The 72089-nt window shown below is 35.9% G+C and overlaps 1 protein-coding gene across 1 annotated transcript; it reads right to left on the bottom strand.

The window, feature by feature from the left end:
- Positions 1-38167: 38167 nt before the first annotated feature.
- Positions 38168-43620, bottom strand: LOC149248406 (uncharacterized). Its single transcript, XM_089449704.1, has 2 exons — positions 42512-43620; positions 38168-42368 (listed from the first exon to the last, which is right to left on the bottom strand). The coding sequence occupies exons 1-2, from the start codon at positions 43618-43620 to the stop codon at positions 38168-38170; spliced, it is 5310 nt and encodes a 1769-aa protein (XP_089305830.1).
- Positions 43621-72089: the final 28469 nt, after the last annotated feature.

Here is a 72089-nt window from a genome sequence, read left to right as displayed (position 1 = left end):
TTAGTTTTTTATCCAATTATGAAGTTAATTTTTCCAGGAACACTATGATTAATTTCTCAAAGCATTGGAACATTGTGGACCAGTGTACTATAATTGTGGAGTGTATATATATAGAGTTTACTATGATTGTGGAGCATATATATGTGTGTGTGGGGGGGGGAAATATGAATTGGGTGAAAACGCTCATTTGATTTTTTAGAACATATCAAATGAATGTATAGATCTCCGGTGCGTGGTACAATAGCAAAAAAGATTATGAGGTTTAAGTTAAACGGGTGAATTACCCTAACTACATCATAGAATTTTTTTTTCAAATTATAAAAAAAATAATAGTAAATTGGGTGCATGTAACATGTAACCGGGTATTAACATACAAAACTATATAAAAAAAAAAAAAAAAAACATTATTACTTTGTACATAAAGTACACATATCCCTAACCATAAAGTACTAGATCCCTAACACATACGCAATACACTTGTCTAACCGCATATTAATGTTCGGGTGTTATGTATTTACATAAAGTTTATCCAAGGTCTAATTACAGGTGAAAATTAATACGACATAATTGGTTAAACTAATCGCCTTAACCCAAACCTCAGATTTGATCTTCGAAGTGTCAAGAAGGGTAAGAGTTTTACAGCTGGGTCTCATCAACGTGGACAGTTGGACGTCTGGTGATCGTCGATCTCCCAAAGTTTGATCCGACGGTAGGGAAACACCAACAATTGGTTAGGGTTCAACTCGCGGGTATCCAGTGTACCAGATTGTCATTTTCCTCTTGCTTGTCTCCTGAACCACGCTCTGCAACCCAACACCATCTTCGCCTTCGTTGAGGGACAAACCACTGATATTTGGGCGATTTCGTTACTAGGTTTGCAATGTTCAAGGTTTTATTTCTCATTTCCTTAATTCGATTCTTTGTCGCTGGATTCTACTAAAGATTTGGACCTTGTGGTCTCTTCTAACCTCTGTGGAGTTCAACATGTTCACTTGTATAAGTAAATTATTTTTTTAAAGTCGTTTACTGCAGTTTTATGTCGTTACTAGGAGCCTATACTTGTTTTAGTCCTTAATCATTTCATGGTTGCGTTCATGTAGATGTTCTCCCACCAGGAAACCTCTTGGCTCAGGGAAGACAGTGTCTTTGGAGTCAAATCATGAGGACAAAGTCTCAGGAATTGGAACCCTGAAACCCCCTTACCCAGGTATTTTGATGTCTTTCTTCTGTTGTTTGCAGTTTTGTTACATTACTGGTTTACATATGAATTTCTGAGGATTTCTACCCTTGGTTGGGCTTTTCCCCTTGTAGGCACACCTCCACAAGGGTTTCATGTGGCAGCTTCCCAACTCTGAGATCCTAACCCCAAGTGCCTATTTGTTGCTTGTGGCCTGTCAATGTATAGAGTTTTGTGTTAGGGTTTTGGGACTCTATGTCCACAATGTTACTATCTTAAATGAACACTAGTTTTCTTCATATTTCGCTCTTTAGCGACAAGGGTTTTTCCTGTAATTGCGGCATGAGGCAAAAGAGGCCTTCACTAATGTTTTGATGCCATTTTTGTATAGTTTTCCAGTTTTGGGTCCATTGATACTTTTAGAGCCGTCACAGTTCTTTTTGAAAATGGTTCTAGCGACACGATCTTTATATATATATATATATATATATATATATATATATATATATAGAGAGAGAGAGAGAGCGAGAGAGATATATATATATATATATATATATATATATATATATACTTTTTGTTAATATTGAGTCTCGTTCTGTACGCAGTGTTATGATTCATGGTATTATGGTTATTGATATTTCGCTCTGTTCATACTCATTACAGTTATGTTGCGTAGTCTTTTAATTTAGTATGCAACCTTAAACATTTATATAGTTCAATGAGTAATAACCAATAGTTTTTCAATATATATTAAGCTCTCATTTAAGCACATTTTATTTTCAAATTGACTATGCTCTAGTTCCAGGGTTTTGTTCTAGTAGACCTTAGTTGGTTCTTTAGTCAGCATTTATTGTTTATCTTTTTTTAAACGAGGTAGGTTCAAATGATTCTAAATTATGCGTATACACACAACCACGTAGGGGACTGGACTAAGTCGCTGCCCAAACGACATCTCGATCCTAACCCCTACCCACGATTTTGTGCGTTGTCGAAAGGTCTATAAAGTTCTACCTTTTCTTAAATTCTATCATTCAATTATTTCAAAGAATTATATTGTACACAGTTGTTTTCTGGGATTATTGTTCCTAAATTCAAGTTCCAACAATTTTCCCATTCATTACCCGAGCTGGCTATGGGGTTTTTAATAATTTCTCCCATTTCACTACTTGTTCTATTTACCTTCTGCTACAATGTCTAGGTTAACACTAAAAATATTACTAATTCCTCACCAGTCTGCAACAACAGAAAATTAACAGAAACCTTAAGTGTTAATCAAACCACTTCTGACATATAAACATTATAAAACATGAATTTTTGAAATCTATTGATACAGTTTTCTTCTTAACCTTGGTGGGTACTTATCCATGCAAAAGTATAGGCTAAAGACCAATCACAATTACTTATTTGTTCTCAGAAATTTCCTTGAATTCAACAGGAAGATACCTTCTCCTCCCAACTATAAGAAGGGAAATAACATCGTCTTCTACCCCCAAGATTCCACTCCAGCACAGCAGGCAACAGTTCCTTAACTCCAAAATCAAGCTACAAACGTCAGGACTACAATCCAATCTTCCAGCCTCTAATTTCTTTCGGTAACAAGGTAATCCACTGGTTCAAGACCAGCTCTGGACATTCCTCTCATTACCTATTCTTTTTTTCCAGATTGAACCCCCTTTCTTCCAGTGAGATCTATTTTTATCTCCAGGAAGAAAGGTATAACTGTTTCAATTGTCCCTAACTGCCTGGAGTTTGGAATCTGTTTTTGGTCTCCCTTCTTGAATTCCAGAAATTTCATAAATTATACTACATAAATTATTCATTCAGAATGTCATTGGGCTTCTAAAGCCCCATTTACCAACAAAGTAAAAATAATTATGACTACTGATTAGAAGATGTTACATCTTCCCCCCCTAAGCAGAACACCGTCCTTGGTGTTTTTATTGTAGCCCTTGAAACAAAAAAGGATAAGCTTGTCTTAGTAGACTTCCATCTTCCCAAGTAGATTCCTCCGGGTTAAAGTGTTTCCATTGCACTTTAGCTTGGGTGATAACTCGCTTCCGCAATGTTGTTTCTCTTCGAACGAGAATACACAAGGGTTCTCCCAAAAACTCCTTGTCTGGTTCGATCTGTCCAAAACACCATTATCACCATTAGTTTTTTTTTTACAAGCTAGAATATAGCTTCAAATTCACCCATACTTACTTGAATATCTTACCAATTAATAATATGTCTGTCATCATACACATATCTCTTTAAGAATGATATGTGAAACACATTATGTACTTTTATGTGACGGGGGAGAGCAAGTTGATATGCTACTAGTCCTACCCTTCCCAAAATTTGAAAAGGGCCATAATAGTGGGGTATCAACTTATAACAAGCACCCCACTGCAAAGTGCTCTTGTTGGGTTTTATCTGGACATAAACATAATCCCCAACTTGGTATTCCTTGAAACTCCGATTTTTATTTGCATATATATATATATTTCTTCTTTTTTTTTTTTTTTTTTTTGTCTTTTTTTTTTTTCTATCTTGAGCTGCTTTCAAGTTCTGTTGAACTTTTTTCACTTCTTGCTCCATTTCAGCTAACATTTCAAGTCCTAGGATAATTTTATCCTTTGGGTTATGCCATCCTGCGAGAGTCCTATAGCTTCTTCCGTATAGTACTTCATAAGGGCTCATATCCAGTATTCGTGATAGATATTGTTATAAGAAAACTCAACCAAATGGAGGTAATCCTCCCATTTTGTTGGCTTTTGCATCACATACATTCACAACATGTCCTCTAGCACTTGATTGACCCACTCAGTTTATCCATCCGTCTGAGGATGGTAGGCAGTGCTAAATTGGATTTGAGTACCCAGCTCTATAAAAAGAGCCTTCCAGAATGCAGACGTAAATTTTACATCTTTGTCCGATATTACTACTTTTGGCATACCATGCAACCGAAAGATTTCCCTCATAAAAATATATGTTATTTCCATAGCTTTGTAAGTAAACTTTACAGGAATGAAATGAGCAACTTTTCTCAACTTTTCCACCACCACCATGATGGAGTCATGTTGCTTCCAGGTCCTCAGAAGTCCAGTTATGAAGTCCAATGTAATCATTTCCCACTTCTACTCAGGTATGGGTAGTGGTTGGAGCAGTCCAATAGGGTGTTGATGCTCAGCTTTAACCTTTTGGCATTCCAAACACTTCGCCAAATATAACATGATATCCTTCCTCATTCTAGGCCAAAAATACCCTTTCTTGATTGCAGAAAATAGCTTTTGATAACCTGGATGCACAGCATAATGGTTGCGGTGAAATTCGTCCAACAACATTTGCTTGAAACCTAGATGATTGGGAACATACACTCTTCCTTTGAAGTTTAATAATTCTCGATCATCAATGCTATATTCAGCTGATTTTCTTGAATTCTGCATCTGCATAGTTTTCTCCCATAACAAAATATATTCAAGATCCTTGAGAGTGGCTTCCTTGAGTTGTTCTGTTAAATCAAATTCCACACGATGATATTGAATTTCGTATACATACTGAACTTTTTTGCTTAAAGTGTTTGCAACCCAATTTTCCTTGCCTTTAAGATTATTTATGTCGAAGTCAAACTCGCTCAGGAATGTGGTCCACTGAGCTTGGCACACATTTAAATTGGGTTGCTTAAAGAAATTAGTTAAACTTATATGGTCTGTCATAAGCACAAATTTCTTCCCCAATAAGTAGTGGCGCCACACCTTCAAGACATGTATTATTGCATAAGCTCTAGGTTGTAGGCTGAATACCATTATTCATGTTCCTTGAGCTTCCTTGACTCATAAGCCACCACTTTTCCATCATGCATCAGGACCCCTCCAACTCCTTTCTAACAAGCATCCATGCAAACAATAAATTCCTTCTCTGGATCAACTACTTTAGGAATTGGGACAGATATTAACAATCTTTTTAATTCCTCAAAACTGAGTTGACATGTTGTTGTCCACTTAAAGGCTTTCCCCTTTTTATGTAGAGATGTCATGGGATACGCAATCTTGGAGAACCCTTCAATAAATCGGTGGTAGTAGCCTGCCAAACCCATAAAGGACCGGATGTCTGCTATGTTTTTAGGAACAAGCCAATTTAAAATAGTTTTGATCTTTTCAGGGTCCACCGCAATACCTTCAGAGGATATCACGTGCCCCAAATATTGTATCTGTTCCTTGAAAAAGTCACATTTGCTGAATTTGGCGTAGAGTTGATTCTCTCTTAAAGTTTGAAGAACTATCCTCAGGTGCTCCTTATGTTCCGCTGCATTCTTGGAGTAAATTAGAATATCATCAATAAAAATTAGGACAAACTTATCTAGGTAAGGATGAAAAATTCCATTCATCAAACTCATAAAAGTTGTCAAAGCGTTAGTCAACCCAAATGGTAATACAATAAACTCATAGTGACCGTAACATGTTCTAAATGTTGTTTTGCATATGTTCTCATCTTTAATGCGAATTTGATGATAACCCAATCGCAAATTAATTTTAGAGAATATAGTGGCACCTTTGACCTGGTCAAACAAGTCATCTATTCAAGGTAATGGATATTTATTTTAATGGTTAACTTGTTTAACTCTCTATAGTCAATACAAGTCTCAACGTTCTGTCTTTTTTCTTTACAGACAATACGGGTGCTCCCCAAGGCGACACACTTGGTCAGATATACCTCTTGTCAAGTAATTCTTGTAGTTGCATTTTGAGTTCAATTAACTCAATAATGCACATACGATAAGGTGCCTTGGACACCGAGGCAGCTCCAAGAATACGTTCTATGGTGAAGTCAATGCTTCTTGTTGGAGGCAATCTAGGTATGTCTTCTGGAAAAACATCAATAAACTCATGGAAAATTGGTATATCTTCTAAGGCTGCCAATTTATCCTTCGAGTTGGTATATCCAACCTGTACCGCATATATTTGACAACCCTTTCAAACACATTTCTTTAACTAGTTAGCGGTGATTGACCCCAACTTAATATCTCTTTTGATTCCTTGTCTTTCCTATCTATTTCCTTCCTTCGTGAGGAAATTGATGGTTTTATCCTTACAATTTACTAAGGACTAGTGTCCTTCTAGCCAATCCATTCCAATGAATAGATCATACGAACCCAAGGGTAATATATTTAAATTTACTCTAGTGGGTTGTTTTGCAATTTCTACAGGGCAGTTCTCTACCTTGGATGTTACTCTACGTTTTTCTCCTGTGGCTAATTGCACCAGCCACGAGGTCTTAAATTTCATACTTGATAATTGACATTTTTTTACTATTCTTGGACTAACATAACTAAGACTCGCTCAAGGGTCAATCAAAATAGACACAGTCTGGTTAAATATATTACCTTCAAATTCTACCATAACGAGTTGATACTCTGCCTGATGATCCTCCAAGGCAGCATTGATCTTGGGTATGCTCCTCACCACATCTCCCACCATAGAAGCCTCTTGCACACTTGCTGTAATTCCATATTTGGTGCGCTGAGGGAAGTTATTATAGTAGTGGGGTTCGCCACATCCCCAACACTGCAGGGGTGGCTTGGGTGGTTGTCCGACTTTAGCCCTACTATGAGTTTCTGTTGTTTTTGCTTCATCCAGATTCTGACTCTACTGCTAAAACTTTCAAATGTTCCGCCCCTAGTTTTCCTAGGTGCAGGCTTCATTCCTCGATTTTTGTTATTTCTACCCTCTTTTCCCCAACCAGTGCTTACTCCCTTCACCTTTCTATTGCATTTGTTGATAACATATACAATCCTTACGAATAGTTTCACCCATTGTTTTGGGATTATCAAACTCTATTCATTCTTTCATATGAGCAAATAAACTGCTTAGGAAACATTATACTTTCACCTTCTCTTCCTTTATATACGAAACATAGCACAGTAAGGACGTAACTTCACTATAAACTCATCCATAGATTGTTGTCTCAACCGCAAGTCATGGAATTCTTTCGCTTTCTCATCATAGAAGCGTTAACTCAATTATTTGTCCTTGAAATATGTTTGAAAAGTATCCCAAGTTACGCCCTGCTCATCTACGTTTCATACCATTTTAATCTCTTCCCACCACAAGGTGGCTTTACCATGTAATTGATAAACAGTTAGTCGGGCCCTCAAATGATCACCATATTCATATATATGAAAATACTTGTTCATGTTAATTAACCAAGCTTTGGCCGCCTCCTCCACTTCGTCGTCAAATAATGGAGGTTTTATTTTCTTAAACTCTCCTTGCAACTCAATTCTTAGCTTTTTAGACCCTCTACTCCAAGAAGTATTTCCATATTCTTCTTTGTTATTATTCACTCGAGTTTCCTCTCCTTCCAAAGGACCTCTATGTTGTTGCTCCTCTGTGTGCCCCTTGTCTGCACTAGGATTTGGATCCCTCATATTCTGTCTATCTGAGAGGCTTTTAAGGATTTTCTCCTATTCCAACCTCAGTCCCTCGTTATTAGCACACAATTTCATTATTTCTATTTGTAGTTGTTGAACAATCTCCAGTAAGACAAAATTTCCATGCATCCTATTTTCCCCCAACTGAACCCACATTTATGGTTTAGGTGGGGTGGTTCCTCATCCCCTTATCATATTGTTTCTTTTTGCTCCGCTCTGTGCATTTAAACATTTGGTTATTAACAATTCCTTTGCCCAAGGCCACAAAGTTTGAACCTGTGGCTCTGAAACACATATCCCTAACCCATGCGCAGTACACTTATCTAATCGCATATTAATGTTCAAGTGTTATGTATTTACATAAAGTTTATCCAAGGTGTAATTACAAGTGAAAATTAATATGATATCATTGGTTAAATTAATCGCCTTAACACAAACCTCAAATTTGATCTTCGAAGTGTCGAGAAGGGTAAGTGTTTTACAACTGGGACTCATCGTCGTGGATAGTTGGATGTATGGTGTTCATCGATCTCCAAAATTTTGATCTGACGGTAGGGAAACACCATCAATTGGTTAGGGTTCAACTCACAAGTATCCAGTTTCCGAGATTTTCATTTGCCTCCTACTTGTCTCCCGAACCACGCTCTGCAACCCAACGTCATCGTCACCTCCATTGAGGGTCGAACCACTGATATTTGGGCGATTCTGCTACTAGGGCTTCAACGTTCAAGGTTTTATTTATCATTTCCTCAGTTTGGTTCTCTGCTATTGGATTCTACTAAATATTTTAACCTTGTGGTCTCTTCTAACCTCTACAGAGTTCATCATGTTCACTTGTACAGGTAAATTGTTTCTTTTAAGTCGTTTGTTGGGGTTTTCTATCGTTACTAGGAGCCTATACTTGTTTTTGTCCTTAATTGTTTCATGGTTGCATTGACGTGGATGTTCTCCCACCAGCAAACCTCTTGGCTCAGGGAAGATAGTGTCTTCGGACTCAAATCATGAGGATGGAGTCTCAGGAATTTGGAACCCTAAAACCCCTTATCTAGGTGTTTCCCTATATTTCTTCTTTTGTTTGCAAGCCTTGTTACATTACTGATTTACATATCAATTTATGAGGATTTCTACCCTCAGGTGGGCTTTTCCCCTTGCAGGCAAACCTCCACAAGGGTTTCAAGTGGTAGCTTGCCAACTTCGATATCCTAACCCCAGGTTCCTATTTGCTTCTTGTGGCCTTTCAACGTATAGAGTTTCGTGTTAGGTTTTGTTTTCGGATTTTATGTCTGCAATGTTACTATCTTAAATGAACATTGGTTTTCTTCATATTTCGCTCTTTAGCGACAAGGGTTTTTCCCTCTAATTACAGCATGAGGAAAAAGGTGTCTTCACTTGTGTTTTGATGCCATTTATGTATAGTTTTTCAATTTTGGGCCCATTGATACTTTTAGAGCCGTCATAGTTCTTTTTGAAAACGGTTCTAGCGACACAATATTTCTATATATATACTTTCTGTTAATATTGAGTCTCGTTTTGTTCAGAGTGTTATGGTTGTTGGTATTATGGTTATTGATATTTCACTATGTTCATACTCATTACAGTTACGTTGCACAGACTTTTAATTCAGTGTGCAACCTTAAAAATTTATATAGATCGATGAGTAATAACCAACAGTTTTTCGATATATATATATATATATATATATATATATATATATATATATATATATATATCAAGATGTCATTTAAGAACAATTTTTTTTCAAATTTATTATGCTACAGTTTGAGGGTTTTATGCTCGTAGACCTTAGTTGGTTCTTCAGTCAGCATTTACTGTTTGTCTTGTTTTAAACTAGGTAGGTTTAAATGATTCGGAATTCTCCATTGTTATTTGATGTCCTGCTAAACTGTCATGCATCTTCTTTCTTTTGGCGGTGGGTGTTTTCAACCTTTTAGCCCACTCCTTGAGCTCCCTTTTAAGTCTCCTCATTTTTTCTTCCCACACAAAGAAAGGGGATCCTTGAACTTGCTGGTTCTAGGCCTCGGAGACCACCTCCTAGAATCCTTCTTGAACAATTTTTTTTCAAATTTATTATGCTACAGTTTGAGGGCTTTGTGCTCGTAGACCTTAGTTGGTTCTTCAGTCATCATTTACTGTTTGTCTTGTTTTAAACTAGGTAGGTTTAAATGATTCAGAATTCTCCATTGTTAATTGATGGCCTGCTAAACTGTCATGCATCTCCTTTCTTTTGGCGGTGGGCGTTTTCAACCTTTTAGCCCACTCCTTGAGCTCCCTTTTAAGTCTCCTCATTTTTTCTTCCCACACAAAGAAAGGGGATCCTTGAACTTGCTGGTTCCAGGCCTCGGAGACCACCTCCTGGAATCCTTCTTGATGAATCTATAGAGAACTGAATCTAAAGGGAATGGGGCCAAGATTTACATCCAAGGAGAGCTCAAGCAGAATGGCTTTATGGTCAGAGGTGTAGTTTTGCAGAATTTTAGAGGTGGCCATTAGACCACAAGTCAAGAAGGAGGATTGGACTAGAAATCTATCCAGACGAGCAGCAATGTGGTTGGGGCCTATCCTTTTGTTTGACCAGGTGAATTTCCCAAATGTGGGCTTGATATCCTCCAATTCCCAATCTAAAATGTGGTCTTCAACCCATTCTCTAGTTGGGTCCCTGACTAGCGAGCCCCCCTTTTTCTCTTCTGCAGCTAGCGTAGCATTCAGAGCACCTACAATAATAATATTTTCTAGGTTGTGCAAGAAAAGATAGGACTGGAGCGAGTCCCAACAAATTTTTTTCTCAGATGGTAAGACCGGAGCATAAAGATTGAACATACTTACTTGGTGGCCAGATTCTTTATGGAGGAGCTTAGTGAGTAGCCAATGGGGGCAACATTCTTCGTGAATCAAATCATATTTGGAGCTGTCCCAAAAGGAGGCAATCCCTCCAGAGGCGCCTCTGGCGCTGACTGCTCTCCCTTAGCCTTTATGCCAGAATTCTTTTCTTGCTTGAAGGAGTAGAAGGTCCTCCAGTTTTGTCTCCTGGATGAGAAGGATTTCAGGCGAGTACATCCTTACAATGTCTTTCAGAGCTTCTTCTTTCAACCTGCTGCCTAACCCTCTGCAATTCCAGGAGATGTATTTCATTATTTACTGGCTTGGAAGGTTGTGGCTCCTTTTGGAGCCTGACCATGCTTGCGCCTAGATCTGGTATTCATCATTCCTTTGAGAGTTTTCTGAGAGCCTTGGAGAACATCCAGATAAGTTTGTTCCTCTCTCTGTTTCTTCTTGGACTTTCGACCCCTGGCCGACTTGATAGGAGTGACTTGCGAGCTGTCTGAATCTGAGACTCCATCTTCTGAATCTCCCTCAGAATCGGAGCCCAGATTGATGCGCTCCTTGTTTTCTTCTTTTTCCCCTTGTTCATCCTCTGATGGAGGAAGAGTTGACTTTGCCTCTGCTTCTTTCACTTTCTTCGACGGGTCTTCTGGTTCCTCTTGGGTTCCAATGGCATCTGTCTTTACTCCATAGGAAGAACCATCTTTTGGAACTTCTTTGGCTTTTGGTTTAGGCTGGGGCTTCACCAATGGCCCTGAATTTTTCTTCTCAGTTGGTTTTAGGACTGCCTTGCCCTTTTTGATTTCTTTCCATCCTTCTTCATCCACTTTGTCCCCGATTGGAGCTTTTGGGCAATTTCGTTGGAAGTTTCCATGTTCGTGACAGGTTCTACATTTGAAAGGCAGTTGCTCGTAATCCAACTTTTGATAGTGATGCCATTCTCCGACTGTACGTTTTACTGCTTCGAGTAGTCCAGCTTATAGATCGACTTCCACAGAGATTCTTGTGCAGGTATATTGGCCCTTGTTATCTGCTTTGTCAACGAAATGGCCTAAGCCATTTCCATTCTTCTGTAAGGTGTGATAGCTCCAGTAATGGATTGGAAGATTGGGAAGCCAGACCCAGATTGGGACCTCTTCAGGGGTATCGATTGAGGGATCGAAGTCGAGGGTCCACTTATTAAGATACAGACCCTGATTTCCCATAAAATATGAACCATTTTTGAAAACCAAATCTCGATCTTCTTTGGAGGTGAACTGGAAAATGAAATACCCTCTTCCGACAACATAGCAGATCACATTGTTTTCTAGCTGGGGCCTCCAGTTGCGTTGGATCCAGTCATATGTTGTTTTTGTAGAGGGCTAGTGTCCCATAAATTGTCCTACCAACCCTCTGTCAGCCAGGGCTAGAGCGATTTTTATCGGTTGGTCTTCTGGCAGGGTGATCTCAGGAATTTCCTCCAGTTTTTTGATGAATTTCAGGACTTCTGGAATCAAACGTTTCTTCCCTTTCTGCGAGAGCAATCTTCTGAATGCTTCTTCTGAAGAGATTGGTGGGGTGGGAGAAGGCTCCCCACCCCCAGGTGCACTCATGGCGGCGGCTACGCTCCTTTGCGATCGCAAAACCCAGACGTGGACGCTGTGCCAGCAGCAGCACTAGCCGGAGGAGGGAGGCAGAGCCCGATTGCGGGGATGCCGGGAAGGATTGAGAGCCCAACAGTAGGGGCTGCCAGGCAGGGGGCCTACGGAGGGCCGCAGGGGCCGAGGAAGCAGGGGCGCGGGAGCTCCAGTTCAGAACGCGCGCGCAGATCACCCTGAAACTCAGCGCTGCCCTCCATTTTCATTCGAAGTGAAATATCGTATTAAACATAGGTTTGATCTAAAGTGGTCATTGTATTAAATATAAAGTTTTGTCTTAAAATATTTTTGTCTCAAAATGATTTTGTCTTAAATATAAAGTTTTGTCTTAAAATAATTTTGTCTTAAATTGTTTTTGTCTTAAACTATTTTTGTCTTAAATATAAAGTTTTGTCTTTAAATTTTTGTCTCAAGCTACTTTTGTCTTAAATATAAAGTTTTGTCTCAAAATATTTTTGTCTTAAATTATTTTTGTCTTAAATATAAAGTTTTGTCTTAAAATATTTTTGTCTCAAACTACTTTTGTCTTAAAATATTTTTGTCTTAAATATAAAGTTTTGTCTTAAAATATTTTTGTCTCAACCTATTTTTGTCTTAAAGTTTATATTTAAGACAAATCAATTGATATTAATTTTTAATGTAAAATAACTAAAATGAAAAATGAGTTTTTGAGACAAAATATTTCTTTTGTCTTAAAAAAATGTCTCAAAAGTGCCCTTGGTGTAGTAGTGTAAACTCCATTCTGGAACCGTTCCGTGAGAAGAGTGAAGATAGAAAGACTAGCTAAGCAAACCAGCCCTCAAGGCATTGCATTGCAGAACGAGGAGATCTTCTCCTACAATGGGGCCAAAACAAGAGGCCTCGTGGTTATAGAGCAGAATACAGAAGCATGGTTGAAGAATATTCTATTCAAGCTAAGAAAATTATTCGAATCGATAGACATAATTGGTAATTAAAAGTATTAAAGGAATTAAAAACTTAATTTTATGAATCTAGGTTTAATAAGAAAAGTATTAAAAGAAATAGAGATGTTTAAAAAAAAAATATTATCATAATTTTGATTTATTTATTCTTATTATGTTTTTGTTTATAATTCTATGTTTCCCTAATATTATAAATATGTTCCATCTTGTAAACTGCAAATGCACCTAACTACACTTTATATAATCAATAGAAAACATATTTTTTTTTTGTGAAGGATGGTGGGTTTATAATCAGTTCCTATAGAAAACCCAGTCCATCATGTTGTTTAGTTTGTAGTTTGCTTACACAAATGATTCTATCTTTGCAAATTTCAGTTTTGCTAGATAAATTGGTATTATGTTGAGAAAGAAAAGGTGCACCTTGCATTGAAATTGAGTATCTGAGAGCTAATTTTTTCTATATTGTGTTGGAATGAGAAAAATAATGCTTAAATTGTTGGTGATGTTTATAACAGGAAATGCAACATCTCTAGCACTCTACTTATCCCCTATGTAAGTATAGGGCACCCTTTGCTACTAGTGCTATTGTTTCTTTTCTTTGTTTTTTCTTGTGGCAGGTTGCTTCCTTTTTGAATGTTTACTTTATTTCTGAGTGAAATTCTATGCAGTTTTGATTGATCTGACAGGCCTGATACTGAAATTCTGAATTGCAGGTCAACATTCTGGAGAATATACAAGTTCAAGTCCACGAAAGAGTACTCTGGCCTTCCTTATGTGTTCACCCTATTCAATTGCTGTGTTGGGCTGCTCTATGGGAGCCCCTTCGTCAAACCCCACAGTACCATGATCCTCACAATCAACAGTGCAAGCTTTGTTCTGGAAACATTTTATCTCATGTCCTTTCTAACTTTCGCTCTGCCAAAGAGGAAGGTATAATTTTTTTTTTATCACACATTCTTTGTTTCCTAAAATTTAAGTCTTTGGAAATTGCAAAAATGTATTATAAATGTAAGTCCCAACTCTAGCCTGAATTTTAATGTTTGGAATAGATTTGCAAATATTCTCACCCTTGTTTTATACTTCCCCTTTAAAGATCATTAATGGGGAACTGAAATTATATGTATGTATTGTGTGGAAGATTCTTGCTTATTATCTTACGAATCTGTTCTAGGTGAGAACGATACGGGCCAGCAGACATTCAAAATGATTTTATTTATTTTTTTAAATAATTTTTTATATTGTCTCTAGAGAGACAATAGTTTGAATTATGGACATTTTTTTTTTAATAATTTTGTATATTGTCTCTAAAGAGACAATACTTTGAATTATGGACATTTATTTTTTTTTAAATAATTTTTCATATTGTCTCTAGAGAGACAATAGTTTGAATTATGGACATTTATTTTTTTTTTTAATAATTTTTTATATTGTCTCTAGAGAGACAATAGTTTGAATTATGGACATTTATTTTTTTTTAAATAATTTTTTATATTGTCTCTAGAGAGACAATAGTTTGAATTATGGACATTTATTTTTTTTTAAATAATTTTTTATATTGTCTCTAGAGAGACAATAGTTTGAATTATGGACATTTATTTTTTTTAAATAATTTTTTATATTGTCTCTAGAGAGACAATAGTTTGAATTATGGACATATTGTCTCTATAGAGACAATATGTTTTTAATCTCAGCTATTGTCTCTAAAAAGACAAAAATGTAATTGTCTCTAAAGAGACACAAATGAAGTTGTCTCTAGAGAGACAAATGAAATTGTCTCTAGAGAGACAAATCAAATTGTCTCTTAATAGACAATAATTCTTGTCTTTATAGAGACAATAATAATATGTGTTCTATATTGTCTTTATAGAGACAAATTTTTGAGACATTATATTTTGAGACACCCGCTTAGAGACAATATTTAAGACAATACACAAGTTTCTTTTTGTCTTAAGTTAAGACAATTGACTCAAATATTGTCTTAAAACCCCCCTACATGTAGTAGTGATTAAAGATCCGCAATTAATCTCTTACTTTCTTATGGTCTGATAGACCACATTGGTCTTAGTGTATGCTCTTCTTCATCATCACATACACATAGAAAACTTATCTCTAAATTAATTTTAATTTATTATTACAATTTAATATGAGATTGATTGCAAACATAATTAATTTAACTTTAAGTATGCTCTATAGGGTGAATGCATGAAGATTGGTTACACTTTTTTTTGAGATTAAAGTAGAAAGAGTTCAAAATGAACCCTAGATTAGGATTTTGTTCCTGATTTCTAGGATTTTGTTCAACTTCCCTAAATGTGTGTTTGCTATATATATTAGTCATGTAATAAACGGAGGCAGAGTGTGTTCTATAGAGGCAGTCTTACAGGTGATGTTCCACACCTGTAAGTTTCTCAGTTGATTTAATAAAGTTGATTCGTATTTGTGACATGGTATCAGAGCTACAGGGCTAAGGAACCCTGTAACCCTGAGTGGAGGCAGAACTGGAGCATTTGGAGGGCGATCATCGCGGTTTTAAAAGTTATAGTCACACTGATTTCACCTCTGACTTACGCGGTCTTTGTTAGCCAGAACAGCGCGAGTGATCCTTTGATCAGGCACGCTGACCGTGGATTTAGTTGCAGAACCATGTTTTTCACTGCTGACAGAGGCCGAGCTGTCAATTAGGGCGTGCAGAGATTGGAGGTCATGGTTGGGGCGTGCAGAGCTCCATCGAGATGCGTTGGTAGTAATCGTGAAGAGGATATTAGATCTTTGAAGTGAAGAGGAGAGCGGATATCTCTGTGAAGGTGAAGGATGGAGAGCAATCCAAGGAGGCCATTGGAGGCGTGAGGTGATTTTCTCGCGTGATCTGCTACTCCGGGTTTCGAACTGAATCCTCTTCTGCATTTTGGAAGGCAGTGATAGTCTGGAGGCCGTGCATCAGAAGGCGCATTTTTTTCTAACTTGATCCGTGGAGGTGGAGAGAAGTCAACCCAATTGTAGTTTCTTTTTTGTGGAGAGAGGTGTGGGCACGGAGGAGCACAGAGAAATATCCGGAGGCCGTGGATTGGCGTGGATCACTACAAAATTAAATCTAGTAGTGGCAAGGCCATTGTTGTGGGTTCAGGTTCCTTTGTTGTGGAGTGGTGGATCTGAATTCGCATGGAGGAGGTAGCTAACTGCATGGTAACATCTGCTAACATCTGGACGGGACTACGTGGTAACATCTGCTAACATCTAGCTAGGACTGCGTGGTAAGCAAATGGGGTGTGGTAAGAAGGAGGAGAAGAACGAAGGAGGTCGGGACAGTCGTGGACAATACCGCGTGGAGGAGGTCACGGTGATATTTTTTTAAGTCACGATGAAAGAAGACTTGTTTCTTTAATTGATGCTTTTAATTAAAGAGTTTAATTTAATTCTTTAATTGAAAAGAAAAAGAGGGGCCATGTATTATTTTGAGGGGCTTATTATTTGATATAAGGAAAAAAAGGGGCTCTTTATTTGAAAAGGGGGGCGATTGTTGTTGTTGTTTTTTTTAAAGAGAAGGAGCTGAAGTTTTTTGTTTTTTTTAAAAAGGGGATATGGGCTCTTTTTTTTTTTGGTTTGAATCTAGACTCATTTTTTTTATTGTGGATCTGGCATTTGGTAGTGTTTTTTTTTTAAGATATGGGGTTTTTTTTTTTAATTGTTGGGTTTGAAGGTTTTTTTTATTCATTCAACATGAATAATCCATTAGCAGAAGCTTTCCTCAATGAAAAAAACAATTTGGATGGATCCAATTACTTTGGTTGGAAATTCAAGCTGCAAACCCTGCTTGAGGGACACAATGCATGGATGATTGTGAACAATGATGAGGTGAAGCCAAACCTCGTTGCAGGAGGAACAACAACAACAATCCAAGACTAGGACAAGTGGGAGACTAAGGTGATAATTCTCCTGAAATTATCAGTCAAAGATTGCATTACCCCCATATCCGTAATTGCAAAACTACACTAGAGATCTAGAAGATGCTCAAGGATCTCTATGGGGTCAAGAACACCAATCGATTGTTGTTCTTGAAAAGCAAGATTCTCTCCATCAATATGGAGGAGAATGAGACAGTTGTAGCATTTATTTTGCGGATCAAGGAGCTCAAGAACAAGCTGGGTGACATCAATGAAGTTGTGTCAGATATAGTTCTAGTCACGATTACCATGAATGGTATGACTGATGAGTATCAGATCTTCATCACTGGCTTGAATGCAAGAGAAAAATCGCTAGTGTTTGAATAATTGACAGGGATCCTCATGCAACAAGAGGAAAGGTGACTGACTCATAAACCTCAAAGTTCAGATCTGACCTTAATGGCGAAGAAGAAGCCTTTTAGAGGAAAGCAAAATGTAGCACAGAAGAGTAGTGCAGCCCCACAGAGAAAGATGACCCCACCTCAAGGTACGTCTTTCAATACAAATGACTCTGTGACCAAATGTTTTTATTGTGGTAGAACTGGCCATATAGCCAGATACTGCATGAAGAAAAAGTTTGATGAAGGCCGGAAGATACATAAGTAGCATGTAGGTCATTTTGCTAATGAGGAATAGAGTTAGAACATCAGACTGTTCATATATGACTCTGTGCTTTTGACTAAGGAGGATGAAGCATATACCTAGTTTGTCGACTTAGGTGAATCCATCCACATGACAGGGAACAGACAGTGGTTTTAAGACTTCAAAGAGACCAGCAACGAAGAAAATATCTATCTTGGTGATGATAGAGGATACCAAATCAAAGGTTATGGTAACATTCCTATTGTTTTGCATGATGGAAATATTAGAGATATCCATAATGTGATGTATGTACCCGGGATCAAAAAGAATATGACCTCTATTTCTACTATAACTGATCAAAAGCTCAAGGTAGAATTTTATAAATCATATTGTGTCATTAAAGACCTATTGGATTCTGTGAAGCCTATTGCATCAGGTATTCATGTGGGAGGATATACAAGCTAAATGTCAAAAGCGCACCACATCAGACGTTGACATCATCTTCCATGACTATAGTGGATTTATGGCATCAGAGGTTTGGCCATATTAACTTCAATGATCTGTTACTTTTACAGAAAAGAGGTATGGTCGAAGGTCTTCTTGTTTTAAAATCTGCTCATATTGATTGTGATGCATGTGCACTGGGAAAGTTGCACAGAGATGAATTTCCTATGAATCCTAATAGAAAGAAGAGAGATATACTCGAGCTGGTACACACAGATCTATGTGGGCCTATGTAGACAAGATCATTAGGCGGTGCATACTATTTTTTACTATTTATTGATGACTGTACTAGATTTACTTGGGTGTATTTCCTCAGGAAGAAGAGAAAGACTTTTGAATACTTCAAGGAGTTTAGAATTATGGTTGAAAAGCAGACAGGTAAAAGCATCAGGATTCTCCACTCGAATCAAGGGGGAGAGTACAAAAAAGCTTGTGTACTCAAATACTGCAAAGATAATGGGATACAACAGTAGTTTACAGTACCCCACACTCCTCAACAAAACGGGGTTGCAGAGAGGAAGAACATAACCCTTGTGGAGTGTGCTCGTAATATGTTAAAAGGTAAGAATCTTTCTAATGGATTTTGGGATGAAGCGATTAATACTGCAATATATCTAAAGAATAGGAGTCCAACAAGAAGTTTAGATTTCAAAACTCCTTTTGAATATTTATTTGGTTATAAGCCCGCAGTTAACCATTTGAGAGTTTTTGGCAGTAAAGCCTTTGCTCATGTTCTAAAGGAAGATAGAAAGAAACTTGACTCAAAGGCCATCAAATGTATCTTTGTTGGGTAATTTAAGGCCTACAAACTATTTAATCCGATAAAGTTTTTGCGAGCAGAGATGTATTGTTTCATGAGCAAGTTAATGATGGAAGCCATGAGAGTGCTAATGAAGAATGGCACGTGCCCTTGTTGGTGGAAGAAGGAAGTGATGAATCAGGTGACAGCAATGAGCAGATGCAGCAATAGCAGCAGGAAGGGAAAGAAGATGATGTAGTTGTCAAGCCAAGTCCAGAAAATGATGATCAAACAAGGTTTGAAGCTACCCCACCACTCAGGAGATCATGTAGGAAATCTCAGTTTCCAGCAAGATATAGGGAAAATGCTTTTATAACTAGTATGATGAATGTTTTTTAACCCTCTAGTTATAAAGAAGCTAGTCAATATAATGAATGGAGGGCTGCTATGGAAGAGGAATATGAATCAATTCTCAAAAACAAAACTTGGGATTTAGTTAAACTACCTAAAGGAAAACAACCCATAGGATGAAAATGGTTGTATAAGCCTAAATTTAAAGCAGATGGGAGCATAGATAAGTATAAAGCTAGGCTGGTAGCAAAGGGGTATTCACAACAAGAAGGCGTAGATTATGATGAAACATTTTCCCCTGTAGCTAAACTTAACACACTCAAAATGCTAATTTCTTTAGCTATCAAACATCATTGGATGATTCACCAGCTAGATGTTAACTCTGCATTTTCAAATGGGGACTTAAAAGAAGAAAGCATTATATGGACTAAAACAAGCACCCAGGTCATGGTATGACAAAATTGATTCATTTTTCTTGCAACATGGTTATAAAAGGAGAAAAAATGACCCTAATCTCTATACCATGTTTGATAAAGAGAGAAGGATTGTTTTGATTTCTTTATATGTAGATGATCTAATCATTACAGGGAATGTTGATAATCTTATTAAAGAAATCAAGGAGTAAATGTCACAAGTATTTGAGATGAAAGACCTCGGAGAGTTACATTACTGTTTGGGTTTGGAAGTCTGGAGGGATTTTGGACAAACTTTTCTATCACAAAGTAAGTATGTTAGGAGCTTACTAGAAAAGTTCAAAATGGATCAGTGCAAAGCTGCAACAATACCTTTACAGCAGAATTTAAAACTTCAGAATGATGATGGATCTAAGGAGGTAGATGCGACTTTGTATAGACAGTTGGTTGGGAGTCTAATCTACTTGACTACAACTAGGCCTGATTTGGCTTATGCAGTCAGTGCATTGAGCCAATTTATGTCAAAGCCCCTTGAGAGCCATTGGGTTGCAGCAAAAGGTGTTTTAAGGTATCTCCAGGGAACCTTAGATTTTGGTATTGTTTATACTGGTTTGTCTGATGTTAGATTGAAACGTTTTTCAGACTCCGACTGGGCTGAATTTGTAGATGACAGAAAATCCATAACAGGCTATGCATTTAGTATTGGATCAGGGGTCATTACATGGAGCAACAAAAAACAGAACACAGTATACTTGTCTTCTACAGACGCTGAATATCAAGCTATGTGTGCAGCAACATGTGAAGTAGTTTGGTTGAGGAGACTTCTCCTTGATGCTGGAGAAGAAAAAAAGGTTGCAACAGTGATTAAATGTGACAACCAGAGCTCCATCAAACTTGCAAATAACCCAATATTTCATAAGAACACAAAGCATATCGATACACAGTTTCATTTTGTCAGGGAGAAAGTTCAGTCAAAAGAAATTCATATTGAGTATTGTAATAGTTGTGACAATGTTGCTGATATTTTTACCAAACCTCTTGGTAGAATCAAATTTGAGTTGTTTAGGGAAGTGTTAGGCATATCTGTGAATCCATTTCTCCATTAAGGGGGAGCGTTGAGATTAAGGTAGAAACAATTCAAACCGAACCCTAGATTAGGACTTTGTTACTATTTTCTAGGATTTTGTTCAATTCCCTGAATGTGTGTTTGTTATATATATTCCTCATGTAAGGAATGGAGGCAGAGCGTGTTCTGCAGAGGCAGTCTTATAGGTGGTGTTCCACACCTATAAGCTGCTCAGTTGATTTAATAAAGTTGTTTCGTATTTTTGACACTTTTGGGCCAAATGTGGCGATGAAATTTCAAATTTTGACTCCGTTATTGAATTGACAACCTAAAAATTCATATAAGCATTTTGAATTTTGATTTGGAGTAAAAAGAAAATTTGTGGAGAATTATATTATTGTCCTAATGACCTTTTTTTCAAAAACAATAGTGTCGTATAAAATGTCAATTTAGCATAACTTAGTCTAAAATGTGTGTGTGTGTGTGTGTGTATATATATGAGCATGATCTACATGCAAAGAACTAAGTTTTTCATAATAAAATTATATTTTATTATTATTTTTCGAAGTCGGTGAAGTAATATTTCAATTCCATTTTGTGGACATGTGTTCACTCAAGGTTTTTCTCAAATATTTCTATAAATTGAAAAACCAAGAGTACACTTATGAAGAGGACTCGTAAATGAAGATAGTGGTATTTTTTGAAAAACCTTATTGTGTATATTTTATGTTATTGATTTTTTTTCAGCCTCTTTAAAACTGTCCAAAAAAAAATCAAGAATTATGTTTAAAAGAAATTAGATGAAAAATATCATATGAAATATAAAATGTCAAACTCATATGCCATTGCATAGAGGATTCTTCCATGAATCTAGCATGATCAACCTCACCACCTAAAGAAAAGAAGGGTACAAAATGGTGTTGTAGAAAAATTTGCAAAAGGGGTGCTAAAATTGTGGTTTTTTGGACTTTAGAAGCTCGATAGAGCGCTTAAATTTAAAATTCAAATAGCTTGATTGAGGGTTTCCTAAACCCTAGATTGAGTCATCTACGTGGTTAATCGGGGCTCGATCAAGTTATGGATCTCAATCAAGCTATTAAGTTCGATAGAGACTCTGTGAAAAAATTCAAATCCTTATGTCAATCCCATAATCCCATAATTTAGATTTTAGAATCAATAAAGATCTAAAATTTAATCCATTAATAAATTAACCAAGTTGATATGATATTATTGACTAAAAATGAGAATCAAATCTAGGTTATGAACAACATTAGAAATTTTTTGTGGCATTCTACAACCTAGTATGAGGGAAATGTGTAAAGATGTATGTCATTGCTAAAAATATACCTTATCATATACCTTGAATTTGAATGGATCATAAATTTACTTTCCACAAAAGTTTTTACCACATTAAAATTCCAAATTTTGTTATAACTTTTGTTATCGTGTCATTTAGAAACCTTATCAATATTACAAATTATTATTATTATTAATATTAAATCTGATATTAATATTAAAAATTTAATGTCCACAAGGTTTTGGATAGACAATAATTGGGTGTTTTGTTAAGACACTCCTTTCCTTGATGTGAAGTGGCTAAATTAGTGTTATATATTAGACATGATAAAAATATAATCTTAAAAAAATTAAAAAAAATTGTTAAAAAATTTAATATTAATATATTTTAATATTAATATTATTAAAATTATTAAATTTTTATTACTATAATATTAACTTCAATATAATATAAAATTTATTATATTATAAAGTCATAATGCTCCATTTATTGAGCTATTTTTAGTACTTAAAAATGTTTAAAATAATGTTCCATGTGTTGTTAGATAGAGCGCTTAAAATGTTTCATGGAATTTAAAGTGTTTTTTCTTGCTAAAAAGTGGATCTCAGCTTTAAAATTTTACATTTTAATTAATAACTAATAAATAAAATATAATATTGATTTTTTTATAATAATTATAACATATCACTTTATTTGATTATAATAAAATATTTAAATTTAATCAAACATAAAGAATAATATTGATTTTCTTACAATAATTATAACATATCATTTTATTTCATTATAATAAAATATTTAAATTTAATAAAAAATAAAAATAATTTTACAAATAAATAATAACAAGGTATACATAAAAATAAAAATAAAAAAATTATTGAATATTTCATTTAAATTTAATTTTTAAATTTAAAGGTGGGAATGTGAAAAGAAAGAGATAATTTTTAAATTTAAATTTGGGGAATGTTAAAAGAAAAAAAATTAACATTCTAGCTTGGAAAAATTATTTCATATAATTATTAACTTAATAAAACAAAAAAGTAAATGTTGATTATTAATTTTTTTTTAATTTAATTAAATATAAATATATTTTTATGATATATATATTTTTTTATTATTATCATTATTAAATAATTGTATTTTATTATCACATTTTAATATGAGATAGATTTCAAATTTAATACAAATAAAAATAAATTAATAGTTTATTTTATTTTAAAATAATAAATAATATGTCTACGGGGTTTTGGATTGACGGTGAATGGGTTTACTATTAAAGCACTCCTTGCCATAGGTCACTGGTTCAAATCCCCGGTGAATGCTTACCTACCAAAAAAAATAATAAATAATATATTTTTTATAAAAATTCAATTTTGAAAAAATATATTTTTTATTGTAAATAAATAAATATATCAAAAATGATTTTAATTAACAGGAGGAAAATTTTTTTTTTGGAGGCGGCGATGGAGGCGATTCAAGGGCTTAGGGTTTCAGCAGTTTGCGCAGCCGCAGGCCCCAAAGACTTGTTCGGCTGTGGATCGACCAGAAGACTGACCGCTGGATACCCAGCAAACGTTGTTTCCCTCCGGCACAGGGCTGGATTCGCTGACGGCAAGAAACCTCATGACTCGAACCACAGGAAACAGAGGCCGGAGCGTCCCTTCGCTTTCTGGACGCAGATCTGTCTTGATACGCTCTCCTTCACAAACGCTCTGCTCAAGACTGGCAGATCCGCCTCCGATTACCGACAACAGAGGCGTATGACAGATCCCAGACCCCATTTTGATCTGCCGTGGATCCGATCTGCTGATCTAGGGCCGTTTTTACAAGGCATGGTCGAAGACAAGGTATGGGGTGAGAGTATGGACCTGTACCCTTGGTATCTTGAGTTTTCTCTGCTTTCTTCAGTACAGACCGGGGCTTTTACCATCTCGAAGCATCGCTCCAACAGAGGGCTTGTAGGCTACGACCTGCAAACGAGAAATAGCCTCATCAGGAACCCCGATCTGGGAAACGGCTCACCAGATTGGGTCGAATACTGCAGAATAGGAGCGGATCTATCAGATCCGGCCAGATCCAGACAGAAGCAAAACAGAAATTTGCCAGATCCAGAACACAAAGCAGACACAGCGGATCTGAAGCAAATTTTTATCAGATCAACAGAAGGCAGACACGTTTGTATGCAGATCTGGGACCGGATGAGTGTCTTGGAGCTAAAAAAAGAGATCCAGGACAAAATAGGGATTCCAGTTGCATTACAAATCCTAATATTTTCTGGGCACTGCTTGCAGGATCAACATACACTCCAGCATTACAGGGTGGCAAAGGACTCAACTATTACCCTCAATCATCGACTGCGAGGCGGATCTAAGGGAGCTACCTCAAAACCTACAGGTACCTACCGCGATGCAACCAAAGGGAAAGAACCTCCAAAGGGGAAAGAAGCTACAACTGATAATGCACCCCCAGGGTAGTACATTGTGGATCAAGCGCCAGAAAATCCATCCATCTCGCTGGATTTACCAGAGGTACAATACATATTCTCAGATCTACAGAAAAATGCTGTTATTTGTAGATTTAACGGCTTCTGGCCTAGAACCGATGCTTTGTACCAATGGATCTACACGGTCTGGACAAAAAACTGTCAAATAAAACTATGCTCTAAGGGTTTTTTCATAGTAACCTTTCTCGCAGAAGAAGAAAAGGAAAAAATCCTCAATGAAGGGCCATGGTTCTGGGGCAATGCGGGACTGTTTATTACCCCATGGTTCCCGGAGTTTGATGCCAATACTATGGTGGTATCAAGGATGCCAGTATGGGTAAGGTTGCATAATCTTCCGATACATTTTTGGCACTACAAGGCCTTATTAGCTATAGGGAATGCCCTTGGAAGAATGTTAAAGATTGATTCAGAGAGACACATAAAAGGAATCTTTACTTTCGCCAGGATATGTGTCGAGGTAGATCTTAGCCAAGGACTACCTAAAAGCATTATTTTAAATTTCAACAATTCACAGTGGAAACAAACTCTGGACTATGAGAATACAGCATTCAGATGCAGGGGATGTCAACAAACAGGTCATCTGTTCAATGCATGCAAAAGTCAAAACAAGAGCAAGCCTCAACAAAGGAAGCCAAAAGGATGGCAGAACATAGATGACGTCGTAAAGAAGAGAGCAGCGGAAATGAAAGCCTCATCGAGAAAAGAAGACGAAGAAACAGAAGCAGAAGAGGATGATATCACTATAGAGGAAGATGAAACAGGGAACCAGAAGGAAAACACAACAGACAACAAGGCTTCACAGGTTCAAATGACAAGCGTGGACCAAAGCATGGGAGGCACCAAACGGTATCATCACTCAGACACTTCAGACTCAGACAAAGAAACAGGCCCTCAGAATGCTGAAACACAGTTAGTCATTGCCTCGATCGAGCCCACTCAAGGAGAGTGGCGTAAGGTCGAAAAGAAGAAGGGGAGAAAAACTTGAAAAACGGATTGTTTTATTCCTTTTTAGTCTCTCTTCTCTTCTCTGTTCTTATTCTTTGTGCACGATTGTGTGGGGTGCGAAAGCACTCGAGCCCAGGTGGCAACTTACGGAATGCTTCATTGCATCTGCTAGTGTAACTTTTCATTAAATTTTTTAATAAAAGGTTACCGTTTTTTTCCTTGGAAAAAAAAAATAAATATATCAAAAATTTAAATAAATTTTCTATAATTACTCTATTTTTTTAACTTTAATATATAGTTTTATTAAATATAATAATTAAAATTAATAAAAACAAAAAATAAATAATAAATAATATATTTTTTTTATAAAAATTCAATTTTGAAAAAATATATTTTTTTACTATAAATAAATAAATACATAAAAAATTTAAATAAATTTTCTATAATTACTCTATTTTAAAAATTTTAACATATAGTTTTATTAAATATAATAATTATAATTAAAAAAAATAATGAAATAATAAATAAATAATTTTTTTTTTATATTTCTTCTCACCTCCACCTTTAAAAAGTTTTCTCCACTCTAATATCTATCTGCACCATTTCTATCTTCGTGCAGCGCTTCCCTCTTATAAAATTTGTGTAATATCTCCCTTTATCTCGCACCTTAGCATGAAAAAAAATAAATAAAACTAAAACCCAAAAAGACTTCTTAAAACAATCTCCACGGTAATTGTGTGCATTGTTGAGGGTCGCCTCAATCTTCAACATGGGCGCTTCAGAAAGTATCGAGATCGCTGATCTGCAGGTCTTCAAGGAGTCACTTCATTGGGTTAGGCCGGAATTCTATTTTATGTATTAATTATAATGTTATCTACATTTGTAAATTTGACCCAGTATTTTTTTGGTTTTGAATGTTCTCATCGTTTTAACAAGGTTTTGACTCTAATCACTGTACAATAATTTACAATAATTTATGGCTTTTATAGTGAAGAAATAGAAAACATTAATTCTAGGAATCTAAGATGATAGATATAAGAATATTTTTGGAGAAAATTTAAAACAAAACGGTAAACAACAAATTTGATATTAATCCAATAAAAGTTGTAACATCGTTGAAAGAGCAAGACAAATCGTGAACGATAAAAGACAACATCAAACAAGTATTTGTACAAAAGTTTTACATGGCATTTATTTCCAAATTAAAACTCGAAATGAAAACGCTAACCTAAGAAATGCAGATATGGATAATGTTAGGATATTCCGACACATAGGAAATAGTTAAGTATAACTTGGTCTAGTATAGAGTTAGGTAAAGTGTGTTTCTTTACTATGTACATTTTGTAATTTACAATCCGATGGTCACGATATGTAGTGATCCGACGGTTCATTCTCTCCTCGGTATTATCGACACTTGATCCGTGGCTTAACACCCAATTGGTCCATGATCTCTATTTAAAGAGCATGGAGGGTCATTTGTAGGTTAACCCGTCCATGAGAGAAGCTTATGTAAATTTTCATTCTTTTATTAATAAATTGCCTGAAGTGGCCGCGTTGGCTCAAGCCGTGGACTGTTTCCCTCTTTGAGGGTTTTAACCACGTCAAAAGTACTGGTGTATTGATCTGTGATCTGTTTGTGAGCGGTGTCCTTTGGTGTTCTGTCTGAGGAACTTACCTTGTAAATTCCTACATGGTATCAGAGCTATTTGAGGGCTGCGTTCGTTGGTGATTCAAATCTGAAGCCGGTAGAATTGCATCCGACTACCGTTTCCTAGATCTATCGTTTCTGACTGCTTTCAGGCCGAGAGGATTGCTCAGTTGTGTTGGGAGCATCTGTTCCAGTGAGGAACCCCTTTCGTTTCACGCGAAAAAGTTTCCGGTAGCCCTAGCTGCGTCATTTTTAAGATCTGGAGGTATAGAGTGTTTATTTGCAATTTACAGTTATTTTCTCTCTGTTTATTTCGGTTTCGGTTTATTTAGCCTTTTTATTACCGGATCTATACCTTTCATTTCTGCGTATGCTTTTTGCCCCGCGACTCTGTGCGATTTGGACAAATCAGAAACAGAAAGGAAGGGTTTTTCACATGCGTATGCTCTTTTCCGCTGTGCCTTAGTGTGATCTCGGAAAATCAGAAACATTGAGGAAAATATTTAGTTTCCGGCTAAAGCTAACTTCGAGCCGCAAGGTTCATTTTTTTTGTATGTCTGTGTTGGGTTTTGTGTTTTTTGTTTTGTAGGGAAAAAGAGCTTTCTCAAAGCAAGCACGCAACCCAAAGCTTCAACCCCCCTCTCTCTCTCTCTCTCTCAAACTTTTTGTATAGCTCACTTGGTCCAAAGCTAATTTATGAGAGTAGAGGTCTTGAGTTCAAGTCTCCTTTTTGTGGGGGCGGATTTTTCATTTCCACACATTCCCGCACTTCGTCGGCATCTTCATCAAATTTTCTTCAAAAAGCCATAACTTCTTCATCCGGAAGCCGTTTTCAGAACCGTTTTTTTTTAAACAGCCTAATTTTTCGAGATCTTTCCATTGGAACACTTAGTTTCAGCATCTATAGCTTCAGTTTTTGTTAAAATGGAAAGTCCATGCCAAGTTGCTCTTGACAGCACCAACTACTTGCAATGGTGGTCCTACATTGTGGATTTACTTAGAAGTAAAGGTCTCTACAAAATATCCACAGGCTAAGAAACCAAACCGAAAGATGAAGATAAGTTAGCTAAATGGGAAAATAGGCAAGATCAAGCATGTGGGTTGATAGGGATGTCTATTTCTCCAGATCTTAGATTTCATATTGCAGAACTTGATAGTCCTGATGAAGCATTGAAACAGATTACTAAAGTCTTTGGAATAAAAAATGAACTTAGAGCCCATCAACTTGAAAATGAGTTGCTTACATTGGACCCCAATAATTTTTCTTGCATTGAAGATTTTTTGTCCAAGTTCAAGACCCTTAGACTTCTCTTGGAAGGTGTTAAGGTTAAGAAAGAAGATAGTAACCTTATCTATTCCATTCTTACTAAGTTGGGACCAGCCTACTTTGTGTTTATTTCCACCTTCCATTCTACAAGAGAAGCCTTCATTTCTCAAGGACAAGACTACAAGTCCCCTTCCTTTGATTCCTTTTGTAATTCTTTAATAAGAGAACAAGAAAAACTCTTACACCTTGGTCTTCTTAATCTTGGAAACTCTTCTAAGAAAGCGTTAGCCGCCCAGCAGCAACCAAATCCAAAGAATCCTAAGAAGTTGTATCCTAAAAGGAATGGTCCTAAACCAAACAAGGGTCCTAAGTAATTTCAGCCTCAAAATGAAAAATCATTTCAACAAAACGATAAGATGAATAAAAATAAAGGGAAGAAGACTGATAGACATTGCAACTTTTGTAATCGAGATGGCCACTTAGAATCCAAATGCTTTAAGAAGATGGAAGCCTTGGAAGCATAAATGAAGAAGCATAACATCCATTTGGAGCACTCTTCAACTTCAACTTCATCTTCAGGAATGGCACTTTCTGCATGTGGTTTTCAAGCATCTCGGTCTGGCTATGCACTAAATATATCTTCTTCTTCTCATTCTCATGAGTGGCTCATTGATTCTAGAGCTTCTTATCACATGGCCAAAAACAAAGCCATGTTTTCTTCTTTAAATGATTGTAACACCAAAAATATATATGTTGGTGATGATAGATCTCTTAGTGTTGTAGGGACTGGAACTGTTCATATAGACAATGGTCAGTTTAATGATGTATTATGTGTTCCAACCTTATCCTGCAACCTTCTATCTGTATATCAGATAACTCATTTAGGTGAAGGTAAAATCGTTGAATTTTCACCTCACGATGTTGTAATTAAGGCCCTAAGAGATCTTAGACAGATTTTAGCTACTGGCATTGCTGATGATTCTACAAGGTTGTATAAGTTTCACAACTTTGGGTCATCAAATCTTCCCTCAATATTTGTTGCTCATAACGATGAAGTGAGCAAACTTTGGCATGAGCGATTTGGTCACTTAAACTATCGCTCCCTTTAGAATCTATGTAAAGAAAATATGGTGACAAGTCTTGCAATGGTATCTTGCAGAGATGGTGTCTGCTCCGGATGTGTACTCGGAAAACATCATCGGGACAGTTTTGAAAAACGTGCCTCTTGGCATGCCTCAGCCCCTTTACAGCTTGTGCATAGTGATTTATGTGGTCCACTTCCAGTTGTTTCATTCTCTGGCTACAAGTATTTCTTAACTTTCATTGATAATTTCTCTAGATGCACTTGGGTATACTTCTTAAAACTCAAGAGTGAAGTATTTAACATGTTCTTGGCCTTTAAGGCCTTTGTTGAAAAACAATCTAGACATCAAATCCTTAAGCTAAGATCTGATAATGGCGGAGAATATGTTAACAACAAATTCATCAACTTTTGCACTGAGAATGGAATTCAAATATAGCATACTGTTCCATATACTCCACAACAAAATGGTGTAGCTGAAAGGAAGAATCGCACCTTAAAGGAAATGGCTAATTGTATGCTTCAATCTAAAGGACTTAGTCTTAATTATTGGGCAGAAGCAATTAACTGTGCAAATTACATAATAAATCGCACTCCTACTAAGGTTTTAAAGAATATCACTCCAGAAGAAGCATGGAGCTCAATTAAACCAGATGTAAGTCACTTGCATGTTTTTGGAAGTGAAGCATGGGCCCATATTCCAGATGAGAAACATAAAGCTTTAGAACCTAAGAGTGAAAAATGTATTTTTGCTGGATATTCTGAAGATGTCAAAGGATATAGACTTATTCCACTTAAGTCCAAAAATGTTATCATTAGAAGAGATGTAAAGTTTGCTGAAAATATATCGACCTACGAGCCTAGTTCGGCGGATGTGCCACCTCTCCCTATCTCTTCTACTTTTGAAAATATTTCTTCTTCAGATGATGAAAGCGAGGATGAAAATCCTCCCCCACCTTCTCAGGATCCTCCTTCAGCTCCTCAGCTTCCAAAATGGGTTCGTGCTACTCGGGATGCAGCAGGTGATCTTGCCGATGATCCTACAGATCAGCGACGTACACATTCTCAGTTTGATAGAGCCTCTTCTTTACTGGCTCAAGCTTCAGTGAATTATGATCCTGACACCTTTGCAGAAGCTTCAGGCCATCCATATTGGGAAGCAGCTATGAATGAAGAATATCATTCATTATTGGCAAATGATACATGGGATTTTGTTCCTCTACCAAAAGGACGAAAACTTGTTAGATGCAAATGGGTTTACAGAACCAAGTATGGACCAGATGGGAAAGTTGATAAACATAAAGCTCGTCTTGTTGCTAAGGGTTTTTCACAAGTTGAAGGCATTGACTACACTGAAACCTTCTCCCCTATTGCCAAAATGAACTCTATCCGCCTTGTTCTTTCCCTTGCTGCCTCTTTCAAATGGGAAGTCCATCAGATGGATGTTAAATCTGCCTTCTTGCATGGGGACTTGCATGAAGAAATCTATATGGAAAAACCTATTGGCTTTATACAAACAGACTCCAGCCTTGAATGTCGGCTTAAGAAATCCCTTTATGGTCTCAAGCAAGCTCCTCGAGCTTGGTATGCCAAAATGGATAACTTTCTTGTAGAAAATGGCTTTTCTAGGTGTCATTCTGACAATACTGTCTACACCAAGAAAGTGGGCAAATCTCTTATCATTCTTGTTCTTTATGTTGATGATCTTATCCTGACTAGTAGTGATCCCAACCTTATAAACCATGTGAAGTCTAGCCTTAAAAGGAAGTTTGAAATGACAGACTTATGACACTTACATTATTTTCTTGGTCTTCAAGTCTTGCAATCCAAGGAAGGTATTTCCCCTTCCCAGTCCAAGTATGCCTGTGATATTCTATGCCATTTTCACATGGAAGACTGTAAGCCAGCCCCCTCTCCCTTTCAGTCTGGAGTCAAACTTTCAGTCACTTGTACTTCTCCTGAAGTTGATGCTACCTTATACCGTCAACTTGTAGGAAAACTTTTGTATCTAACCCATACTCGTCCTGACCTTTCCTTTGCTATTTGCCTTGTTGCTCGGTTTATGCAAAACCCACGTGAAAGTCATTGGAAAGCAGCTAAAAGAATACTTCATTATGTTCGAGGTACAGTTTAGTTTGGGATTCATTACAGTGCTGAAGAAGCTCCTCTATTGGTTGGTTTCACTGATTCCGATTGGGCTGGTGACCCTGATGATCGGAAGTCTACTGCAGGTTATGTGTTCACTCTTGGTTCAGGACCTATTACATGGGCTTGCAAGAAACAAGGTGCCATTTCTCTTTCTTCAGCAGAAGTAGAGTATCGTGGTGTCGTAGAAGCTAGTAAGGAAGCCTTGTGGCTTCGTCAGATCCTGCCAGAGTTTAGCTTTCAGCAGCAACATCTGACTACACTTTGGTGTGATAATCAGAGTGCCATTCAACTATGCAAAGATCCAGTCCAACATCAGCGCAGCAAACACATTGAACTACACATGCACTTCATCAGAAAGCTCATCCACGACCATGTTCTTGAAGTGCAATATTGTTCAACAGATGATCAAGTTGCAGACATCTTTACAAAGGCTCTCACATAGGCGAAGTTCACTAAACTTTGATTTATGGTTGGAGTTTAGGATGTTGTCACTAAGGGGGGATAGGCTCTAGTGCCTCCTTCCTTCTCCTATTGTGTCATATTTGTAAATCCTTCAATCCTATCCCAAGTTGTTCTTAAGGGGGGATGTTAGGATATTCCGACACATAGGAAATAGTTAAGTATAACTTGGTCTAGTATAGAGTTAGGTAAAGTGTGTTTCTTTACTATCTACATTTTGTAACTTACAATCTGACGGTCACAATATGTAGTGATCTGACGGTTCATTCTCTCCTCGGTATTACCGACACTTGATCCGTGGTTTAACACCCGATTGGTCCATGATCTATATTTAAAGAGCATGGAGGGTCATTTGTAGGTTAACCCGTCCATGAGAGAAGCTTATGTAAATTTTCATTCTTTTATTAATAAATTTCCTGAAGTGGTCGCGTTGGCTCAGGCCGTGGACTATTTCCCTCTTTGAGGGTTTTAACCACGTCAAAAGTACTGGTGTATTGATTTGTGATTTGTTTGTGAGCGGTGTCCTTTGGTGTTCTGTCTGAGGAACTTACCCTGTAAATTCCTACAGATAATAATCATGTCACTTATTATTTTTGAATAGTGCTCAATATTGCAGGAGTGATAAGTTTTCTTTCGTATTTTCGGAACAATTTTAATAGAAAACATGGGTCCCTATTTTTATTGATGAACATCTTCCTATGCTATATGAAATGAAAACACAAGTAAAATACTTGTTACATGTGCATGAGAGGGAGTTTGGGAGGAGAATAAGAAGGAATTGGTTGGAAAGCGTTAAGTATCGTTATCATTATCCTGTTGATTTGAATTGGTGTTGTTGTGTTTTGGAAGAGGTTATTCCATAGATGACTTTTGATTGAGTGTTTCAAGTTCAATTTTGTAGTGGAATTATTTCATGTAAAGAAAAAAAAAAATAAAAAAATATTAAGACTCAATGTTCTTTCTGTGGCTGCAATATTGGTGAAATCGATTTTTTTTCTCGTTGTTGTTTTTATGTAGAAGACTGTATATCTCTAGTCTTAAAATGCCCTATCATGTTGTTGTTCTTTAAATCTAATGTGTGCAATTTAGATGTGTTTTTTCAATTTATGTTCCTTTGCTCCAATGGCCGTGTTACTATTTTATTTTTTTCTCTTGCATTTGTAAATGTTTTGGTCTTTTGTATGGGTGCCTTCACTTTTTTCATGTCTTTCATAAATGAAAATCATATTAACCTCTATAAAATTATTGTTGAGCCTTCATGTTCTTGTTGTTTATATCAATATTCTTGAGATTTATACTATTAATATATCCATGTATTGATATAATGTATTTGTGATTTAAAATTTATTTATTGTTTATAATTTAGTGATATAAATGTGTTATTATTAATGTGTTGATGATTTATCATGTTTTAATGCTTTATAGTGCATTATTATTAATGTATTCATATTAACGTTTTGTATTGATGTCTTAATGGCTTACAATGTGGTTCTTATATTGATTGTGGTTTAGGTTTATTATTATTGTTTTGTATTATAACATTATTTATGTTTATAATATTGATGCCATAGATTTAAGGCTTAGGGTTTTAAAATATTTAATATGACATATATTTTTTCATTTTCAAAACCAATCATCATGAGCGTTGTTGAACGTTGCGTTATAAGGAAGATTGTCTTCAGATGAAAACCATAATCAACCATGGCGAATCATGGTCAACCATTGTCCAACATCGCATTGTAACAAAGATTGTCTCAATATGAAAATCAACAATAATTAAGGGTGGTCATTGATAATTATTTTGCGCTTTATAATATTTATTGTGGGGTTTAAACAACTTGGGTTTATAATATTAAAAATGCATTGGGTTTATTCATCCCTTGTATTTATAATCTTAATAATCCCTTTGATTTATAATAATAATAATCTCTTTGGTTTATTAAACCCCAATATTAAGAGTTTAATCCATTAGGTTTATAATTTTTATGTTTTTAGTTTATTTATTCTTTGAGTTTATAATACTAATAATCTCTAAGGTTTATTGATCACTTGGGTTTATAATATTAATAATCATGCGATTTTATCAATCCTTTGTTTTTAGAATATTAATTCTTAGGATTTATTAATCTCTTGTGTTTGTAATATCGATCCCTTATGCTTCTTGATCCCTTAGGTGTTTAATATTTATCCCTTGGGTTCACTAATTCCTTCGAATTATAATATTTAAAAGTTGGGTTTATCAGTTCCTTGGGTTTATAAGATTAATAATCCCTTTAGTTTATTAATCCCCCGAGTTTAAAATAGTATTTTTTAGGGTTTATTAATATCTTCAGTTTTTATATTAGTTTGTTGGGTTTATTGATTCCCCAGGTTTATTACTCGCTTGGATTTATTAATCCTTTGTGTCTATAATATTTTTTCGTTGAGTTTACTATTTCCTTGGGTTTATAATATTAAATGCTTAGGTTTATTTGTTCTTTAAGTTTATAATATTAATAATTCCTTGGATTTATCATTTAATCTCTTCGGTTTATTAATCCCCAATATTAAGGTTTAAATAATAGTCCTAATGTTCAATATTAATCCCCTAGGTTTGCATGGTTTACCCTTTAGTTTATTAACCTGTTGGGTTTATAATATTTAATCCCTAGGGTTTATTGATCCCTTGGGTTTATAATATTCATAGTCATGTGGGTTTGTCAATAATTTGGGTTTAAAATATTAATTCCTAGCCTTTATTAATACCTTATGTTTTTAAAATTGGTCCCTTGCAATTTTTTATCACTTCAGCTTCTAATATTTTTCCTTTTGGTTTATAATATCAATCCTTGGGTTTTTTAGTTCTTCAAGTTTATAATATTAATAATTCCTTTCATTTACCATTTAATCCCTTGGTTTTATTAATCCCCTGGGCTTAAAATATTAATTCCTAAGGTTTATTAATCGTTTGGGTTTCTAATATTAGTTCGTTTGGTTTATTGATTCCTTGGGTATATTGATCCTTGCATTTATTAATAATTTGTTTTTATAATATTAATGCCTTGGGTTTGTAATATTAATAATGCCTTGGGTTTATTGATCTCTTGTATTTATAATATTAATAATCCATTGGTTTTATAAAACCCCAATATTAAGGGTTAAATATCGGTCCAACTATTTATGATTATGTCAATATCACAATAGATTAATCTAAATGGAAATCAACCATGGTCAACCATGTTTGTTTTAGGGTTTATAATAGTCATGTTAGAGTTTATATGCATTGGGTTTATAATTTTTATCCCTTAGGTTTATTATTCCCCTGGATTTATAATATCAACCCCTTCGGTTTATTGATCTAAGGGTTCATGTTCCTAGGGTTTAATATTATTCAACAATAAGCAACCATCTTCGACCATGGTCAACCATGGTCCAACGTCGCATTGTGACAAGGATTATCTCAATAGGAAAATCAATTGTGCTCAAGCATGTTTTTTTTAGTATTTTTAATATTTATCTAAGGGCTTTTGTGCTTTGAGTTTATAATAATACTCCCTTAGGTTTAATATTGTTCCCTTCAGTTCAAAATCCCTTAGGGTTTTAGTATTAATCCCTTAGGTTTATAATATCAATCATGGCCAACCAATGTCAATCATAGCCAACCATGATCAACCATGGTTGAGTGTCACATTGTGACAAGGATTGTCTCACCATGAAAATAAACCATGTTTCTTATAGTGTTTGTAATATTTATATTAGGGTTTACCAATGTTGGGTTTATAATATTAGTCCCTTGGGTTTAATATTATTCCCTTCGGTTCATAATCCCTTGGGTTTATGTTTCCCTTGGGTTCATAATATCAATCCCTTGGGTTTATTATTAACTTGGGTTTATAATATCAATCATGGTCAATCAGGGTCGGATCTCACATTATGACAAAAATTGTCTCCATATAAAAATCATGGTCAACTTTGGTCAGCCATGGTTGATGATGGTCAAACATATTTTATAGAATCAAACATGGTCAACCATGGTCAAACATGTTTGAATGTTGCGTTGTGACAAAAATTGTCTCGATATGAAAATCAACCATGATCGACCATGGTCCAATGTTTCATTGTGACAAATATTGTCTCGATATAAAAATTAACCTTGGTCAACCATGGTCCAACATGGCATTGTGATAAGGATTGTCTCAATATGAAAATAAACCATGATCAACCATGATCCAACATCGCATTGTGACAAAGACTATCTTGATATGAAAATTAACCATGGTCAACCATGGTTCAACATGGAATTGTGATAAGGATTGTCTCAATATGAAAATAAACCATCGTCAATCATGTTTATTTTAGTGTTTATAATATTTATCTTATGCTTTATATACATTGGGTTTATAATATTAACCCCTTGGGTTTAATCTTATTCCCTTAGGCTCATAATCCCTTGGGATTTTAGTATTAATCCCTTGGGTTCGTTATTCCCCTAGGTTTATAATACCAATCCATTGGGTTTATAAATATTAATCATGGTAAACCATGGTCAATCATAGCCAACCATGTTCAACCATGGTCAAACCATATGGATATGGAACCATGGTCCAACGTTGCATTGTGACAAGGATTGTCTCTATATGGAAATGAACCCTTGGGGTTTTAGTATTAATCCCTTGGGTTTATTGTTCATTTGAGTTTATAATATCAATCACTTGGGTTTATTATTCCTTGCTCAACCATGGTTTATTATGATGTCAACCATGGTCAACCATGGTCCAACATCGAATTATGATAAGGATTGTCTCAATATGAAAATCAGAGATAGTCAATCATGTTTATTTTAGTGTTTATAATATGTATATTAGCGTTTATATACGTTGGGTTTATAATATTAGTCCCTTGGGTTTAATATTATTCCCTTGGGTTCATAATCCATCGGGGTTTTAGTATTAATCCCTTGAGTTCATAATATAAAACCATTGGGTTTATAATATTAATCATTGTCAATCATGGTCAATCATAATCAACCATGTTCAACCATGCTCAAACAAGGCCAGATATGGAAATCAACCATGGTCAACCATGTTTATTTTAGGGTTTATAATATTGATGTTAGGGTTTATATACCTTAGGTTTATAATTTTTATCCCTTAGGTTTATTATGCCCTTGGGTTTATAATATAAATCCTTTGGGTTTATTGATCTAAGGGTTCATATTCCTAGGGTTTAATATTATTCAATAATGGTTAACCATAATCAACCATGGTCCAATGTCGCATTCTGACAAGGATCATCTTAATATGGAAATCAACTGTACTCAACCATGTTTATTTTAGTATTTTTAATATTTATCTTAGGGTTTTTATACCTTGGATTTATAATATTAGTCCCTTCGGTTTAATATTATTCCCTTGGGTTCACACTCCCTTGGGGTTTTAGTATTAATCCCTTGGGTTTACTATTCATTTGGTTTTATAATATCAATCTCTTGGGTTTATTATTCCCTTAGGTTTATAATACCAATCATAGTCAAACATTGTCAACCATGGTCAATAATGGGGTTTTACTATTAATCCCTTGGGTTTATTATTAACTTTGTTTTATAATATCAATCATGGTCAACAATGGTCAACAATAACCAACCATGTTCAACCATGGTGGGATGTCGCATTGTGACAAAAATTGTCTCCAAATAAAAATCATGGACAATCATGGCCAACCATGGTCAGGCGTGGTTGATCATGGTCAACCATGTTTTATAGAATCAAACATGGTCAACCATGGTCAATCGTGGACAACCATGGTTAATCTTGGGTTTTTAGTATTACTCACAATGGTTTGTTATTCCCTTGGGTCAAACATGGTGAATCATAGTCAACCATGCTCAAATGTCACTTTGTGACAAAGATTGTCTCAATATGAAATTCAACCACGGTCAACCATGATCCAAGATCACATTGTGACAAAGAATTAATTATTATTATTTTTATTTTATTAATTAATAATCATTTTTTTTTTTTTGACAGAAACGGTTATATTGTGATTATATTCCTCCTGGCTTGAATGCCAAATTTCTGAGTACAATAAGGATGCCTGGATCCTGAGAAGTTTCACTTATGAAAGTGTGGCTGTTGATGTTACTTGAGATTTTCCCCTTAGCATCAAGATCTTTAGTTTCTATATTCTCTATTTTCCCCCACTTGGATATACAGACAATTTTTTTTTGAATCAAGCAGTAAAACATGGCGGACTGCAAGTTAAGGAATGGCTTCCCATGACTCTTTTCCTTCTTTCATCTTGACCCCGGCAGATAGAAGAGCTGCTTTGTTTGCTTCGCTGTCAGCTTCTTTATTGTGGGCTCTCAAAATATGATAGTAGCTCAGCTTCTGGAAGTCACTTTCAAGGGCCTTGATTCTGAAGATCATTCTGGCTAGATTGAGGTCTGCTGCAGGGGAGTTAGAGATCATAGCACCTATTATGATTTGAGAATCTCCTATAACCGTTGCTTCTCTTATTTTCAGCTCTTTTAGGGTCTTGAGGCCTTGCAGAAGGGCCAAGGCCTCAGCTTGTGTGCTGGTCATATGTCCAAGCCCCCAAGCATATGAGCGGATTTTTATTCCTGTTGGATTTAGGATGACCCCTCCAGCACCTGCTCTGCCCGGGTTGCCCTTAGCTGCTCCATCGAAGAAAAGGAAGTAGCTTGATTGAGTTTTAATCCAGTCTTGGAAGTCAGCTTCTGTTTTCCTAATTTGCCATTCTTTGAGAGGAGGTGCTTTTCTGATTGCTGGGAGGAAATGTAATCCCAGGAAGGCGCCCCAAACATTGTCTTGATGGGTGAGATTTGCATCATCTTTGATTTGGGACAGACATTCCTTTAATTGGCACTTGATCTTTACTTCAATAATTTTTTGGTGCTGCCTGTCATTTTTGAAGGTTCTTCTGTTGCGTTCCAGCCACAACTGCCAGCAAATGACCTTTGGGAGGATGGCCCAGGCTGATTTGATTACCTGATTCTGAGGAGGAGGCCCTGGGTAATTTGAAGTCCAGCTAGCGAAGAGGTCAGCCATTGTATTCGGTAGTTGAAAGGAGGGATCCAAGACATATAACAGAGCGCTCCAAATCTGTTTAGCAAATCTGCACTCCAGGAAGATGTGCACAGCTGTTTCTTCACTATTGCTACATAGGTGACATATGGAGGGACCGTTGAATCCCAGCTTCTGCAAACGGTCAAAGGTAAGGATTCTGCCATGGCACAACATCCACGCAAACATGTCTATTTTGGGCCACGCCTGAATTTGCCAGATCGCTTGCCATGGCGCTGGGTTGGTGGGGACGTGCGGCCTCTCTCTGTGTTTAACGTAACCTTCAGCCACCGTATACCCTTTGGATTTATTTCCCCAGCCGATAGCGTCCTGTGTATACTTGTTCAAGGGCGCAAGGCCGTGGAGAAGATCGATCAGCGTGACCCAGTCAGCGACCAGGCGATCTGGCAAATCAACAGACTTCCAGCCGGTCCACTCACTGCCTTTCCAAGCGGAGATATCCCAGAGCGTGTTTAAGTTATTTCTTTCCATCCACTCCCGGAGCTCGCCCAAATGCGCTCTGTCGCTGATCGGGACAGAGGATAGGATTCTGTCAGACCATATTTTTGTTTTCTTGCCGTTACCCGGAATTCTATAGCAGTAATTTTTTATCAGAGAGGCGGCCTTATCATAGAGTTTTAGGAAAGGCGAATTTGGCAGTCGAATTACATGGTCTAAGCAGCTGGAGCGAGGGCCTCGGAGATATTTTTTCCTGAGAGCTGTCTGAGCCCAACCAGGATTGGGCGCGACAACTCTCCAGATGACCTTTGCCGCCATTGCTACATTCATATGGCCCAGATTTTTAAAGTTAAGACCTCCCTCCCACAGAGGCTTAGAAATAACTTCCCAGCTGATGAGGGGGATTTTTCTTTCATTCTGCTTTCCACCTTTCCAGAAAAATCTCCGAATATGCTCGTCCATTTTTTTTAGGATGATTGAAGGAGCAAGCATTCCTGCAAATTGAAAAATAGGGAGACTAGTGAGCACTGATTTGATGAGAACGGACTTACCAGCATAGTTGAGCCAGGTAAAGCCCCAGGCCTGAATTTTTGCTTGAAATTTTTCGAGCTGGGGAAGCCAATCTTTGCTGGAGGTTTTTTTGTGTACAACCGGTAGGCCCAGGTATTTGAAAGAGGTCCATGAAGCGGAGGCTGCGAATCCAAGACACCTGGAGATATCAGTGAGAAGTCTGGGCGGGGTATTCCAACTGTAGATGTGGGACTTGTTCTTATTGATAACGCTGCCAGAGGCCATGCTGAATTCTTCCAGGACAGCTTTGAATTTGGAGGCAGTGGAGAGGGAGGCAGCGCCCAGAAGCAAGGTGTCGTCCGCGAACAAAGCGTGGTTGATGTTCTTGACTCCTCTTGCTATACGCAGTCCCATTAATTCTTGTTCTTGCATTTTTTTTTCCAGGAGGAAACTGAGAGCTGATGCTTGAATGACAAAAAGCAGAGGGGAGAGAGGGCACCCCTGCCTGAGTCCTCTTGAAGCTTTAAAGAAGTCTGTGGCTCTTCCATTCACAAGAGGGGCAATCCATGGTTCCGAAACGCAGGCCCGGATCCAGCTAATGAAGTTTGATCCAAACCCAAACCTGTTCATAACTTCTAGCAAAAAACTGTGATTTACACGATCAAATGCATTTGCTAGATCAAGTTTAATTATCATACCTTGCTCTTTACGGTGGAGACTTGAGTGGATTGCCTCCTGGACAAGGGTGAAGTTGTCCACTATCTGCCTCCCTTGGATGAAGCCGCCTTGATTCTCCGGGATTATTTTAGGGAGTATATGCTTCAAACGATTTGCTATGACTTTTGTGATTAGTTTATACCCAATGTTGCATAGGGAGATCGGCCGAAATCTGCTGAAGTTGCTGGCCCCTTTTTCCTTTGGAATGAGGGCTAAGAAGGCAGAGTTTGTGCTCCCACCTATTTTTTGGGAGTTCTGAGATTTTCGGATCATTTTAATCAGGTCTTTTTCAATAATGGGCCAGCATGATTGAAGAAATCTGGCAGTGAATCCATCCGGCCCAGGGGCCTTGTCCGGATCCATGTCATATAATGCTTTTCTGACTTCATCTTTGGTTATTTTGGCCTCCAAGGTTTCATTCATACCTGGGGAAATTTTGGCTGGGATCGTTTCTAAAAGATTTGAAGCATGGTGCTGAACCTTTTCTTCGCTATATAACTTTAGGAAGTGGGCGTGGGCTGCCTTCTTTATGTCTGAAAACTCCTTGAATGTTTCGCTGTCCACCTTGATCTCGGAAATGGTGTTATAACATTTTCTGCTCTGCGCTTGCTTATGGAAAAAAGTTGTATTTCTGTCCCCTGATTTTAGCCAGAGGCTTCTAGATTTTAATCGCCAGTATTCCTCTTCTGCAAGGCAGGCTTTATTATAGTGCTGTTGGAGATGGGCTTCTTGGTCAAGCAGATCTTTGGTGATTGGAGAATCTTCCATATGAGATTGATGATTGGCAAGGGCTACTTTGATATTTTTTCTTTCTGTATCCGGTTTGGGTAGAGTTTTGGCCCAATGTTTTAGAGCTCTTTTTACCCTTCTGAGCTTTTCTTCCCATATGAAGAAGGGGGATCCTGTAATAGATTGATTCCAACAATCCTTGACAAGCTGCATGAAATCTGGTTCCTTGATCCAGTTTGGGCTGAATCTGAAGGGGATAGGACCCAGGTCAAGGTGAGGAAGTAATTCTAGCTTTATGGGTTTATGATCCGAGATACTGTTGGGGAGAATGCACATTCTTGGTTCTACTCCCAGCAATAAATAAGAGCTTTGCATGAAGAATCTGTCTAATCTAGCTGCTATATGCCCCGGACCTATTCTTTTGTTGGTCCAAGAGTACTTACCGGAGGAGGGTTTGATGTCAATCAGGTCCCAGTCTTGCATGAGGTCCTCCGCCCATTCTCTTGCCGGATCACGAACAGCGCTACCACCTCTTTTTTCAGACGAACTGAGAGTAAGATTGAGGTCTCCGGCAATGATAATATTCTCCAGATTCATGAGGTCTGCTTGAAGTCTTATCGAATCCCAGCATGCTTTTTTTTCCCCAGCATTGACTGGGGAGTAGACATTGAAGATGCAGTGAGTTTCTTTAGTGTTCAGATCCTGGATTTTCAACAGCAACCAATGAGTGTTGCTGGCTTCAGTGATGACTGCATATTTGTTTTCAATCCAAAGAGTACCAATGCCTCCCGAGGCTCCCCTTGCGGAGACTGCTCTTGCTTCACTTTTGAACCATATTTTCTTGCTTGTTTGCCGGAAGACAGAGTCTTCCAGCTTCGTCTCCTGGATGAGAAGTATGTCTGGGGTCTCTGTTCTTATCAGACTACGTATGGCTTCTTCCTTGACCTTGCTCCCCATACCTCTGCAGTTCCAGGAGATGATCTTCATTATTTGTGTTTTTGGTGGGCTCCCTTGGAGCCATGGGGCTGGCTTTTCGGCATTCTGGGTTTGGAGGCTAGCAATTTTTCCAGAGTGGGCTGGCTGCCTTGTAATTTTTCTTTATACGTTTCCTCCTCTCTTTTTTCTCTATCCGTTTTCCGGCCTCTCGTGGATCTTCTGACCGAGGCTTGAGACTCACCTATTTCTCCTTCCTCTTCTGAGTCATCTGTGATCTGCTCTTCTTCATTGTCTTCATCTTTCTTGCTTTTGGGGGTTTCCTCATTTGTGTCTTTGTTGGAGGCTGGAGGAGATCCTTTGCTTGAAGAATCGGGGTTTTGTTTCCCAGTCTCCTCTGTAGGCTCGGTCTCCTTTTGGATCTCAGCATCCTGAGTTTTCTCTTGTTGAGAGATGAGCGGATCAAATCGATTCCCTGAGGGAGGTGCAGTATTTTGAACAGATGGTTGTCCTTTGCTACTAGGTCCTCCCGTCTTCCTGGGTTTGTGGCGCTTGATTTGGTTCCATCCATCATCTTTTCCCTGTGCGGCCTCGGCGTTGGATGGGCAGCCTCTGGCGAAATGTCCATACTCGTGGCATTTCCGGCATTTGAAGGGCAACTGCTCATAGTCCAGCTTCTGCAGATGCGTCCAGCTTCCAACCTTTATCGTGATGGCCTCAGGGAGCCCTACCTCCAGATCTACTTCTACGCATATCCGGGCGCAGTCGTATTGATCCTTGTTGTTCGCTTGATCAATAAATTTCCCCAGAGCGTTTCCAATATGCCGCAGAGAGTCCCAATTCCAACAATGGACCGGGAGGTGCGGGAGTCTGACCCACACAGGGACTGCGTTAGGGACATCGACTGCAGGATCGAAGTCCGGGGTCCATTTGTTAAGATACAGACCCCGAGGACCCATGAAATAGGGGCCGTTTCGGAAGATCAGTTCTTTGTCCTCCTTTGCTGTAAATTCGAAGAGGAAGTATCCTCTCCCCAAGAAGTAAGAGGTGACGCTTTCTCTGATCAACGGCGCCCAGTTTCTGGTTACCCAGCTCTCCGTAGCTTTAGGGGACGGCCAGAGCCCCGTAAACTGACCAACGAGGGCTCGATCGGACAACGACAGAGCAACTTGCATCGGGGTTTCAGGCGGAAGGGAAATCGCAGGGATATCCTCCAATCTTTTCACAAATTTCGAAGGTTCAGGGGCTTTCTTCTTAGGCAGCCCTGCCAGAATCTGCATGAAGGCCTCCGAAGGCGAGAGGGATGAGGGAGCGGATGGACCCTGGGGGGAGCCCAGAGTCTCCATGATCTCAAGTTTAGCTGAGGTCAGATCCTGCCCAGATCTCCATAAACCCCCACAAGATCAATCGGATCCGCCCTCAGGGCTGGGGGCGCGCACAGATTGCGCTCTCCAGGTCCTGCAATCCGGATCTGCTATCGGATCTAGCAGAGGCGTCTCTTTGACCGGCAGATGGAGTCGAAAATCAGAAGAATGGCCTGCTCAATCCGCTGGGGGAGCAGATCGCGCAGGGGGCGGCCTGCAGGGGCCGAGGCAGCTCGACGATCGCTCTCAGGCACGGCCGATCAGCACTCTAGATATAAAATTATTAAACTGACCATTAGTTATATTGGTAGTTCAAAGTGTTTCATTAATTAATAATCATATTATTATTATTAGTTACCAACATTTAATTAAACAAATATTATTATTTTTTAACAATAATTAATTGTTTAACTATTATTTATTCATTTTTAATAGTAAAATATTATTATTTTTATTTTTATTAAAACTTATAAAATAAATTAAAATACAAATATTTATATTTTTTCCAAAAACAATAGTTTTTTTTTTTTTTTTTTTAAATAATTATTTATTTATATTTTATAAAAAATGAGTAATAAATTATTATTATTGTTAATTAATATTACTAATATTATTATCAGTTAATAATAATAATAATAATAATATTTTTTGTATTCAAATTTCTTTGATCCATAATGAATTAAGCAAAATCTTTCGGTAGAAATCACATAATAATATATTATTATTATAAGTTATTATTATTATTAATGAGTATTGCTAATATTTTTATCAATCAGTGTTATTATTATAATAATTATGAATATATAAGAATATGGTTGTTATTATTTATATAGTTATTAATAATCATAAGTAATTGGTTTTGAAAAAATACACATAATAACTATTAATGTAGTTGATATACACTTATCAGCGATCACATTGAAAAATGTAATTATATATATGTTTCATATATACTTATTATTGTACATCAACTATATTAATAAATATAGTTATATTAACATAAATTTTTGGAATGTAAGATAAAAGATATAAAAATATTTTTGGGAAAAATTGCCAACGGTGAACAAACAAAATACACGGCAACAAATTTGATATTAATACAAAAAATATAGTAACATCGTTGAACTAAGTTGAAAGAGCAAGACAAACAAATTTGATATTAATACAAGAAATAGAGTAACATCGTTGAGCTAAGTTGAAAGAACAAGACAAATCGTGAACGACAATAGACAACATCAAAAAAAATGTATCCATATAGAAGTTTTACATGACATCTATGTCCAATCTAAAACTCTAAGTGAAAAATCTAATCCAAGAAATATAGCTATTAGAAAGTGTTAAACATATTGGTGTAATCAACATATATTTATCCTTAGAGAGGACCTATCAAATATTAAAAAGATAAAATCCTTCGCAATCCAAATATTTCCAAGTTAACATTCTGGAAAATATTTAGAAATAAATCAAGAATTAATTAATTTTAAGCATATGTCAAATTAATAGTTAAAAATACAAATAAACAATATTAGCGAGTTGACGAACGAACGGTAGAAATGAATTGCATAAACTAGGACGCAAATGGTCTTTTCTAGAAGACTATTCCAAGGAGAAAATTAATAATGACCCAAATGTTTGCACAACTTCGCAAATTAAAGTTCCACCGTCATAGTTCCTTGAGGCTCAGAGATTTTAAGATTTTATGGCAATACAAACAAAAATAAAAAAAAATCATGATATGACTTGAAATTGAGTGTTTTTTTATTTTTTTAGACTCAAGTAAAAATAAAATTTTAATCAATTATTTTAAATAAATAAGATTTTCTTAATAGGAATTTATACGATAAGTTTTTCGGATAAAACACTAAAGGACCGCTCACAAATAGATCACAGATCAATACATCAGTGTTCTTGACGTGGTCAAAACCCTCAAGGAGGGAAATAGTCCACGACCTGAGCCAATGTGACCACTTCAGGAAATTTATTAATAAAAGAAAGAAAATTTACATAAGCTTCTCTCATGAATGGTCACCTTACAAATGACCCTCCATACTCTTTAAATAGAGGTCATGGACCAATTGGGTATTAAGCCACGGATCAAGTGTCGGTAATACTAAAGAGAGAATGAACTGTCGAATCACTTCATTTCTAGAACATATCGTGACCATCGAATTGTAAGTTATAAAAGTACATAGTAAAAAAACACACTTTACCTAACTCTACACTAGACCAAGTTATACTTAACTATTCCCTATGTGTCGGAATATCTTTAAATAGAGTATTTAGAAGTTGATGCTACCTTATACCGTTAGCTTGTAGGAAAATTTTTATATCTGACCCATACCCGTCCTGACCATTCCTTTGATGTTGGCCTTATTATTCGGTTTATGTAAAACCCATGTGAAAGTCATTGGAAAGCAACTAAAAGAATATTTATTTATGTTCGAGGTACAATTCAGTTTGGGATTCATTACAGTGTAGAAACATCTCCTCTATTGGTTGGTTTCACTGATTCCGATTGGGCTAGTGACCCTGATGATCGAAAGTCTACTGCAGGTTATGTCTTCACTCTTAGTTCTGGACCTATTACATGGGCTTACAAGAAGCAAAGTGTCATTTATCTTTCTTCAACAGAAGCAGAGTATCGTGGCACCGTAGAAGCTAGTAAGGAAGCCCTGTGGCTTCGTTAGATCATGTTAGAGTTTGACTTTCAGCAGTAATATCCGACTACACTTTGGTGTGATAATCATAGTTCCATTAAACTATGCAAAGATTCAATGCAACATCAGCGCAGCAAACAAATTAAACTACACATGCACTTCATCAGAAAACTCATTCATGACCATGTTCTTGAAGTGCAATATTGTTCAACCAATGATCAAGTTGCAGACATCTTTACAAAGGCTCTCACAGAGGTGAAGTTTACTAAACTTCGATTTATGGTTGGAGTTCAGAAAGTTGTCACTAAGGGGGGATAGGTTGAAATGCTTCCTTCCTTCTCCTATTGTGTCATATTTGTACATCCTTCAATGCTATCCCAAGTTGTTCTTAATGGTGGGATGTTAGGATATTCTGACATATAGGAAATAGTTAAGTATAACTTGGTCTAGTGTAGAATTAGGTAAAGTGTGTTTTTTTTACTATATACTTTTGTAACTTACAATCCGACGGTCAGGATATGTTCTAGACATGAAGTAATCCGACAGTTCATTCTGTCCTCGGTATTACCGACACTTGATCTATGGCTTAACACCCGATTGGTCTGTGATCTCTATTTAAAAAGCATGGAGGGTCATTTGTAAGGTGACCATTCATGAGAGAAGCTTATGTAAATTTTCTTTCTTTTATTAATTAATTGCCTGAATTAACCGTGTTGGCTCAGGTCGTGGACTGTTTCCCTCTTTGGAGGTTTTAACCACGTCAAGAATATTGGTGTATTGATCTGTGATCTTTTTGTGAGTGGTTTCTTTTGATGTTCTATCTGAGAAACTTACCCGATAAATTCCTACATATTGTATGAATGTTTTAGTATTTTATAATAATCCAAAAATAGAAACTTTAATTTCCTTACTTTGCTTACCCAAGTTAAGATAAATTTTTCTGAAACATTTTAAACAAAAACTATTTTCGAAACCAATTTTAAATAATATTTTAAAAACCATTTTAGATAAAGCATATAATACACACAAATATAATCATATCCATATGCTACTGCGACTTTCTTTGGGCACAAGCCTCTCCATATACACCCAAACATTGTATCAAAAATTAAAATATCACACTATACACTTTATCAAGACTACAATTACAGTAAATATAGTAAACTAGCAGATGAGTAGAACGGGCATTAATGCCTGCAACCATGCCATTTATTAGAAGGATGACCCAAATTTAATGATAATTTTTGGACCAAATTTCAAAATGAATGCATTCAATCTGAACTTATGTCTATTTCAAATTCAGGAATATCCTCTGTTACACGGGAACCGCTCCTAAGAGTTGGGAAACCCATTCCAATGGTTCTCGCTCTCCCAGGGGGTTTGGAACTGTATGAGAATGTTCAATTTTCAGCGGGAGCTACAATGGGAGATTGGGAAAGTTCTGGGAGCCTTGAAGACTATTTTGTTTTAGTTCCAGCATTCCCTGGGGTTGGGGAATACAAAGTTGGTATAGAAATATGCTGAACTGACCAAAAAACATGAGCCTAAGTTGAAATCTTCGCAGCGAGAAAGGCCAAAGACATCCTTAACAATGATATCCTTAATTGAGAAACTGGAGCAATATCTTGATGGGTTAAGGAAGCATGTGGCACTTTGATGTAAGGTGTTGAAATATGGCAACAAGAATATTCCAATTTAATTTGTCCTTGAATTAAATTGTGAATTAAAATCGAATTTAGTCTTAACAGCTACTTGGAAATAAATAAATAATTTATTTTAAATTAATTAGTTGGAGAAATTCAAGTTAGAAGTCTTTTTGAAGTCATGCAAGAGTTATCCTTTAAATTAAAGAGATAAGATTGAGTTATATTTGAGTTGTAATTAGTTAACTCAGTTTACTGAGTTAAGTCCAGTTAAATTAGCTCCAAACTGTTTGAGGCAGTAATAGTGAGTTAACAGTCAGTTGATGCATTAATGCACTCAACTAGTGCTATTCCAGTTCACTGAACATTCCCTCATCAGAAACTCATGCATGTTTATTATGAGAAAGAGCTAGTTGAGATTAATGTTCAAGGATAGTGTACTATCAGTTGCATGTGTTTTCTCATGGAGAAAACTCATGCATGCAGTCAAAGATTCATCCTTAAGGATTGTGCAGTTTTGAAGGCTTGTTTTTCCACTTGGTAATAGGCTAATCATCCACAAGGAACAATGCAAGGAAATAGGAGCTTGGAGGACAGAAAGGAAGGCTAGAGAGAAGCCAAGATTGCCTATGAACATCTGTGAGGATTGTATTGAGAGCTGGCTAGCTGTGAGAGCTAAGGCTTTGTATAATTCTTATGTATTTCCACTATGTATGACAATACAATAGTGTGGGGTTTTTAGCTGAGGCTTTCCCCAAAGTATTTTCATGTGTATTGTGCCATTGATTCTTCTTCTTCTGGTTATATTGTTCAGCTCGATCTTTAAGCTTCCGCAAATTGATAGTAGAAGTAAGTTATAGTATTCTTCTTTGATTTATATTGCATTACCGGGTTAACATATCATAGATTTTCTACATGGTATCAGCGCTATGAACAGTATACTGAGAAGAGAATTCGAAGTTTGAAGTTTGGGGTTGCAGGTGCAAATTGAATTCATATCATACTTCAAGGTTGGCCAATGGCATTCTATGGCTTGAGACTTGAGTATGCCTTGGAAGGTAGCTCGAATTACATAGCATCGAAAGATAGAATGGAGGCTGTATTAGAAGTCAATGGCTTGAAGGAATTCATTGATCAAGAAATCCCAAAGCCAGCTTCAACTAATGCACAAGAGTTGGCTGAGTGGTAGAAGTGTGTGGCGAAGGCGAGATGGATCATCCTTGAGGGAGTGTTAGACCATATTGTCTTGAGTCTCCATGGGAAGGATACTCCATTTTCAATGTGGAAGACATTGAAGGATCTCTACTAAAACAGTAGTGACTAGAGGAAATTGGCGCTCAACGATAAGCTTCGAAGAATGAAGATGGAAAAGGGTGATACTATTTCCACATATCTGAACAAGCTCACCACCTGCAGAGATGAGCTTGGTAGTGTGGGAATAACTACTGCCGATGATGATATGGTGAGCATCGCTCTCCTTGGCCTTCCAAAGATTAGAATAGCTATCAAGACTCTGTGAATAGAAGGGAAAAACTGCCGGATTGGGAACGACTATGATCGAATCTTATTTAGGAGGAGATCAGGAGGAGCACACGAGATGGTTCTTCATCCAAGAATGATGATGAAAAAAATCTAGCCTTAGCAAGTAAGGCAAGGAAAGGGAAGGGGAAGGCTTCCCATTTCAAATCAAATTCTTCTCATGGAGGGAAGAAGGGTGACATGTCTAAAGTAAGATGCTTTAATTGTCACAAGATGGGACATTATGCAACTAAATGCCCATCGAAGAAGTCTAAGAAGGGATCCTCAGAAGGATCGGAAGGTGAGGCATTAGCCTCTCAGTTCGAAATGGGCTTTACCCTCATCGCATGCATGGTGTCATCGATGATGGGTTGTGTCTGGTATCTTGATAGTGGAGCCTCATTCCACATAACCGGTGATAAAATTTTATTCAGTGCCTTGGAGGAGAAAGACCTCAAGATGCACATAGATATGGGTGATGACGGAAGGTATAGTGTTTCAGGAGTGGGCAGAGTTGATTTTCAGAGGGAGCATGGAGATCCTCTCACCTTGACAGATGTGATGTATGTGCCTGGACTGAAGAAGAACTTGGTATCGGACACGATGTTGGAGGATAGGCTACAACGTTGTCTTCAGTAAAGGAAAGGCGTTTTTCAGACATATAGACATGGGTCAGACCAAGAGGATAGGGATTCGGGTGAAGAATCTCTATAAACTAGAGATAGATGATTATGCAGCATTGAGTACGAAAGCAGAATTAGTGCAAAGCCAAGACATTGGCGAGTTGTGGCACAGGTGGTTGGGCCATTTGCATCATGGGGCTTTGAAGATAATGCAGTAGATATCTACAGGTCTTCCCAAAGGTAAACTTGAGCAAGTTGACACATGAAAAGGTTGTACCTTGGGAAAGTACACCAAGTCTTCCTTTCATGATCGAGACAGTCGAGAAGAGGTTATCTTAGAGCGAGTTCATACTGATTTGTGTGGACCATTCTCGATGGCATCCATAGCGAAGCAAAGGTATTATGTGACTTTCATTGATGACTATTCTTGTAAATGCTGGATTTATTTCATGTAGAAGAATAACCAAACTTTCACAAAGTTTTTTGAGTTCAAAACTTGGTCGAGAAAGAGTCAGGGAAGAATATCAAGGCCTTGAGAAGTGACAATGGTGGAGAATATGTCTCTCAAGAGTTTAAGGACTTCTGTGCAGCGGAAGGAATTAAACGAGAGTTAACGGCACCTCATAACCCACAGCAGAATGGGGTGGCTGACAGGAAGAACAAAACTATTGTAGGGGCAACACGGGAAATGTTGCATGACCAAGGCCTACCACTTCACCTGTGGGCTAAGGCATGCAACACAATGGTTTATTTGCAGAATAGAAGCCCGAATCACATACTTGGGATGAAGACACCAGAGGAAGCTTTCTCCAGTAAGAGACCAGATGTGGGTCACTTCAAGATCTTTGGCTCATTAGTATATTTCCATGTGACAAAGGATGCACGGAAGAAGCTTGAGCCAACAACAGAGTTGGGAATATTTGTGGGGTACACTGATACACCTCACAACTATCAGTTATACTTGCCTACTAGTCGGAGGACAGTGGTTCACAGAGATCTCAAGTTTGATGAGCAGAAGGCCATGCAAGTTTCCCTTGAGAGGGAGCTCCAACTACAAGTTGTGGAGGAACTGTTGGTTCCTAAGGAGGAGGAGCCTCAGACTGATGCAGAGCAGCCACATGCAGAGGTTCCAAGAGTGGAGACATCCACTCAAGTAGAGTCTTCCAGAGATAGACGGAAGCGCACAAGAGAAGCTGACAGATTGTTGAAGGATGCGAGAGAGAATGTGGGAGCACCATCTTCTCAGCGCAGACAGAGGAGGTCACCTAAGAGGTACACTGGATACATGGCCCTTGTTGGGGAATGTGTTGAGACTGAGCCATCTTTCTTTGAGGAAGCAGTGCAGCAGCCGATTTGGGTTGATGCTGTGGTGGAGGAGTATGACTCCATAGTTCGTAACAGTGTTTGGGACTTGGTTCCGAGACCGGAGAACAAGTCAGTTGTGAGTTCTTGTTGGCTTTACAAGGTAAATCAAGCTACTGATGGTAGTGTCGAGAAGCATAAGACAAGTTTTGTTTCCCGTGGCTTTTCACAAGGCGAGAGGATCATGTTGCTACAGCATATTTCGACATAGGAGTAAGATGCTGACATTTTGACAAAGGCATTGTTAAAGTGTAAATTTGAGTTCCATAGAGACAGGATCGAGGTGGAAAATAATCCCTTTCTTGTTGAGAGGGAGTGTTGAAATATGGCAACAAGAATATTCCAATTTAATTTGTCCTTGAATTAAATTGTGAATTAAAATCGAAATTAGTCTTAACAGCTACTTGGAAATAATTAATTAATTTATTTTAAATTAATTAGTTGGAGAAATTCAAGTCAGAAGTCTTTCTGAAGTCATGCAAGAGTTATCCCTTAAATTAAGGAGATAATATTGAGTTATATTTGAGTTGTAACTAGTTAACTTAGTTTACTAAGTTAAGTCCAGTTAAATTAGTTCCAAACTATTTGAGGAACTAATAGTGAGTTAACAGTCAGTCGATGCATTAATGCACTCAACTAGTGCTACTCCAGTTAACTGAATATTCGCTCATGAAAAACTCATGCATGTCTATTCTGAGAAAGGCTTAGTTGAAATTAATGTTCAAGGATAGTGTACTATCAATTGCGTGTGTTTTCTCATGGAGAAAACTCATGCATGCAGTCAAGGATTCATCCTTGAGGATTGCGCAGTTTTGAAGGTTTGTTTTTCCACTTGGTAATAGGCTAATCATCCACAAGGAACAACGCAAAGAAATAAAAGCTTGGAGGGCAGAGAGGAACGTTGGAGAGAAACCAAGATTGCGTGTGAGCATCTCTGAGAATTGTACTGAGTGCTGGCTAGCTGTGAGAGCTAAAGCTTTGTATAATTCCTATATATTTCCACCATGTATGATAATACAATAGTGTGCGGTTTTTAGCTGAGGCTTTCCACAAAGTATTTTCATGTGTATTGTGCCATTGATTTTTCTTCTTCTAGTTATATTATTCAGCTCGATCTTTTAACTTCTGCAAATTGATAGTAGAAGTAGGTTATAGTATTCTGCTTTGATTTATATTGCATTATCAGGTTAACCTATCACGAATTTTTTACATAAGGGCGATATCTAGGATGTCATGCCGATGAATATTTCTTTTGTTGTTTATGTATATATATCGCAAAAGATTGTGTGTGCATATTGTATGTGACAGTCAATAGAGTTGCTTTACTTTTTCTCTTAAGAATAACTAGAGAAACATATGTAAAGTTGTTCCTTTGTATTTTTAAGTCAAATTGTTTCAAAGACTCGTGTGTCATAATGAACTTTTTTTATATATATAAAAGAGAGAGACTCGCGGAGAGAAACACCCAAAGAATATATTTATATATAAGAGAGATTATATATTTATTATTTATATACCCAAACTCCCAACATTCCCTAGCTCCACAAACTCATGCAAAATAAGGACTGTCTCAAAATTTGAATTTATGTATATTGCAGATTCAGAAGTATCACAAAATTTCATGGTCAGCAAGAAATTAATTGTTTGACTTGCTCCTGATTCTCAAATTTGGACATCTTCCGAAATATGGCCATCGATTCATCGAAATTGAGGCAGCGAATGTCTGGCCAAACTGCCAATTAGCAGTGGCTACGTTGTACATCGTGAGAGTTCTTCCACTACCTTTTTTTATATGTTGAATTTACAATGATTGCAGATTATGGGATATTATGAAAATTGGGTTGGATCTAACAAGTTAAAAGCCAACAGTTTGGCTTTATCCATATTTATCAAATTTTCTAATAATATTAACTAACCTAATTGTCATAATACTATTTAAAATTTAGATATTTCTAATTTTTTTATGTTAATTAAATTTCTAATAATAATATTAACAACCCTAACTATATTTCAAGATATTATATATCATGCAATATTTCAAAATTTCATATTTCAAAATTGGATAGAAAAGTCTAGAGTAAACTATTTAACTTTACAAAAACATATATATATAATTTCTTAATAATATTATTCCTATAATAATCATAATCTTTTCAATTATTTCACTTCACTCATATTCATCAAATTTTCCATAACAATATTAACAAACCTAACTCCTATAATAGTTTCCTTAATCTAAATGTTATAATCACTAATTATTTGATTTTACACATGTTCATCACATTTTCCATAAAAATATTAGTAAGTCTCAAAATTACAAATTCACCGCGTGATATATATATATATATTAACAAAAGTAACTTTTACATGATATCTTACTTAATCTACCTGATACAAGAGAGCCGATTAATCTACCCGATAACAGAAACCCAATCATTATTTGAAAACTCAAACTCGGTATTTCTATATTTGTATGAGAAACTAACCCGGCGTTTTCACCAAATTACTATTTTAAAAGATTAAGGTTTGTCCACAACATTTCCAAATAGGCACGTAGTTAAGCTTGCTTGACAATCATGATAACCTAGCAAAGTCCAATCACTTCCTTGCTTTGAGAAATCAAACCCAGTATTCTCGGAGAAAATAACTTCGTAATGGGGTAACCTGGAAATATGAAACAAGTAACTCACCCATAGTTCCAGAAGCGTCGCTCCCTCCATAAAATGTAACATGCGGCTACCACTTCTGGCAGTCTTAGCACAAAAAATGACATCATTGCACCTCCCAACATCAAGTTCTTCATTAAAGCCATTTCTCTATGTACTTAAAATCCCTCCAATCTCTTCCCGTACTACGAACATGTACTATTTATACAGGCTAGGGTTAGCTTCAACTATCCACGAGGCTTTAAAAATGGTTTAGTGCGGGCAAGGCGAATTTATAATCACAGGTCATAAATTATGTATATGGATTTTCTATTCATGAAGTAGCCTCAAAAAACCAAGCCAGTGTAATATAAGTAATCCATTTGCAATCCATTTGCAGGGGAGGCACATGCAACCCCTCTGACTTATTGCAATTGAATTGAGATATCTGCATGTGGTTGATATGGAAAGGTAAAAGAAAGCGTGCAATAAAAGCATTCAGAGAGTTATATTTGCCACAACGCTTGCTCCCGGCTCTCCCGTCTGCGCTGCCTGCTTTTAAGCAGAGCGTTCACTGCCCGCTCCGATTTTTGGCCCATGTAACGTGGGTCTTGATGAGCTTGTCCCTCAAAATTTCAAATTCCAATATTTAATTTGAACAGTAGTTTAAATTTCGGTAGAAAATATTGGAAATTTCAGAATATTTTGATAAAGAGTAGTTTAAATTTCGCTAAAAAAATAATGGAAATTTCAGAATATTTTGACAAAATGAAAAGAATTTTTTTTTTGAAATCTAAATTATATGTCAAAATTAAATATTTAGATATCTATCAATTTTTCATAATGATAAATTCATTTTCAACATAAAAATAATAACATTTATTTTGAAAATTTTCTCAACAAATTCTTGAAAAAAAATTACCATCTAAAATTGTAGCCCAGTAGACAACGCGTTAATTTAATAGAGACTCTTTGTGGTTTGTTTTATATCGCACATGCAAGTGTACGGAACCTGTATTTTTCGTGGAAGTACAATATGTGTACTTAATTTAATTTCTAATGCATAGGTGCCTCGTACAAAGTCCACGCTTCGCCACATTGAGGCATCAGGTACGCAGCACTTTGAAAGAACGTGTAGAATTTGTGCAAAATGTTAAATTAGTTGACTTAATTTAGAATAATCAATAAGTGTGTGTTTTTATTTCGAGCATTTTAGTATCCAGTGATTCAATTAGATTTTTTTGTTTTGAAATTATAGAAATTTTAGTAATGTTTTGATAAAATTTGGTAGGGATTTTTGTAAATTTAAGTTATAGTTGTTAAATTTCAATTTTAAGTGTTAAAAAGTTTTTGATGGTACTAAATCTATTTCCACTATCAAAAACATGCTTTAAACACTGCTATTACAAAAAATTTTGAAATTTCTTTACCCAAATTCCAACCACTTTAGCAATTCCTCCAACTCTACAGCTTCAACAGTGTAGCTTTTAGAATTATTAATAATTCATAACTACTATAATTAGTAAGTTTGTATTATGATCAATTGCGTGTGAAGGTGCAACATGGTATAGTTATAAGATTTATGCATATTTTAGTTTATAGTGTATTTACAAAAAAAAAGAGATTTGGCTTGATATATAGCAAATATAATATACATTATATTATATTTTTATTTAAATGTTAAGTAATTTATATTTTTTCATTAAGAGATATTCATATTCATATAATTGAAAACTAGTACATAGTAAAATGTATACTACCATCGTCAACTATAAAGATCTATAAATCTAATAAACTACGATCACAAAGACATGTTTAATGTTTACTACCATCACAAATATAAAACATAACAATCTTAATATCCAATGTAGATAGTTTGGTCTCCTATACAAAAACTTGAACACTCAAAAAAGTTGTCACTCTATCATTTAATACTATAAAGAATAGTTATTTACATAGTATCATGTAAAAAGATATTTCATGTAACATAAAATGAATAGTTGATTATGAAGATAAAAGTTTGGGAGAGTGTAATGTTTTGTATAAAAAATCATTTTCTTAGCATATTGCATGAAAAAGTTTTTTTTGTCAAGATACATTGTTGAAAATAACTTTCCTGCCACACACTCTAAAAGACAAAATGACAAAAAAATGTATTAATGTGAAATATCTTGAAATAAGGATATTTTTTTTAAATGAAAGTTTCAATATGTTGCAAAAAAAATTCTTTGTTGTGATATGGTGTTTCATGAAAGGAAAACGTTGTGATATGGTGTTTCATGAAAGTAAAACTTTGAATGTGAAATGGTCCAAGGAAAAAAAATTAAAGATGTAATGATGAGAAATATTTCTCATGGAAAGCATATATATATATATATATATATATATATATATATATATATATATATATTGTAAAAAAATACAGATGAATAATGTATGACATGAAGAAATTGATTTAAAGAGATGGAAATATATTGGAAATGTATGACATTGTGGAGATGGGAAAATTGAGGTGAATTAGGGTTTTACAATTACAAATATTTTAAACTCAAAACATCATAAAGGAAGATTTTTTTGGAAATGAAAAAAAAGGTCCAAATTTTTTAAAAAATATATATTTCTTCAAACTACTCTCTTATCACAAAGTTGTGATAGTTGATGAGACATGAATAAATTTTGGTCATACAATACATGGCAAGGAAGAATTTTTTTGCAAGATACCATATGTCACATGACAAATAAGATGAGGTGCAATATATTACAAGAATGCAAATTTCCAAAAAATGAAAAATGTTAAAAAAATAACTTTCGGTCCATTTATATGAAAATTTTCCCAAATACAATATGTCACATAGATAAACTGCAATATATTACAGAAACATCAATTTCCAAAAAATTAAAAAATTACAGAGATAAAAACTTTTAAAAAGTGTGAAATGCCCCAGAAAAACCAAAAACAACAACATTGTGTGAAACCTCTAGACCAAAAAGTGATGCACTCTGAAATGTAATAAGGAAAAAATTTCAAATAAAATAAAACACTGCAAAGACGCACAAATCCTAAAAATGTGAAACATCACAAGGAAAACCAAAAAGGGTTGATACATCACATCTCAACAAAAATACATTTCACATCTCAACATCTCAACAAAAATACATTTCACATCTCAAAAATATATCCCACCATCACAAAATATTCCTCGTGTGATCTATCATATGCAAAATAAAACCACTTCAATTCACGAATTGTAAACAATACCACATAAAGAGAAAATCTTCTTGATTAAAAAAAGTGGAAAATTGTATCACACAAAAGTGAAAACTTTTGCTAAATATTGAAGAGACAAAATTCGAACAAATTTTAAAAAAATCGCTCATGAAAATTTTGATTTTCTGACAAGAAGAACTCTTAAGGGAAAAATACTTTAAAAACCCAAATGATATACATCGAATCATTAATATTATGATATACGAAGTGGTACCAAAAATTATTCCACAAACTATTTTAAATAGGTTATTAATTTGTTAAAATAGTGAAATTATCTACTAAAAAACCGTCATATATATATATATAGAAGTTATTATGTGTTAAAATAGTGAGATTATTTAATATATATATATATATATATATGATTTAAGTTTTTCTAGTGCATAGAAATATATTTAGTTATACATATTAAAATTAATAATATACAAAGGCACCATTTAGTGAACTTGTGTTATAGTACATTAGTTTGTAAGATATTAAAAATAGTGGATATTGAAAAATATCATATTTACATACAGTTTTTTAAATTTTTATATTTATTAGAATTTTTATTTTTATTAGATATTATAGGTATTTATTTTTTATGGAGTTTTTAATATTTTTTTATTTTTATATTAATATAAAAATATGATGGAACTCTTATATGTCTAATATAATTGTATATTTTTAATATTGTTTATTTATATGTTATTAATGAAGATATATTTTATCATTATAAACTATTATTTAAACGACATACATTATTAATATATTTTTAACATTATTCTAAAATGTAATACACCACCTTATTTTATAATATAAATCAAATACAAATATATTTTATTGAAATACATTTAATTATAACTAACATCATTAATTATGTGTTTATATTTTGAAACACTTATATATTAACTAGTATAGATCCATCTTAATCATGGATCTACAAAGTGATGAGAGGAATCAATCTCTTGATATGCAAATCTCTTTTAGAATGCAAAATTTAAAAAAAAAAATTGCACCTCGAGAGATTTAGTCCCTCTCAGATATATATATATATATATATATATATATATATATATATATATATATATATATATATATATATAGATATCATTGTTATAATTGCATTTGTGTATGCAGATACAATGCCTTGATGGTTTAAATTGCATTTTTGAATGTCGATACAATGCTTGGAAAGTCTCTTTCAAGACTTGGACAGTGTAGAATACACAATAATTTTCTATTCCAACAAATCTTTGCTTTAATTTAGAAAAATTGACGAAAATTCATGTGGTGGAATAAATATATAAGATAATATGTATCTTTCAATTTGCGCACATATGGCTACAGGGCTTTGATGTTCCCCCCAATCGTAGACCACATTTTTTTTTCTTTCAACAATGAGTCACCCCCGAGCTGGAGCTTTGAATCCATAGCCATTATCTCAGCAAATACCTCGTACACACCCAATAACAACAACCATCAGCTAAGGTAGTAAGTCCAACAACCTCTAATCAGCAGTCCTATGGCTTCTAGGGGTTCCTCTTCACTCATGGGTCATTCAAGTACCCTTATAAGCTTTCATATGGCCAATGTACCAAACCTGGTAGCCTTCAACTAGAAATACTATGGATTCCAGGAGTTCCACTACCCTTATAGGCCTTCTAGGTACCCTTCCAAGCCTTCACACAACAAAGTTTCCAAACCTGATAGTCTCCTGCAAGTAGTCTTATGGATTTCAGGAGCTCCATTTCCCTCACATGTATTTCATATACTATTCCAAACTTCACACAACCAAGATACCAAACCTAACAACCTCCAACCAATAATCTTGTGGATTACAGTAGTTCCTCACTTGTAATGGGTATTCCAAGTACCCTTCTAGGATTTCATTTTGTCACTATCACCATGCTTCCATGGTGATCCTTCTAGAATCATTCACAGGAATCATTTGTACCAGTGCAGGAATCTCGTTGTGTAATCCCTTCACGGTGTCAACATGTCACTTTATACATGCATGCCTCTTTTTGCCACTTGGCATTCACTCAAGCCACCTAATGGGCCTTGGCATGGGCTCCCTTTTAATGATTATTTAAATCACATGAACTACTTTTACTCATCCATGGAGTCTTGTTTTACCCCCCCATAACCATTTTGTATTTCAGTCTATATCCATTTTATTTTATTAATATGCATGTGTTACAGGATTACATTTCCAAGCCTTCTAGCCTATAAATACGAAACATGTGTACATGGGCATAATGGCCCCAAAACACATAACGCTCATGTATATGGGAATAATGGCCCCCATAACAGATATACACATATGCACCTAGGCATAATGACCCTTGAAAGATGTCCTCAACTCACCAACTTATTTAGTGTGTCCCGACTCACCAACTTATTTAGTGTGTCCCCACTCACCAACTTATTTAATGTGTTTTGGCTCACCAACCTATTTCTACATATACATGCCATTTACATTCTAGGGATATAGTGGGGGGTGTTATAATCCCCTCCCACTTATTTAGGCATTTTCTTCAGTGCATATTTGTGTGTGTGTACAAACACTTATACAAAATATGAGGGCATTCATTCCTCATCATGTCCTCATGATCCCATGTAGCATCTTTAGGACTGAAATGGGTCCACTAAACCTTTACCAAGATGATTGCTCGATTCTAGAGCACCTTGACTTTTTAATCCAAAATCCACACTTATTGGACCTAAAATTCTCCCCTAAGCTCCACCTGAATCATGTTCAAATAAATTACATGGTTAGCATTCAGAACATAATTTATAAGCAAAAAAACATGAAAAACATTATGAATATGGCTAGATGTTGGTAATACAATTCTATATGCAACTAGATCAATCCTTTCTAGGATCTAAAATGGTCTACAATGTCTCTTTGTCAACTTTGCAAAATTTCCAAATTTCATGGAACTTTTCCTCGCCTTCACCCTAAAGAAGACATGGTCACCAATTTTGAGTTCCCTATTTAAATTGTTCTTATATACATAGATTTTCTCTCTTTCCTCAGTGGCCCTCAAATTCCGTTTAATTTTTATTACATGCTCTAACACTTCCCTGAGAAAATATGGACCAACAATTGCCCTGTCAACTAGACTATCCCAATTCACTGGTGTGTTGCACTTCCTGCCATATAAGGCTTCAAATAGGATCATCTTCAAATATGTTTGATACCCATTATTATAAATATACTCCACTAGGTGCAAGTATTATTCCCATTTCGATTATTTTTCCATCACATACATCCTCAACATGTCTTCAATGACCTAACTGACTCTTTTTGTTTGACCATCTAACTCCAAATGGCATGTTTTGATAAAATTTAAATAATTCCCAAATAACTTAAACAAGTCTGTCTAAAAAATGAATGTAAACTTGGAATCTCTATCTAAAATAATTTCCTTAGGCACACCATGTAGCGTGAAAATTTCCTTCATGTAAATTTCAACAACATTTGCTGCCTTTTGTGTTGACTTCATTAGAATGAATTGGGAACCCTTGGTGAGTGTATCAACCACAACCAAAATGGAATCATGTTGCTTCACTATTCTAGGAAAATTTGTAATGAAATCAATGGAAACAACTTCACATTTCCACTCATGAAATGGTATTGGTTGTAGAAACCCCACTGGTTTCCTATGCTCAACTTTAACCTTTTAACATTACAAATATCTAGCTATGTAATCAACTACTTGTTTCCTCGTACCTAGCCAAAAGTATTTTATTCTGACTACTGAGATTTTCTTTTGATACCCTAGGCACCCAACATAAGGAACTATATGCATCTCACTCAAAACTAGGTTTTTCATCCTCTTGGAATTTAGCACATTAATCCTACCTTTATAAAATTTAACTTCAGCTTATTTCATTTCATAATCCTTGTATTTGGGTTGAAATTTTCCTTGTTGTAGGATGCTTTTTATTTTCATGTATTGCTAATTTAAATTCCTAGTTATAAATTTATGGTTTTTAAATAATATTTGCATGTGCTTATCGCTATAATAAGAATTACATGCACCATCCTACTAAGTGCATTGTCCACCTTATTTTCCTTTCCCTTTATGTGCCTAATTTCAAAGTCATAATCAACAAAAAATTCCACCCTTATGACTTGTCTAGCATTTAAATGTTGCTATCTAAACAAATGCCTTAATCCACTGTGGTAATTTCTTACCTCAAACATATTTACTATGAGGTAGTTCCTACACATCTTTAAGGTGTGTATAATAGCTACCAACTCAAAATCATGAGTGGCATAATTCCTTTCATGCTCCTTGAACTTCTTAGATTCATAGCATATCATATTTCCATTCTACATGAGAATTCCTCTCAACACTTCTTTACACGTATCTATGCACACACAAAAAGTATTCATCTAGGTTAGCTATCTCCAATATAGTTTCACTTGTTATTAATCTCTTTAAAAACTAAAATGCATATTCACATTTATGATACTAGTCAAATTTAACACATTTTCTTTCCAAGGAAGTAATAGGATGGGCTATCCTAAAGAACCCTCCAATAAATCTTCTTTAATAACCTACTTAAACCATGAAAGGCCTTACTTTTGTCACATTTTTTTCATGTTATACACTCTTTAATTGGTTTAATCTTTGTTAGGTATATTTTTATTCCTTCTTCTAAAATTATATGACCCAAATAAAGCATCTTTCTCTTATAAAATGAGAACTTACTCAGCTTGGCATATAACCAATGCTCTTTGAGTACTTGTAGCACCATCCTTAAATTCCATTCATGCTCTTAGTCAACTTTGGAATATATGAGGATGTCATCCAAAAACACAACAACAAGCTTATCCAAATAGTTCCTGAAGATACCATTCATGAGGCACATGACAACACCTGGCACATTAGATAACCCAAATGGAACCACCATGAACTCATAATGCCCATATCGAGTTTGAAATGATGTATTATTAATGTCCTCCTCCTTAATCCTTAGCTAGTGGTAACTTGATCTTAAATCAATTTTATAAAATTCCTTATCTCCCCTCTACTAGTCAAACAAATCATCTATTCTAGGAATTGGATACTTATTCTTCATTATGACCTTATTTAGGTTATGAAATTCAATGTGTAGTCTCAGTGTACCATCCTTCCTTCTATCAAATAAGACCAAGGTAGCCCAAAACTATACACTTAGGCATACGTATCATTTCCTTAAACTTTCTTCTAGCTTCGTCTATAAGTCTTTTCAATTCACGTGTGCTCATCATGTATGGTGTTTGAAACACCAGTGCAACCCTACATACGAATTCTATATAGAATTCAATGCCTCTTTTAGGTAGTAACTATGGAATATCTGAAAACACATCTTCAAATTCCTTAAGTACTTGGTGGTCCCCTAGACTTGGTACTTTATTCTTAGCCATCTCCTCCATGTGTGCTACATACATTTTGCACCCTTCTCTGAAACTTTTCTTTAGTTTTACAACTGATACCTCACTAACAAAAATTGGCCTTGGTATTCCTTGCACTTGCCTTTGTTTCCAAAAAATTGAATCTTTTGCTGTAATAGTCTAGTAATGCATGGTGCTTTTCCAACCAATCCATGCCAATTAGGGAATGATATGATCCCAATGGTATTATTTTTAAATCTACATTTTTATCTAATTGATTCATATTAATGGCACATATCTTCACCATTTCAATTATTCTTCTTCTAGCTCTTGTAGATAGTTGAACTAACCAAGTCCTATTATGCTACGGTTTTCTTCAATTTAAAATTTCCACAAAATTAGGATCAATATAACTATGACTAGCTCCAAAATAATTAAAATAGCAATGGTATGAGAATTTAACTCACCTTCTACTTCAACCATGTGTGCCTAGGGTTCCTCTTTTCTATTTTCCAATGTTGCGTAGATCTTGGGCATGCTTTTTCCCATGCACTATATTGTATCATCTCTTTGGATATGATGTATAGTCTTCATTTTCCTTCTTTGTGTGGGAAATCCCTTTACCTACACTCAACTCCACAACCCTAAAAACTAATGGGTTAAAATTTTGGTCTCTGATTCAAGACATGAACCCCCTTTCGTTCACTATGGGCTAGATGAGTATGTTGATTTCATTAAGGATTGTTCTTGAATATTTAAGGTTTAAATCTATTCTTCCTTTTCTCCACCTTTCTTCTTTTATTTTCATCCCAATCCCTTTGGAAATATGGCTTATGTTTTTCCCTACTCATAGATGTACTTTTCCTTCCACATAGGTTCATAAAATGTATTTGGTTCATCATATTTAATCATGTCACCTAGAATGGAGGTAAAATGCTCACATACCTCTATATCTTTAGCTTTTTGTCTCTGAAAAAATCTACATACCTCAGTGATTCAATGAATTTTCGACCATATTCCTCCATTTTCATGTTCCCCAACTTGAGTTCGAATAACTCATACATTTTCCTTTCATAAAAATGTTCAAATATGTACTTCCTTTAGAAGTAATTTTTGAATTTCTTGCATGAAACATTCTTTTCATCTAGTCATTTTACTTCCTTGATTTTCACCAACCATAAATTTTCTTTCCCCTTCGAGTGATAGATGACAATTTGTGCCTCTAAATTGGAGGAATAATCATGTAGCGAAATGATACTTTCTCATTTCTGACAACCAAGCTTCATCCCTTTCTCCCTTCTTATACTCACCATTAAATGTAGGTTGCTTGAGATTTTTGAGTTCCCCTTGCAAGCTATCTAAGTTTGGTCTCCTTCTTGATTCCCTTACTGGTGACATACTTGAACTACTTTCTGACCATGAGGAAACATGGTATCTCTTAGTGGGTTTCCTTGTTACATAATACTGGTGCCCATCAACACTCCTGGAGTTCCTTAAACCCTCAAAATTTTCTTTCCTACTTCATGATTCATGTTCCTCTGCCTACTAAGAATCAAACCCTAGTCCATTATTTTTTGTAACCTTCTCAGGTTATATAACATTTGGGTATTAATATGTTGTTTCTCTCTTATCATATTCTTATTATCATCTTTATAGCTAAGTACTTCAATTTTAAGTCTCCTAATGGTTTCGACCAGGTCTCTATCCTCTAACCTATCCCTTCCATGGCCATTTGACTTATTTCAGCAATATCCATACTCAAGTTCATGGACATGTCCTCTTCTTCATGGTTGTAGGACCCCTGAGTATCCCTCATACTCTTGGTTCTTATGTTGCATTGTTCTAGTCGGTCGTAATTCCTTCATAGTAACCCCCTAGACCAATCCAGTTCATGTGATTGTATTCTATAACTATATTGACACATACATAAGCCCTAGGTGCACTTCCTATTTTTTCTCATAGAATTAACTAACTTCTTGTACTTCTTTCTGGTTTATTCCATTTCTCATCTACCTTGAACTGACATGTGTCATCTCCCTTGACACTTGGCATGCATGCAACCTTTCCTTCATATTCAACAAGGCCCTTTCATTAGAATAAATTTCAGCCTAAAAGTTCCCATGAAATTTCCATGTCATAATATGTAAACCAATCAAAATATTATAAATCTAAAAAGAGGCACATTTATATATTTTGGAGGGAAAAGAAGAAAAACTGCTTTTTTTAGTTATATTTTTGGCTTATCTGCTTATATCTTTACTCAAATTTCAACTATAGACACTCGTTTGATGAAAAATTAGATTTCACATTCAACAAGTACCCATTATGCATACTTTTGAGAAGAACCACATTAATAAAAATTGAATATACATTAAAAAAGCATGTTTAACACGCTTTTTTTATATATCTTCATTCTTTTTATCAATGCAGGTCTTTTCAAAGGTATGCATAATGGGTACTCGTTGGATGTGGAATTTAATTATGCATCCATTGAGTGCCTACACTTGAAATTTGAGTAAGCCTATAAGGAGATAAGCCAAAAATATAATTAACAAAAGTAGTTTTCTTCTTTTCCTTCCACAATTCATAACTGTTATTTTATTATTTTATTATTTTCCTTAGGAGGTCACTTTTAGGCTAAATTTTCCCCTAATGGTTACTTTTGGGCACAAAATTAAAAAACATATGTTGGAAACCTTTGAGCACTACTCGGATGGTGGGTGAATCAGTAGTGTGATTTATTCATAATTTTTGCCTTTTATTAACCTTACTGAATCACATTCTTATTAGTAGCTTCACATATATCATCAAAAAGTAAATGATAAATATGTAAACATATAAGAAACATGAACTACAAGCAAACCATCAAAACACAACCAAAAAAATCATCATTACACATGAGACACAAGAATTTTGATGGAAACCATTCTGGGAGAAAAACCACCATTGTTGTTGTTGCTATCCTTTGAATATCTATTATGTCAAGAAATTTGTCGTTTACATAGTTAGTTGACTATGATCATCTTGGACAATCAACATCATATACAGTAGGCCAACATTAATCGACCAGGAGAGTCGATTATATTGATCGACTTGGAAGACTTTGTTCTCACATGGACCTACAGGCTACCATCCGTTGAAGGCCACCATGATCAACGATCCTTGCCCAACTTTGTTTGGGCTATCCGACTCTGATTGGATGGAGAAATTGTTCCTTTCGTTGAAGCTTCAATATCACTTCTCTACTCTCATGAAGTCACTTCTCCTCTACATTATGCAGACCTCATTTCATCTATTTTAGAACTGGATCCAAGATCTCTGATGAACAAGTATTCATCTCTACATCCAAGTCTTTGCAGCAAAACACCATAAATAAACCAAATAAAATACCACCACAAACATTCTCTCAACACAAGAAAAATAGTGGCTCAAATGCAACCATCAATAAATCAATCACCCAATAGCAAAATTTCTACTCCATATCTATCAAATATACTCTGGTACAACAACCATAAATTTGATCTGAAAATTGATGCTCTGCTTCAGAATTCTGCTACAAAACTACCATCTACTCTCATATCCTGAAGCATATATCCTCACAACTAGGTTTAAATCATTCTACTACTTCTCCAATGCTCTCACTCACTCTACTACATCAACCAACCAATACTCAAATCCAAAGTGATGTATATAAAATGTGTTGGGCGAAATTCATCTTTGAGTTGCGATGAAAGGTACATAAAGTTAACAAAATAAAGCCATCATCATCACTACTTGTGCACTTAAGGCTTTCACATCCACCGGAGGACTCTTTCAACCCATTTTGACTTTTTTAATCAGTATAGAACCTTCTAGGAATTTCCAAGTCGAATTACTCTAGAAGTGTGGGAGGAATGCAGAGAAAATCTTGTTTTTAGCCTCAATCACAGGCGCAACACTAGTTGATTTTAAATAGTTGCATGCATAAGCCTTCTTCCCAGTGATTGGAGCCTCTCAATCATATGTGAAAGCCTACATGGGAGTGGCTAGGGTAGATCATAAGGAAAAACAATAAATCCTCAGCTCAGAACCTCTGCCACTTGTGGGATCACCTTCTTCAACACCTAAACTCACCTCCAAACCTCTTCCAAGTCCTATGACATCTCTACAAATAGGCCAAACATGTCTCCCAAGTGCCACTGCCAAATGGACCTAGAAACAAACAAACAAGGGTTGACAAGACTACCATCAAGTTCTCCACTCTCCTACAAACATCTACACAAGATGCAACACATGTGTACACCACTCTAGTGCCTCTGCAAAATTATCATCAATCCAATACACTGTTGCAACAAGTAATCTCCAGGACCATAAGCATGAAGACCTAGATGAAGACCTAGATGAAGACCTAGTTGCCAACTTAACTAGTATGCCAACTCAACAACATGAATGACACCTAAGCCATCATCTCCATCACATGTATATCTACATCATCAACTTGTAGTAGCATATCCAATGCCTCCAATCAGTGCATAACAAGGAATCAACATTAATGCACATGCTTACACATGCCACCAATGCAAATGTTTACACATCCATTATCACCATACTACCATCAAGCTACATAATCAAAGGCTGACATCAAGAGTTGACATCAATGTCAATCATAAAAAACTCAATGCCAACTCAACTAGATGCAACAATGCTACAAGGGAAGGCATCCACACATTATCTAGGCTACATAGGGTTGACATCAATGACAACATAATCTTGTTGGACCATGCACACCATAGTGCCAACAATCTCCCCCTTTGGCATTGATGGAAACCACCAAAATTTCCATAACATCAACCTCTATCACTCCCCTTTTGACATCAATGGCAAAGGGTCAAGTCCATCTGATAATGCATCAAGAATACAAGTACTGAAGAATTGGAGTAATTGATATCTACATGGCTGAAAAATAATGCACACAATATGTTTCCATGTCTCTCTGCATCAGCATCAAGCAGCATACAGAGAAGCATATCCAATCAAACACCTCGAGAAGCAGCAACAATATGCCAACATGAGGCAACTAAAATAACATCAATGAACAACATCACATAATATGCAACAACATCCACATGAGGCAACCACAAATAATATCCACCACAACTGCATAACATCAACATCAATCAACCTCACTACTTAAAACATTAGTCCAAGAACCCCAACAATTATAACATAGCATGAGGCACACCATGAACACCTCTAAGCGGATCATAATGCCAACAATATATGGCTAAAGTAACAAGAGAAAATAATTCTCCCCCTATACACATGTCATCTCTAACATCATCTCAAGCCTATAGTGAACTGCTTCTGCTGCAAACAATGCTTCCTTGCCACAAATAGAAGCACCATATGGACCAATGCTCCATAATACCATGAAAAAATGACATATAACATTGTAAATAGATGGTTGTAGTGGGGACATATGACCTCATAACTCATGCCTATATGACTAAAAGATGAATACAACATAACTACATTACTCCATGAGCATTTTACATGAATATATCAATACCTGCATGGCTGCTATGATAATCTCCTATGAACCAATTATTGAAATACATGACATATCATAATTGTAACAATAACATTAGCCCATACATGTGGCTGCAAAATGTCTCATAAGACTCCTCCATAACAAGCCTATCACCATAATGACTCAAACCACTAATGACTAGACCATATACCAACATGAGAATATGAATCAATAATAAGTACATGGTTGAATATAATAACTCATACATGGTTGTTCCTTGTCTCAAGTCACGACATGCATGTCATTTCCACATTGAACTCATGCTAAGGTAGTTGGAAAATGATCAATAAATGTTGCAACAAGGTTGATATACATGTCTTTTCCACTCATACACAGTAAATACATCAGCTACAAAAATAATGAGTGAAAATAAATAAAACATAAAGGAACAAGCCTTGAAAACATATCTCCCCCTAAGCATGATATACCTCATATGAAGTGATCTGACTGATCTAAAAATTCATGGAAGAATTGGATAGAAAAAATCATGCTGCTAGAACTCCTCAAGCTACCAACGCTCCCCCTGAGACCATGCTAGTCTCATACATATTGTTGCATTCAAATGGATCTAACATGCAAGAATAGATTGTGGTAGGGGTTGATCTCTTCCACTCTGAATCTGATGAGGAAGAGTACTCTCTTGGTTCCTTCTTACTCTTCACTCTTTCGTGCAACACATACACATTACCTGGTGTCTTGTCTACCTTGGAAATCACTCTCTTTGATCCTTGTTTCCGAATGATGCAACCTTTGGAGTTGAAAATGAATTCCTTTCCTCCATCAACCATTTGACTCACACTCAAGGTATTATGATTTATGCCTTCAATGAACCAAACATCATCTGCATTGGTCCTCTTCTCACCAAGATTGGTTTTACCACTTCCCAAACCTCTTGATGTTTGATTACCTTCAAACAAAACATGGCCACTCTTGGTTCTATTAAGAAAAATGAAAATTTTCCCTATCTCCTTACATATGGTGTGAGCATGTGCCATCAATATACAACATGTCATCCTTCATCATGTGAAAATAATGCAATGCCACATCTTCCTAGTTATTGCTCCTTCTTCCATGTGTTCTTTGCATGGCTCCTTGTTTGTGCATTCTCTTTTGTCTGCTTCTTTTGAACCAAAATCCTCAAGGATCTAGGAATATTACAATCCTTGGCCATGTGCCCAAAATTATGACACACATAGCACTCTATATGACAAAGATATTTAGCCAAAGGATCTAATATTTTTCTACTCATACCGGACCTCCTTCTTCTCATGCTAGATCTACAATCAATGGATTTGTGCCCAAACATGTTAGAAGGAAAACAATGACCATTGAAATAACTTGTATGCTTGAATGTAGGTCCCCTTTCTGGCTGATCATACTGTTGCATGTATGTGTATATTCTCCTCGTGCAATCAGTTGCCACATGACCAAAATTGTGACAATTGAAGCACTCAATCTCATCCATCAAGGGGGCAAAGGTGTTTTGATTTCTCCTCTAAAATTTGCCACCATCAATCCTAGGATAAAATGGTCTCCTTGGTTCTATTCTTTTTTGTTAGTGGTGGATTCGTTTTATCTCTCTTTTCTTGTTGTTATTTCTGGTCACATTCTTTGCTGTAGACTTCTTTGGTTCTTCTTTGTTATTCTTTCCTGAATGAAAAATTGCCTCAACTTTTTGAAGATTGATGCCAAATTTTCTTATTGCTATGATTCCTCTTCACTTCCTCTAGTTGCTGGTCTTTTTCTTCAACCTTCTTCCTTAATTTTTCAATCACGCCTTCAAGCGCTTCAACATAATCCTTCCCATCTTTTTTCTTGTTGTAATTGACCTCTTCTATTCTTTTTTATTCTTCCAGTTGTGTTCTTAAGGTAGTGATATCTTCCTTGAGATTTTTCTCCTTTTAATTACAAACCTGCAATTTCTTCTCATGCTCCTTGCATACATTTGTTAGCTTACTAATCTCACTAGAAAATTCTTCAATAAAAACCATGGCAGATTCACATTCAACCTTAAGGATCATATAAGTATGATCATCATCCTTTTCACTAACCAGTTCTAAATCATTATCACAACTACTATTAAAAATATAACTTGAAAGTAAATCAATGTGGCTTATACCTTTAGATATATTGTCTGCTTCTACAACTGGCTCAATTAGAGCTTTGTTCTTCTTGGATCTCATTTGCTTCTTCTTCTTTTTGTTTTATTTATTAAACTCTTCATCATTATTGTTGCAGCCTATTCCAAATAACATATGCAATCTATCCCAAACCTCCTTGCACTATAAGGAAAATACCTTCTAGCGAAGGTTATAATGGAGGTTTTTAGTGTTATAAAATTGGAAAGAATTGTCAAAAAAACATCCGCTAAAATATTCGTTTGGAATCTCAGATGTTTTAGCAAACATTTTAACAAAACTTAATCACAACTGCAAAAATATGGGTGGTTAGAGGTTCTAGAGGATGTTTTTTTGTGGCCACTTAATTGAACAAGTAGAACCAGTGTGCTACGTATATAAAAGAATTATTCGGCATAGATAACTAAAATCACTAAGGCATTGAATTTAAAGCATATCGATGTGTAATATATATTGCATCGGTGCTTAGTGATCAAAAAGCCCCGGGTCATTCTTCTAAGGAATGACACAGGGGAATGCAAAAACTAATTGTTGTACCGATGCTTTTTTAAAAATTGTAGCACTAATGCATATCATTTGTACAAATTCCATGCTGCGTTAGTTAAACAAAAGGACTAGTGTTGTTAGTTATCATTATGCACTGGGCTAGAAATAATATTTTGTAGGACCGGGGAGTTAGTTATACGAAAGCACTAGTGCATTAAGTATTACAATGCATCAGGGCATTAATCTTAAACAAGACGAGTGCATGAAGAGATAAACACATTGGTGCTCTCGTTTTCTTAAAAGGAACCAAGCATGCAAAAGGAAACTAGCACAGTGCTTTTATATAACATAGCACACCCTGTGTTTTTATGTTATAGATACACCAATTTTTTGAATGAGATTTTCTCTTTTTTAGAAACATCAACCTATGACAGTGCAATTATTGTAATTTTTTAACTCTGTTATTCAACGAAAAATCAACATATATATTATAACAATATTCATATAAATTAAAATTTGATTAGTGAATTTATATATGATGTTTGGATTAATTTTTTATATTATTATATTTCGCCTCTCTTCATTATGATATTTAATCATCCATATATTTAATCAGTGGTGTAACATTTCACAACGACCTTGGATAACATAATAAAATAAATTAAAATGTATTTTATTATATATCAATAAGAGGCTTTTTGTCATACAAAATGGCTTTAAGTATCTTTGAATTGGGACACTATGTGGATTACATTAAACAAAATTTCTAATTTTCACAGACAATTATTTCAAAAAATATAATAGGTTGCATTGGTATCCAAATTGATCATCATTCTTTGCTGGAATTGTTTTCAATTCTTGAGTTATTGCCATGACTTGGGTTATTTGGAGGAATGTTTTTTTTATTGCATCGATTGTTTCCATCTTCTTGATCTTGCGGTTCTATCTACAAACATAAAAATAATGGGTAATAAGTCTATCTACATTGGTGAGAATAATGAAAATTGAAATAAATAATATACATCAATATAAATCGAATAGAAATGTACCATAGCAAGAAGTGACTCATAAACTGTGCACATGGTTTCAAAACCAAGACTAATGC

This window comes from Pinus tabuliformis, chromosome 7, assembly GCF_031772625.1.
Source record: "Pinus tabuliformis cultivar Carrire ecotype Pingquan chromosome 7, CPIR1, whole genome shotgun sequence".
Lineage (NCBI taxonomy): Eukaryota > Viridiplantae > Streptophyta > Pinopsida > Pinales > Pinaceae > Pinus > Pinus tabuliformis.
This window is presented reverse-complemented; position numbering and strand designations above follow the sequence as displayed.

Excerpts from the sequence above, each read along its gene's own strand:
- LOC149248406 (XM_089449704.1), bottom strand. The coding sequence starts at position 43,620 with ATGCAGATTCTGGCAGGGCTGCCTAAGAAGAAAGCCCCTGAACCTTCG. Across the intron at positions 42,369-42,511 it reads GAAAAAAGAGAGGAGGAAAC|AGGTATGGGGAGCAAGGTCA; the intron begins GTATAAAGAAAA and ends CTGGAACTGCAG.